We start from the raw sequence: 72,089 nt of genomic DNA on the forward strand, positions 1-72,089 counted from the left end.
AGAGAATTCATCAAGTTTAATAAGCACAAACACTGTATAAGTCGAATTTCAGCATTTTTGTGTGACCAGGAAAACCACAGTCACAAGCCGAGCTGCAGTTCCATAGAAATTTCAGTTTTACCGCTGAACTAGAAATGGGTAGAAAGTACTTTTTCTCCCTTCCTGTTAATGCCACAGACTTCCCCTTTACAGTGCACACTTTGTCTAATCCTCCCCGCTTCAGCCCAGAAATATTGAGCTTCAGATGTGTTGTTAACGTTGAGTAAAAAAGTTGCTCGCAGCTGTTCTAGGAACACATTCTGAAATCGCGTATATCTTTGCTTCTACACATAGCAATGTATTGTGCTTTGCTTTACACACTATTCTACCGTCAAGAGGTGAAAATTCATCAAGTTTAATAAGCACAAACACTGTATAAGTCGAATTTCAGCATTTTTGTGTGACCGGGAAAACCAGGGTCACAAGCCGAGCTGCAGTTCCATAGAAACTTCAGTTTTACCGCTGAACCTAAAAATGGGTAGAAAGTACTTTTTCTCCCTTCCTGTTAATGCCACAGACTTCCCCTTTACAGTGCACACTTTGTCTAATCCTCCCCGCTTCAGCCCAGAAATATTGAGCTTCAGATGTGTTGTTAACGTTGAGTAAAAAAGTTGCTCGCAGCTGTTCTAGGAACACATTATGAAATCGCGTATATCTTTGCTTCTACACATAGCAATGTATTGTGCTTTGCTTTACACACTATTCTACCGTCAAGAGGAGAGAATTCATCAAGTTTAATAAGCACAAACACTGTATAAGTCGAATTTCAGCATTTTTTTGTGACCGGGAAAACCACAGTCACAAGCCAAACTGCAGTTCCATAGAAATTTCAGTTTTACCGCTGAACTAAAAATGGGTAGAAAGTACTTTTTCTCCCTTCCTGTTAATGCCACAGACTTCCCCTTTACAGTGCACACTTTGTCTAATCCTCCCCGCTTCAGCCCAGAAATATTGAGCTTCAGATGTGTTGTTAACGTTGAGTAAAAAAGTTGCTCGCAGCTGTTCTAGGAACACATTATAAAATCACGTATATCTTTGCTTCTACTCATAGCAATGTATTGTGCTTTGCTTTACACACTATTCTACCGTCAAGAGGAGAGAATTCATCAAGTTTAATAAGCACAAACACTGTATAAGTCGAATTTCAGCATTTTTGTGTGACCAGGAAAACCACAGTCACAAGCCGAGCTGCAGTTCCATAGAAATTTCAGTTTTACCGCTGAACTAGAAATGGGTAGAAAGTACTTTTTCTCCCTTCCTGTTAATGCCACAGACTTCCCCTTTACAGTGCACACTTTGTCTAATCCTCCCCGCTTCAGCCCAGAAATATTGAGCTTCAGATGTGTTGTTAACGTTGAGTAAAAAAGTTGCTCGCAGCTGTTCTAGGAACACATTCTGAAATCGCGTATATCTTTGCTTCTACACATAGCAATGTATTGTGCTTTGCTTTACACACTATTCTACCGTCAAGAGGTGAAAATTCATCAAGTTTAATAAGCACAAACACTGTATAAGTCGAATTTCAGCATTTTTGTGTGACCGGGAAAACCAGGGTCACAAGCCGAGCTGCAGTTCCATAGAAACTTCAGTTTTACCGCTGAACCTAAAAATGGGTAGAAAGTACTTTTTCTCCCTTCCTGTTAATGCCACAGACTTCCCCTTTACAGTGCACACTTTGTCTAATCCTCCCCGCTTCAGCCCAGAAATATTGAGCTTCAGATGTGTTGTTAACGTTGAGTAAAAAAGTTGCTCGCAGCTGTTCTAGGAACACATTATGAAATCGCGTATATCTTTGCTTCTACACATAGCAATGTATTGTGCTTTGCTTTACACACTATTCTACCGTCAAGAGGAGAGAATTCATCAAGTTTAATAAGCACAAACACTGTATAAGTCGAATTTCAGCATTTTTTTGTGACCGGGAAAACCACAGTCACAAGCCGAGCTGCAGTTCCATAGAAATTTCAGTTTTACCGCTGAACTAAAAATGGGTAGAAAGTACTTTTTCTCCCTTCCTGTTAATGCCACAGACTTCCCCTTTACAGTGCACACTTTGTCTAATCCTCCCCGCTTCAGCCCAGAAATATTAAGCTTCAGATGTGTTGTTAACGTTGAGTAAAAAAGTTGCTCGCAGCTGTTCTAGGAACACATTCTGAAATCGCGTATATCTTTGCTTCTACTCATAGCAATGTATTGTGCTTTGCTTTACACACTATTCTACCGTCAAGAGGAGAGAATTCATCAAGTTTAATAAGCACATACACTGTATAAGTCGAATTTCAGCATTTTTGTGAGACTGGGAAAACCACAGTCACAAGCCGAGCTGCAGTTCCATAGAAATTTCAGTTTTACCGCTGAACTAAAAATGGGTAGAAAGTACTTTTTCTCCGTTCCTGTTAATGCCACAGACTTCCCCTTTACAGTGCACACTTTGTCTAATCCTCCCCGCTTCAGCCCAGAAATATTGAGCTTCAGATGTGTTGTTAACGTTGAGTAAAAAAGTTGCTCGCAGCTGTTCTAGGAACACATTATGAAATCGCGTATATCTTTGCTTCTACACATAGCAATGTATTGTGCTTTGCTTTACACACTATTCTACCGTCAAGAGGAGAGAATTCATCAAGTTTAATAAGCACAAACACTGTATAAGTCGAATTTCAGCATTTTTTTGTGACCGGGAAAACCACAGTCACAAGCCGAGCTGCAGTTCCATAGAAATTTCAGTTTTACCGCTGAACTAAAAATGGGTAGAAAGTACTTTTTCTCCCTTCCTGTTAATGCCACAGACTTCCCCTTTACAGTGCACACTTTGTCTAATCCTCCCCGCTTCAGCCCAGAAATATTGAGCTTCAGATGTGTTGTTAACGTTGAGTAAAAAAGTTGCTCGCAGCTGTTCTAGGAACACATTATGAAATCACGTATATCTTTGCTTCTACTCATAGCAATGTATTGTGCTTTGCTTTACACACTATTCTACCGTCAAGAGGAGAGAATTCATCAAGTTTAATAAGCACAAACACTGTATAAGTCGAATTTCAGCATTTTTGTGTGACCAGGAAAACCACAGTCACAAGCCGAGCTGCAGTTCCATAGAAATTTCAGTTTTACCGCTGAACTAGAAATGGGTAGAAAGTACTTTTTCTCCCTTCCTGTTAATGCCACAGACTTCCCCTTTACAGTGCACACTTTGTCTAATCCTCCCCGCTTCAGCCCAGAAATATTGAGCTTCAGATGTGTTGTTAACGTTGAGTAAAAAAGTTGCTCGCAGCTGTTCTAGGAACACATTCTGAAATCGCGTATATCTTTGCTTCTACACATAGCAATGTATTGTGCTTTGCTTTACACACTATTCTACCGTCAAGAGGTGAAAATTCATCAAGTTTAATAAGCACAAACACTGTATAAGTCGAATTTCAGCATTTTTGTGTGACCGGGAAAACCAGGGTCACAAGCCGAGCTGCAGTTCCATAGAAACTTCAGTTTTACCGCTGAACCTAAAAATGGGTAGAAAGTACTTTTTCTCCCTTCCTGTTAATGCCACAGACTTCCCCTTTACAGTGCACACTTTGTCTAATCCTCCCCGCTTCAGCCCAGAAATATTGAGCTTCAGATGTGTTGTTAACGTTGAGTAAAAAAGTTGCTCGCAGCTGTTCTAGGAACACATTATGAAATCGCGTATATCTTTGCTTCTACACATAGCAATGTATTGTGCTTTGCTTTACACACTATTCTACCGTCAAGAGGAGAGAATTCATCAAGTTTAATAAGCACAAACACTGTATAAGTCGAATTTCAGCATTTTTTTGTGACCGGGAAAACCACAGTCACAAGCCGAGCTGCAGTTCCATAGAAATTTCAGTTTTACCGCTGAACTAAAAATGGGTAGAAAGTACTTTTTCTCCCTTCCTGTTAATGCCACAGACTTCCCCTTTACAGTGCACACTTTGTCTAATCCTCCCCGCTTCAGCCCAGAAATATTGAGCTTCAGATGTGTTGTTAACGTTGAGTAAAAAAGTTGCTCGCAGCTGTTCTAGGAACACATTCTGAAATCGCGTATATCTTTGCTTCTACACATAGCAATGTATTGTGCTTTGCTTTACACACTATTCTACCGTCAAGAGGAGAGAATTCATCAAGTTTAATAAGCACAAACACTGTATAAGTCGAATTTCAGCATTTTTTTGTGACCGGGAAAACCACAGTCACAAGCCAAACTGCAGTTCCATAGAAATTTCAGTTTTACCGCTGAACTAAAAATGGGTAGAAAGTACTTTTTCTCCCTTCCTGTTAATGCCACAGACTTCCCCTTTACAGTGCACACTTTGTCTAATCCTCCCCGCTTCAGCCCAGAAATATTGAGCTTCAGATGTGTTGTTAACGTTGAGTAAAAAAGTTGCTCGCAGCTGTTCTAGGAACACATTATGAAATCACGTATATCTTTGCTTCTACTCATAGCAATGTATTGTGCTTTGCTTTACACACTATTCTACCGTCAAGAGGAGAGAATTCATCAAGTTTAATAAGCACAAACACTGTATAAGTCGAATTTCAGCATTTTTGTGTGACCAGGAAAACCACAGTCACAAGCCGAGCTGCAGTTCCATAGAAATTTCAGTTTTACCGCTGAACTAGAAATGGGTAGAAAGTACTTTTTCTCCCTTCCTGTTAATGCCACAGACTTCCCCTTTACAGTGCACACTTTGTCTAATCCTCCCCGCTTCAGCCCAGAAATATTGAGCTTCAGATGTGTTGTTAACGTTGAGTAAAAAAGTTGCTCGCAGCTGTTCTAGGAACACATTCTGAAATCGCGTATATCTTTGCTTCTACACATAGCAATGTATTGTGCTTTGCTTTACACACTATTCTACCGTCAAGAGGTGAAAATTCATCAAGTTTAATAAGCACAAACACTGTATAAGTCGAATTTCAGCATTTTTGTGTGACCGGGAAAACCAGGGTCACAAGCCGAGCTGCAGTTCCATAGAAACTTCAGTTTTACCGCTGAACCTAAAAATGGGTAGAAAGTACTTTTTCTCCCTTCCTGTTAATGCCACAGACTTCCCCTTTACAGTGCACACTTTGTCTAATCCTCCCCGCTTCAGCCCAGAAATATTGAGCTTCAGATGTGTTGTTAACGTTGAGTAAAAAAGTTGCTCGCAGCTGTTCTAGGAACACATTATGAAATCGCGTATATCTTTGCTTCTACACATAGCAATGTATTGTGCTTTGCTTTACACACTATTCTACCGTCAAGAGGAGAGAATTCATCAAGTTTAATAAGCACAAACACTGTATAAGTCGAATTTCAGCATTTTTTTGTGACCGGGAAAACCACAGTCACAAGCCGAGCTGCAGTTCCATAGAAATTTCAGTTTTACCGCTGAACTAAAAATGGGTAGAAAGTACTTTTTCTCCCTTCCTGTTAATGCCACAGACTTCCCCTTTACAGTGCACACTTTGTCTAATCCTCCCCGCTTCAGCCCAGAAATATTGAGCTTCAGATGTGTTGTTAACGTTGAGTAAAAAAGTTGCTCGCAGCTGTTCTAGGAACACATTATGAAACCACGTATATCTTTGCTTCTACTCATAGCAATGTATTGTGCTTTGCTTTACACACTATTCTACCGTCAAGAGGAGAGAATTCATCAAGTTTAATAAGCACAAACACTGTATAAGTCGAATTTCAGCATTTTTGTGTGACCAGGAAAACCACAGTCACAAGCCGAGCTGCAGTTCCATAGAAATTTCAGTTTTACCGCTGAACTAGAAATGGGTAGAAAGTACTTTTTCTCCCTTCCTGTTAATGCCACAGACTTCCCCTTTACAGTGCACACTTTGTCTAATCCTCCCCGCTTCAGCCCAGAAATATTAAGCTTCAGATGTGTTGTTAACGTTGAGTAAAAAAGTTGCTCGCAGCTGTTCTAGGAACACATTCTGAAATCGCGTATATCTTTGCTTCTACACATAGCAATGTATTGTGCTTTGCTTTACACACTATTCTACCGTCAAGAGGTGAAAATTCATCAAGTTTAATAAGCACAAACACTGTATAAGTCGAATTTCAGCATTTTTGTGTGACCGGGAAAACCAGGGTCACAAGCCGAGCTGCAGTTCCATAGAAACTTCAGTTTTACCGCTGAACCTAAAAATGGGTAGAAAGTACTTTTTCTCCCTTCCTGTTAATGCCACAGACTTCCCCTTTACAGTGCACACTTTGTCTAATCCTCCCCGCTTCAGCCCAGAAATATTGAGCTTCAGATGTGTTGTTAACGTTGAGTAAAAAAGTTGCTCGCAGCTGTTCTAGGAACACATTATGAAATCGCGTATATCTTTGCTTCTACACATAGCAATGTATTGTGCTTTGCTTTACACACTATTCTACCGTCAAGAGGAGAGAATTCATCAAGTTTAATAAGCACAAACACTGTATAAGTCGAATTTCAGCATTTTTTTGTGACCGGGAAAACCACAGTCACAAGCCGAGCTGCAGTTCCATAGAAATTTCAGTTTTACCGCTGAACTAAAAATGGGTAGAAAGTACTTTTTCTCCCTTCCTGTTAATGCCACAGACTTCCCCTTTACAGTGCACACTTTGTCTAATCCTCCCCGCTTCAGCCCAGAAATATTGAGCTTCAGATGTGTTGTTAACGTTGAGTAAAAAAGTTGCTCGCAGCTGTTCTAGGAACACATTATGAAACCACGTATATCTTTGCTTCTACTCATAGCAATGTATTGTGCTTTGCTTTACACACTATTCTACCGTCAAGAGGAGAGAATTCATCAAGTTTAATAAGCACAAACACTGTATAAGTCGAATTTCAGCATTTTTGTGTGACCAGGAAAACCACAGTCACAAGCCGAGCTGCAGTTCCATAGAAATTTCAGTTTTACCGCTGAACTAGAAATGGGTAGAAAGTACTTTTTCTCCCTTCCTGTTAATGCCACAGACTTCCCCTTTACAGTGCACACTTTGTCTAATCCTCCCCGCTTCAGCCCAGAAATATTAAGCTTCAGATGTGTTGTTAACGTTGAGTAAAAAAGTTGCTCGCAGCTGTTCTAGGAACACATTCTGAAATCGCGTATATCTTTGCTTCTACTCATAGCAATGTATTGTGCTTTGCTTTACACACTATTCTACCGTCAAGAGGAGAGAATTCATCAAGTTTAATAAGCACATACACTGTATAAGTCGAATTTCAGCATTTTTGTGAGACTGGGAAAACCACAGTCACAAGCCGAGCTGCAGTTCCATAGAAATTTCAGTTTTACCGCTGAACTAGAAATGGGTAGAAAGTACTTTTTCTCCGTTCCTGTTAATGCCACAGACTTCCCCTTTACAGTGCACACTTTGTCTAATCCTCCCCGCTTCAGCCCAGAAATATTAAGCTTCAGATGTGTTGTTAACGTTGAGTAAAAAAGTTGCTCGCAGCTTTTTTCGAGGAACACATTCTGAAATCGCGTATATCTTTGCTTCTACACATAGCAATGTATTGTGCTTTGCTTTACACACTATTCTACCGTCAAGAGGAGAGAATTCATCAAGTTTAATAAGCACAAACACTGTATAAGTCGAATTTCAGCATTTTTGTTTGACCGGGAAAACCACAGTCACAAGCCGAGCTGCAGTTCCATAGAAATTTCAGTTTTACCGCTGAACTAGAAATGGGTAGAAAGTACTTTTTCTCCCTTCCTGTTAATGCCACAGACTTCCCCTTTACAGTGCACACTTTGTCTAATCCTCCCCGCTTCAGCCCAGAAATATTAAGCTTCAGATGTGTTGTTAACGTTGAGTAAAAAAGTTGCTCGCAGCTGTTCTAGGAACACATTCTGAAATCGCGTATATCTTTGCTTCTACACATAGCAATGTATTGTGCTTTGCTTTACACACTATTCTACCGTCAAGAGGAGAGAATTCATCAAGTTTAATAAGCACAAACACTGTATAAGTCGAATTTCAGCATTTTTGTGTGACCGGGAAAACCAGAGTCACAAGCCGAGCTGCAGTTCCATAGAAACTTCAGTTTTACCGCTGAACCTAAAAATGGGTAGAAAGTACTTTTTCTCCCTTCCTGTTAATGCCACAGACTTCCCCTTTACAGTGCACACTTTGTCTAATCCTCCCCGCTTCAGCCCAGAAATATTGAGCTTCAGATGTGTTGTTAACGTTGAGTAAAAAAGTTGCTCGCAGCTGTTCTAGGAACACATTATGAAATCACGTATATCTTTGCTTCTACTCATAGCAATGTATTGTGCTTTGCTTTACACACTATTCTCCCGTCAAGAGGAGAGAATTCATCAAGTTTAATAAGCACAAACACTGTATAAGTCGAATTTCAGCATTTTTGTGTGACCGGGAAAACCACAGTCACAAGCCGAGCTTCAGTTCCATAGAAATTTCAGTTTTACCGCTGAACTAGAAATGGGTAGAAAGTACTTTTTCTCCCTTCCTGTTAATGCCACAGACTTCCCTTTTACAGTGCACACTTTGTCTAATCCTTCCCGCTTCAGCCCAGAAATATTAAGCTTCAGATGTGTTGTTAACGTTGAGTAAAAAAGTTGCTCGCAGCTGTTCTAGGAACACATTCTGAAATCGCGTATATCTTTGCTTCTACACATAGCAATGTATTGTGCTTTGCTTTACACACTATTCTACCGTCAAGAGGAGAGAATTCATCAAGTTTAATAAGCACAAACACTGTATAAGTCGAATTTCAGCATTTTTGTGTGACCGGGAAAACCACAGTCACAAGCCGAGCTGCAGTTCCATAGAAATTTCAGTTTTACCGCTGAACTAAAAATGGGTAGAAAGTACTTTTTCTCCCTTCCTGTTAATGCCACAGACTTCCCCTTTACAGTGCACACTTTGTCTAATCCTCCCCGCTTCAGCCCAGAAATATTGAGCTTCAGATGTGTTGTTAACGTCGAGTAAAAAAGTTGCTCGCAGCTGTTCTAGGAACACATTCTGAAATCGCGTATATCTTTGCTTCTACACATAGCAATGTATTGTGCTTTGCTTTACACACTATTCTACCGTCAAGAGGAGAGAATTCATCAAGTTTAATAAGCACAAACACTGTATAAGTCGAATTTCAGCATTTTTGTTTGACCGGGAAAACCACAGTCACAAGCCGAGCTGCAGTTCCATAGAAATTTCAGTTTTACCGCTGAACTAAAAATGGGTAGAAAGTACTTTTTCTCCCTTCCTGTTAATGCCACAGACTTCGCCTTTACAGTGCACACTTTGTCTAATCTTCCCCGCTTCAGCCCAGAAATATTGAGCTTCAGATGTGTTGTTAACGTTGAGTAAAAAAGTTGCTCGCAGCTGTTCTAGAAACACATTCTGAAATCGTCGCGTATATCTTTGCTTCTACACATAGCAATGTATTGTGCTTTGCTTTACACACTATTCTACCGTCAAGAGGAGAGAATTCATCAAGTTTAATAAGCACAAACACTGTATAACTCGAATTTCAGCATTTTTGTGTGACCGGGAAAACCACAGTCACAAGCCGAGCTGCAGTTCCATAGAAATTTCAGTTTTACCGCTGAACTAGAAATGGGTAGAAAGTACTTTTTCTCCCTTCCTGTTAATGCCACAGACTTCCCTTTTACAGTGCACACTTTGTCTAATCCTCCCCGCTTCAGCCCAGAAATATTGAGCTTCAGATGTGTTGTTAACGTTGAGTAAAAAAGTTGCTCGCAGCTGTTCTAGGAACACATTCTGAAATCGCGTATATCTTGCTTCTACACATAGCAATGTATTGTGCTTTGCTTTACACACTATTCTACCGTCAAGAGGAGAGAATTCATCAAGTTTAATAAGCACAAACACTGTATAAGTCGAATTTCAGCATTTTTGTGTGACCGGGAAAACCACAGTCACAAGCCGAGCTGCAGTTCCATAGAAACTTCAGTTTTACCGCTGAACTAAAAATGGGTAGAAAGTACTTTTTCTCCCTTCCTGTTAATGCCACAGACTTCCCCTTTACAGTGCACACTTTGTCTAATCCTCCCCGCTTCAGCCCAGAAATATTAAGCTTCAGATGTGTTGTTAACGTTGAGTAAAAAAGTTGCTCGCAGCTGTTCTAGGAACACATTCTGAAATCGCGTATATCTTTGCTTCTACACATAGCAATGTATTGTGCTTTGCTTTACACACTATTCTACCGTCAAGAGGAGAGAATTCATCAAGTTTAATAAGCACAAACACTGTATAAGTCGAATTTCAGCATTTTTGTGTGTCCGGGAAAACCACAGTCACAAGCCGAGCTGCAGTTCCATAGAAATTTCAGTTTTACCGCTGAACTAGAAATGGGTAGAAAGTACTTTTTCTCCGTTCCTGTTAATGCCACAGACTTCCCCTTTACAGTGCACACTTTGTCTAATCCTCCCCGCTTCAGCCCAGAAATATTGAGCTTCAGATGTGTTGTTAACGTTGAGTAAAAAAGTTGCTCGCAGCTGTTCTAGGAACACATTCTGAAATCGCGTATATCTTTGCTTCTACACATAGCAATGTATTGTGCTTTGCTTTACACACTATTCTACCGTCAAGAGGAGAGAATTCATCAAGTTTAATAAGCACAAACACTGTATAAGTCGAATTTCAGCATTTTTGTGTGACCGGGAAAACCACAGTCACAAGCCGAGCTGCAGTTCCATAGAAATTTCAGTTTTACCGCTGAACTAGAAATGGGTAGAAAGTACTTTTTCTCCCTTCCTGTTAATGCCACAGACTTCCCCTTTACAGTACACACTTTGTCTAATCCTCCCCGCTTCAGCCCAGAAATATTAAGCTTCAGATGTGTTGTTAACGTTGAGTAAAAAAGTTGCTCGCAGCTGTTCTAGGAACACATTCTGAAATCGCGTATATCTTTGCTTCTACACATAGCAATGTATTGTGCTTTGCTTTACACACTATTCTACCGTCAAGAGGAGAGAATTCATCAAGTTTAATAAGCACAAACACTGTATAAGTCGAATTTCAGCATTTTTGTGAGACTGGGAAAACCACAGTCACAAGCCGAGCTGCAGTTCCATAGAAATTTCAGTTTTACCGCTGAACTAGAAATGGGTAGAAAGTACTTTTTCTCCGTTCCTGTTAATGCCACAGACTTCCCCTTTACAGTGCACACTTTGTCTAATCCTCCCCGCTTCAGCCCAGAAATATTAAGCTTCAGATGTGTTGTTAACGTTGAGTAAAAAAGTTGCTCGCAGCTGTTCTAGGAACACTTTCTGAAATCGCGTATATCTTTGCTTCTACACATAGCAATGTATTGTGCTTTGCTTTACACACTATTCTACCGTCAAGAGGAGAGAATTCATCAAGTTTAATAAGCACAAACACTGTATAAGTCGAATTTCAGCATTTTTGTGTGACCGGGAAAACCACAGTCACAAGCCGAGCTGCAGTTCCATAGAAATTTCAGTTTTACCGCTGAACTAAAAATGGGTAGAAAGTACTATTTCTCCCTTCCTGTTAATGCCACAGACATCCCCTTTACAGTGCACACTTTGTCTAATCCTCCCCGCTTCAGCCCAGAAATATTGAGCTTCAGATGTGTTGTTAATGTTGAGTAAAAAAGTTGCTCGCAGCTGTTCTAGGAACACATTCTGAAATCGCGTATATCTTTGCTTCTACACATAGCAATGTATTGTGCTTTGCTTTACACACTATTCTACCGTCAAGAGGAGAGAATTCATCAAGTTTAATAAGCACAAACACTGTATAACTCGAATTTCAGCATTTTTGTGTGACCGGGAAAACCACAGTCACAAGACGAGCTGCAGTTCCATAGAAATTTCAGTTTTACCGCTGAACTAGAAATGGGTAGAAAGTACTTTTTCTCCCTTCCTGTTAATGCCACAGACTTCGCCTTTACAGTGCACACTTTGTCTAATCCTCCCCGCTTCAGCCCAGAAATATTGAGCTTCAGATGTGTTGTTAACGTTGAGTAAAAAAGTTGCTCGCAGCTGTTCTAGGAACACATTCTGAAATCGCGTATATCTTTGCTTCTACTCATAGCAATGTATTGTGCTTTGCTTTACACACTATTCTACCGTCAAGAGGAGAGAATTCATCAAGTTTAATAAGCACATACACTGTATAAGTCGAATTTCAGCATTTTTGTGAGACTGGGAAAACCACAGTCACAAGCCGAGCTGCAGTTCCATAGAAATTTCAGTTTTACCGCTGAACTAGAAATGGGTAGAAAGTACTTTTTCTCCGTTCCTGTTAATGCCACAGACTTCCCCTTTACAGTGCACACTTTGTCTAATCCTCCCCGCTTCAGCCCAGAAATATTAAGCTTCAGATGTGTTGTTAACGTTGAGTAAAAAAGTTGCTCGCAGCTGTTCTAGGAACACATTCTGAAATCGCGTATATCTTTGCTTCTACACATAGCAATGTATTGTGCTTTGCTTTACACACTATTCTACCGTCAAGAGGAGAGAATTCATCAAGTTTAATAAGCACAAACACTGTATAACTCGAATTTCAGCATTTTTGTGTGACCGGGAAAACCACAGTCACAAGCCGAGCTGCAGTTCCATAGATATTTCAGTTTTACCGCTGAACTAGAAATGGGTAGAAAGTACTTTTTCTCCCTTCCTGTTAATGCCACAGAATTCGCCTTTACAGTGCACACTTTGTCTAATCCTCCCCGCTTCAGCCCAGAAATATTGAGCTTCAGATGTGTTGTTAACGTTGAGTAAAAAAGTTGCTCGCAGCTGTTCTAGGAACACATTCTGAAATCGCGTATATCTTTGCTTCTACACATAGCAATGTATTGTGCTTTGCTTTACACACTATTCTAACGTCAAGAGGAGAGAATTCATCAAGTTTAATAAGCACAAACACTGTATAAGTCGAATTTCAGCATTTTTGTGTGACCGGGAAAACCACAGTCACAAGCCGAGCTGCAGTTCCATAGAAATTTCAGTTTTACCGCTGAACTAAAAATGGGTAGAAAGTACTTTTTCTCCCTTCCTGTTAATGCCACAGACTTCCCCTTTACAGTACACACTTTGTCTAATCCTCCCCGCTTCAGCCCAGAAATATTAAGCTTCAGATGTGTTGTTAACGTTGAGTAAAAAAGTTGCTCGCAGCTGTTCTAGGAACACATTCTGAAATCGCGTATAGCTTTGCTTCTACACATAGCAATGTATTGTGCTTTGCTTTACACACTATTCTACCGTCAAGAGGAGAGAATTCATCAAGTTTAATAAGCACAAACACTGTATAAGTCGAATTTCAGCATTTTTGTGAGACTGGGAAAACCACAGTCACAAGCCGAGCTGCAGTTCCATAGAAATTTCAGTTTTACCGCTGAACTAGAAATGGGTAGAAAGTACTTTTTCTCCGTTCCTGTTAATGCCACAGACTTCCCCTTTACAGTGCACACTTTGTCTAATCCTCCCCGCTTCAGCCCAGAAATATTAAGCTTCAGATGTGTTGTTAACGTTGAGTAAAAAAGTTGCTCGCAGCTGTTCTAGGAACACATTCTGAAATCGCGTATATCTTTGCTTCTACACATAGCAATGTATTGTGCTTTGCTTTACACACTATTCTACCGTCAAGAGGAGAGAATTCATCAAGTTTAATAAGCACAAACACTGTATAAGTCGAATTTCAGCATTTTTGTTTGACCGGGAAAACCACAGTCACAAGCCGAGCTGCAGTTCCATAGAAATTTCAGTTTTACCGCTGAACTAAAAATGGGTAGAAAGTACTTTTTCTCCCTTCCTGTTAATGCCACAGACTTCGCCTTTACAGTGCACACTTTGTCTAATCCTCCCCGCTTCAGCCCAGAAATATTGAGCTTCAGATGTGTTGTTAACGTTGAGTAAAAAAGTTGCTCGCAGCTGTTCTAGGAACACATTCTGAAATCGCGTATATCTTTGCTTCTACACATAGCAATGTATTGTGCTTTGCTTTACACACTATTCTACCGTCAAGAGGAGAGAATTCATCAAGTTTAATAAGCACAAACACTGTATAAGTCGAATTTCAGCATTTTTGTGTGACCGGGAAAACCACAGTCACAAGCCGAGCTGCAGTTCCATAGAAATTTCAGTTTTACCGCTGAACTAAAAATGGGTAGAAAGTACTTTTTCTCCCTTCCTGTTAATGCCACAGACTTCCCCTTTACAGTGCACACTTTGTCTAATCCTCCACGCTTCAGCCCAGAAATATTAAGCTTCAGATGTGTTGTTAACGTTGAGTAAAAAAGTTGCTCGCAGCTGTTCTAGGAACACATTCTGAAATCGCGTATATCTTTGCTTCTACACATAGCAATGTATTGTGCTTTGCTTTACACACTATTCTCCCGTCAAGAGGAGAGAATTCATCAAGTTTAATAAGCACAAACACTGTATAAGTCGAATTTCAGCATTTTTGTGTGACCGGGAAAACCACAGTCACAAGACGAGCTGCAGTTCCATAGAAATTTCAGTTTTACCGCTGAACTAGAAATGGGTAGAAAGTACTTTTTCTCCCTTCCTGTTAATGCCACAGACTTCCCTTTTACAGTGCACACTTTGTCTTATCCTCCCCGCTTCAGCCCAGAAATATTAAGCTTCAGATGTGTTGTTAACGTTGAGTAAAAAAGTTGCTCGCAGCTGTTCTAGAAACACATTCTGAAATCGCGTATATCTTTGCTTCTACACATAGCAATGTATTGTGCTTTGCTTTACACACTATTCTACCGTCAAGAGGAGAGAATTCATCAAGTTTAATAAGCACAAACACTGTATAAGTCGAATTTCAGCATTTTTGTGTGACCGGGAAAACCACAGTCACAAGCCGAGCTGCAGTTCCATTGAAATTTCAGTTTTACCGCTGAACTAGAAATGGGTAGAAAGTACTTTTTCTCCCTTCCTGTTAATGCCACAGACTTCCCCTTTACAGTGCACACTTTGTCTAATCCTCCCCGCTTCAGCCCAGAAATATTAAGCTTCAGATGTGTTGTTTACGTTGAGTAAAAAAGTTGCTCGCAGCTGTTCTAGGAACACATTCTGAAATCGCGTATATCTTTGCTTCTACACATAGCAATGTATTGTGCTTTGCTTTACACACTATTCTACCGTCAAGAGGAGAGAATTCATCAAGTTTAATAAGCACAAACACTGTATAAGTCGAATTTCAGCATTTTTGTGTGACCGGGAAAACCACAGTCACAAGCCGAGCTGCAGTTCCATAGAAATTTCAGTTTTACCGCTGAACTAAAAATGGGTAGAAAGTACTTTTTCTCCCTTCCTGTTAATGCCACAGACATCCCCTTTACAGTGCACACTTTGTCTAATCTTCCCCGCTTCAGCCCAGAAATATTGAGCTTCAGATGTGTTGTTAACGTTGAGTAAAAAAGTTGCTCGCAGCTGTTCTAGGAACACATTCTGAAATCGCGTATATCTTTGCTTCTACACATAGCAATGTATTGTGCTTTGCTTTACACACTATTCTACCGTCAAGAGGAGAGAATTCATCAAGTTTAATAAGCACAAACACTGTATAAGTCGAATTTCAGCATTTTTGTGTGACCGGGAAAACCACAGTCACAAGCCGAGCTGCAGTTCCATAGAAACTTCAGTTTTACCGCTGAACCTAAAAATGGGTAGAAAGTACTTTTTCTCCCTTCCTGTTAATGCCACAGACTTCCCCTTTACAGTGCACACTTTGTCTAATCCTCCCCGCTTCAGCCCAGAAATATTGAGCTTCAGATGTGTTGTTAACGTTGAGTAAAAAAGTTGCTCGCAGCTGTTCTAGGAACACATTCTGAAATCGCGTATATCTTTGCTTCTACACATAGCAATGTATTGTGCTTTGCTTTACACACTATTCTACCGTCAAGAGGAGAGAATTCATCAAGTTTAATTAGCACAAACACTGTATAAGTCGAATTTCAGCATTTTTGTGTGACCGGGAAAAACAAAGTCACAAAACGAGCTGCAGTTCCATAGAAACTTCAGTTTTACCGCTGAACCTAAAAATGGGTAGAAAGTACTTTTTCTCCCTTCCTGTTAATGCCACAGACTTCCCCTTTACAGTGCACACTTTGTCTAATCCTCCCCGCTTCAGCCCAGAAATATTGAGCTTCAGATGTGTTGTTAACGTTGAGTAAAAAAGTTGCTCGCAGCTGTTCTAGGAACACATTATGAAATCGCGTATATCTTTGCTTCTACACATAGCAATGTATTGTGCTTTGCTTTACACACTATTCTACCGTCAAGAGGAGAGAATTCATCAAGTTTAATAAGCACAAACACTGTATAAGTCGAATTTCAGCATTTTTGTGTGACCGGGAAAACCACAGTCACAAGCCGAGCTGCAGTTCCATAGAAATTTCAGTTTTACCGCTGAAATAAAAATGGGTAGAAAGTACTATTTCTCCCTTCCTGTTAATGCCACAGACTTCCCCTTTACAGTGCACACTTTGTCTAATCCTCCCCGCTTCAGCCCAGAAATATTGAGCTTCAGATGTGTTGTTAACGTTGAGTAAAAAAGTTGCTCGCAGCTGTTCTAGGAACACATTATGAAATCGCGTATATCTTTGCTTCTACACATAGCAATGTATTGTGCTTTGCTTTACACACTATTCTACCGTCAAGAGGAGAGAATTCATCAAGTTTAATAAGCACAAACACTGTATAAGTCGAATTTCAGCATTTTTGTGTGACCGGGAAAACCACAGTCACAAGCCGAGCTGCAGTTCCATAGAAATTTCAGTTTTACCGCTGAACTAAAAATGGGTAGAAAGTACTTTTTCTCCCTTCCTGTTAATGCCACAGACTTCCCCTGTACAGTGCACACTTTGTCTAATCCTCCCCGCTTCAGCCCAGAAATATTGAGCTTCAGATGTGTTGTTAACGTTGAGTAAAAAAGTTGCTCGCAGCTGTTCTAGGAACACATTCTGAAATCGCGTATATCTTTGCTTCTACACATAGCAATGTATTGTGCTTTGCTTTACACACTATTCTCCCGTCAAGAGGAGAGAATTCATCAAGTTTAATAAGCACAAACACTGTATAAGTCGAATTTCAGCATTTTTGTGTGACCGGGAAAACCACATTCACAAGACGAGCTGCAGTTCCATAGAAATTTCAGTTTTACCGCTGAACTAAAAATGGGTAGAAAGTACTTTTTCTCCCTTCCTGTTAATGCCACAGACATCCCCTTTACAGTGCACACTTTGTCTAATCTTCCCCGCTTCAGCCCAGAAATATTGAGCTTCAGATGTGTTGTTAACGTTGAGTAAAAAAGTTGCTCGCAGCTGTTCTAGGAACACATTATGAAATCGCGTATATCTTTGCTTCTACACATAGCAATGTATTGTGCTTTGCTTTACACACTATTCTACCGTCAAGAGGAGAGAATTCATCAAGTTTAATAAGCACAAACACTGTATAAGTCGAATTTCAGCATTTTTGTGTGACCGGGAAAACCACAGTCACAAGCCGAGCTGCAGTTCCATAGAAATTTCAGTTTTACCGCTGAACTAAAAATGGGTAGAAAGTACTTTTTCTCCCTTCCTGTTAATGCCACAGACATCCCCTTTACAGTGCACACTTTGTCTAATCTTCCCCGCTTCAGCCCAGAAATATTGAGCTTCAGATGTGTTGTTAACGTTGAGTAAAAAAGTTGCTCGCAGCTGTTCTAGGAACACATTCTGAAATCGCGTATATCTTTGCTTCTACACATAGCAATGTATTGTGCTTTGCTTTACACACTATTCTACCGTCAAGAGGAGAGAATTCATCAAGTTTAATAAGCACAAACACTGTATAAGTCGAATTTCAGCATTTTTGTGTGACCGGGAAAACCACAGTCACAAGCCGAGCTGCAGTTCCATAGAAACTTCAGTTTTACCGCTGAACCTAAAAATGGGTAGAAAGTACTTTTTCTCCCTTCCTGTTAATGCCACAGACTTCCCCTTTACAGTGCACACTTTGTCTAATCCTCCCCGCTTCAGCCCAGAAATATTGAGCTTCAGATGTGTTGTTAACGTTGAGTAAAAAAGTTGCTCGCAGCTGTTCTAGGAACACATTCTGAAATCGCGTATATCTTTGCTTCTACACATAGCAATGTATTGTGCTTTGCTTTACACACTATTCTACCGTCAAGAGGAGAGAATTCATCAAGTTTAATTAGCACAAACACTGTATAAGTCGAATTTCAGCATTTTTGTGTGACCGGGAAAAACAAAGTCACAAAACGAGCTGCAGTTCCATAGAAACTTCAGTTTTACCGCTGAACCTAAAAATGGGTAGAAAGTACTTTTTCTCCCTTCCTGTTAATGCCACAGACTTCCCCTTTACAGTGCACACTTTGTCTAATCCTCCCCGCTTCAGCCCAGAAATATTGAGCTTCAGATGTGTTGTTAACGTTGAGTAAAAAAGTTGCTCGCAGCTGTTCTAGGAACACATTATGAAATCGCGTATATCTTTGCTTCTACACATAGCAATGTATTGTGCTTTGCTTTACACACTATTCTACCGTCAAGAGGAGAGAATTCATCAAGTTTAATAAGCACAAACACTGTATAAGTCGAATTTCAGCATTTTTGTGTGACCGGGAAAACCACAGTCACAAGCCGAGCTGCAGTTCCATAGAAATTTCAGTTTAACCGCTGAACTAAAAATGGGTAGAAAGTACTATTTCTCCCTTCCTGTTAATGCCACAGACTTCCCCTTTACAGTGCACACTTTGTCTAATCCTCCCCGCTTCAGCCCAGAAATATTGAGCTTCAGATGTGTTGTTAACGTTGAGTAAAAAAGTTGCTCGCAGCTGTTCTAGGAACACATTATGAAATCGCGTATATCTTTGCTTCTACACATAGCAATGTATTGTGCTTTGCTTTACACACTATTCTACCGTCAAGAGGAGAGAATTCATCAAGTTTAATAAGCACAAACACTGTATAAGTCGAATTTCAGCATTTTTGTGTGACCGGGAAAACCACAGTCACAAGCCGAGCTGCAGTTCCATAGAAATTTCAGTTTTACCGCTGAACTAAAAATGGGTAGAAAGTACTATTTCTCCCTTCCTGTTAATGCCACAGACTTCCCCTTTACAGTGCACACTTTGTCTAATCCTCCCCGCTTCAGCCCAGAAATATTGAGCTTCAGATGTGTTGTTAACGTTGAGTAAAAAAGTTGCTCGCAGCTGTTCTAGGAACACATTCTGAAATCGCGTATATCTTTGCTTCTACACATAGCAATGTATTGTGCTTTGCTTTACACACTATTCTCCCGTCAAGAGGAGAGAATTCATCAAGTTTAATAAGCACAAACACTGTATAAGTCGAATTTCAGCATTTTTGTGTGACCGGGAAAACCACAGTCACAAGCCGAGCTGCAGTTCCATAGAAATTTCAGTTTTACCGCTGAACTAAAAATGGGTAGAAAGTACTTTTTCTCCCTTCCTGTTAATGCCACAGACATCCCCTTTACAGTGCACACTTTGTCTAATCTTCCCCGCTTCAGCCCAGAAATATTGAGCTTCAGATGTGTTGTTAACGTTGAGTAAAAAAGTTGCTCGCAGCTGTTCTAGGAACACATTATGAAATCGCGTATATCTTTGCTTCTACACATAGCAATGTATTGTGCTTTGCTTTACACACTATTCTACCGTCAAGAGGAGAGAATTCATCAAGTTTAATAAGCACAAACACTGTATAAGTCGAATTTCAGCATTTTTGTGTGACCGGGAAAACCACAGTCACAAGCCGAGCTGCAGTTCCATAGAAACTTCAGTTTTACCGCTGAACCTAAAAATGGGTAGAAAGTACTTTTTCTCCCTTCCTGTTAATGCCACAGACTTCCCCTTTACAGTGCACACTTTGTCTAATCCTCCCCGCTTCAGCCCAGAAATATTGAGCTTCAGATGTGTTGTTAACGTTGAGTAAAAAAGTTGCTCGCAGCTGTTCTAGGAACACATTCTGAAATCGCGTATATCTTTGCTTCTACACATAGCAATGTATTGTGCTTTGCTTTACACACTATTCTACCGTCAAGAGGAGAGAATTCATCAAGTTTAATTTGCACAAACACTGTATAAGTCGAATTTCAGCATTTTTGTGTGACCGGGAAAACCACAGTCACAAGACGAGCTGCAGTTCCATAGAAATTTCAGTTTTACCGCTGAACTAAAAATGGGTAGAAAGTACTATTTCTCCCTTCCTGTTAATGCCACAGACTTCCCCTTTACAGTGCACACTTTGTCTAATCCTCCCCGCTTCAGCCCAGAAATATTGAGCTTCAGATGTGTTGTTAACGTTGAGTAAAAAAGTTGCTCGCAGCTGTTCTAGGAACACATTATGAAATCGCGTATATCTTTGCTTCTACACATAGCAATGTATTGTGCTTTGCTTTACACACTATTCTACCGTCAAGAGGAGAGAATTCATCAAGTTTAATAAGCACAAACACTGTATAAGTCGAATTTCAGCATTTTTGTGTGACCGGGAAAACCACAGTCACAAGCCGAGCTGCAGTTCCATAGAAATTTCAGTTTTACCGCTGAACTAAAAATGGGTAGAAAGTACTATTTCTCCCTTCCTGTTAATGCCACAGACTTCCCCTTTACAGTGCACACTTTGTCTAATCCTCCCCGCTTCAGCCCAGAAATATTGAGCTTCAGATGTGTTGTTAACGTTGAGTAAAAAAGTTGCTCGCAGCTGTTCTAGGAACACATTCTGAAATCGCGTATATCTTTGCTTCTACACATAGCAATGTATTGTGCTTTGCTTTACACACTATTCTACCGTCAAGAGGAGAGAATTCATCAAGTTTAATAAGCACAAACACTGTATAAGTCGAATTTCAGCATTTTTGTGTGACCGGGAAAACCACAGTCACAAGCCGAGCTGCAGTTCCATAGAAATTTCAGTTTTACCGCTGAACTAAAAATGGGTAGAAAGTACTTTTTCTCCCTTCCTGTTAATGCCACAGACTTCCCCTGTACAGTGCACACTTTGTCTAATCCTCCCCGCTTCAGCCCAGAAATATTGAGCTTCAGATGTGTTGTTAACGTTGAGTAAAAAAGTTGCTCGCAGCTGTTCTAGGAACACATTATGAAATCGCGTATATCTTTGCTTCTACACATAGCAATGTATTGTGCTTTGCTTTACACACTATTCTACCGTCAAGAGGTGAAAATTCATCAAGTTTAATAAGCACAAACACTGTATAAGTCGAATTTCAGCATTTTTGTGTGACCGGGAAAACCACAGTCACAAGCCGAGCTGCAGTTCCATAGAAATTTCAGTTTTACCGCTGAACTAAAAATGGGTAGAAAGTACTTTTTCTCCCTTCCTGTTAATGCCACAGACATCCCCTTTACAGTGCACACTTTGTCTAATCTTCCCCGCTTCAGCCCAGAAATATTGAGCTTCAGATGTGTTGTTAACGTTGAGTAAAAAAGTTGCTCGCAGCTGTTCTAGGAACACATTATGAAATCGCGTATATCTTTGCTTCTACACATAGCAATGTATTGTGCTTTGCTTTACACACTATTCTACCGTCAAGAGGAGAGAATTCATCAAGTTTAATAAGCACAAACACTGTATAAGTCGAATTTCAGCATTTTTGTGTGACCGGGAAAACCACAGTCACAAGCCGAGCTGCAGTTCCATAGAAACTTCAGTTTTACCGCTGAACCTAAAAATGGGTAGAAAGTACTTTTTCTCCCTTCCTGTTAATGCCACAGACTTCCCCTTTACAGTGCACACTTTGTCTAATCCTCCCCGCTTCAGCCCAGAAATATTGAGCTTCAGATGTGTTGTTAACGTTGAGTAAAAAAGTTGCTCGCAGCTGTTCTAGGAACACATTCTGAAATCGCGTATATCTTTGCTTCTACACATAGCAATGTATTGTGCTTTGCTTTACACACTATTCTACCGTCAAGAGGAGAGAATTCATCAAGTTTAATTTGCACAAACACTGTATAAGTCGAATTTCAGCATTTTTGTGTGACCGGGAAAACCACAGTCACAAGACGAGCTGCAGTTCCATAGAAATTTCAGTTTTACCGCTGAACTAAAAATGGGTAGAAAGTACTATTTCTCCCTTCCTGTTAATGCCACAGACTTCCCCTTTACAGTGCACACTTTGTCTAATCCTCCCCGCTTCAGCCCAGAAATATTGAGCTTCAGATGTGTTGTTAACGTTGAGTAAAAAAGTTGCTCGCAGCTGTTCTAGGAACACATTATGAAATCGCGTATATCTTTGCTTCTACACATAGCAATGTATTGTGCTTTGCTTTACACACTATTCTACCGTCAAGAGGAGAGAATTCATCAAGTTTAATAAGCACAAACACTGTATAAGTCGAATTTCAGCATTTTTGTGTGACCGGGAAAACCACAGTCACAAGCCGAGCTGCAGTTCCATAGAAATTTCAGTTTTACCGCTGAACTAAAAATGGGTAGAAAGTACTATTTCTCCCTTCCTGTTAATGCCACAGACTTCCCCTTTACAGTGCACACTTTGTCTAATCCTCCCCGCTTCAGCCCAGAAATATTGAGCTTCAGATGTGTTGTTAACGTTGAGTAAAAAAGTTGCTCGCAGCTGTTCTAGGAACACATTCTGAAATCGCGTATATCTTTGCTTCTACACATAGCAATGTATTGTGCTTTGCTTTACACACTATTCTACCGTCAAGAGGAGAGAATTCATCAAGTTTAATAAGCACAAACACTGTATAAGTCGAATTTCAGCATTTTTGTGTGACCGGGAAAACCACAGTCACAAGCCGAGCTGCAGTTCCATAGAAATTTCAGTTTTACCGCTGAACTAAAAATGGGTAGAAAGTACTTTTTCTCCCTTCCTGTTAATGCCACAGACTTCCCCTGTACAGTGCACACTTTGTCTAATCCTCCCCGCTTCAGCCCAGAAATATTGAGCTTCAGATGTGTTGTTAACGTTGAGTAAAAAAGTTGCTCGCAGCTGTTCTAGGAACACATTATGAAATCGCGTATATCTTTGCTTCTACACATAGCAATGTATTGTGCTTTGCTTTACACACTATTCTACCGTCAAGAGGTGAAAATTCATCAAGTTTAATAAGCACAAACACTGTATAAGTCGAATTTCAGCATTTTTGTGTGACCGGGAAAACCACAGTCACAAGCCGAGCTGCAGTTCCATAGAAATTTCAGTTTTACCGCTGAACTAAAAATGGGTAGAAAGTACTTTTTCTCCCTTCCTGTTAATGCCACAGACTTCCCCTTTACAGTGCACACTTTGTCTAATCCTCCCCGCTTCAGCCCAGAAATATTGAGCTTCAGATGTGTTGTTAACGTTGAGTAAAAAAGTTGCTCGCAGCTGTTCTAGGAACACATTATGAAATCGCGTATATCTTTGCTTCTACTCATAGCAATGTATTGTGCTTTGCTTTACACACTATTCTACCGTCAAGAGGAGAGAATTCATCAAGTTTAATAAGCACAAACACTGTATAAGTCGAATTTCAGCATTTTTGTGTGACCGGGAAAACCACAGTCACAAGCCGAGCTGCAGTTCCATAGAAATTTCAGTTTTACCGCTGAACTAGAAATGGGTAGAAAGTACTTTTTCTCCCTTCCTGTTAATTCCACAGACTTCCCCTTTACAGTGCACACTTTGTCTAATCCTCCCCGCTTCAGCCCAGAAATATTAAGCTTCAGATGTGTTGTTAACGTTGAGTAAAAAAGTTGCTCGCAGCTGTTCTAGGAACACATTCTGAAATCGCGTATATCTTTGCTTCTACACATAGCAATGTATTGTGCTTTGCTTTACACACTATTCTACCGTCAAGAGGAGAGAATTCATCAAGTTTAATAAGCACAAACACTGTATAAGTCGAATTTCAGCATTTTTGTGTGACCGGGAAAACCACAGTCACAAGCCGAGCTGCAGTTCCATAGAAATTTCAGTTTTACCGCTGAACTAAAAATGGGTAGAAAGTACTTTTTCTCCCTTCCTGTTAATGCCACAGACTTCCCCTTTACAGTGCACACTTTGTCTAATCTTCCCCGCTTCAGCCCAGAAATATTGAGCTTCAGATGTGTTGTTAACGTTGAGTAAAAAAGTTGCTCGCAGCTGTTCTAGGAACACATTATGAAATCGCGTATATCTTTGCTTCTACACATAGCAATGTATTGTGCTTTGCTTTACACACTATTCTATCGTCAAGAGGAGAGAATTCATCAAGTTTAATAAGCACAAACACTGTATAACTCGAATTTCAGCATTTTTGTGTGACCGGGAAAACCACAGTCACAAGCCGAGCTGCAGTTCCATAGAAATTTCAGTTTTACCGCTGAACTAGAAATGGGTAGAAAGTACTTTTTCTCCCTTCCTGTTAATGCCACAGACTTCGCCTTTACAGTGCACACTTTGTCTAATCCTCCCCGCTTCAGCCCAGAAATATTGAGCTTCAGATGTGTTGTTAACGTTGAGTAAAAATGTTGCTCGCAGCTGTTCTAGGAACACATTATGAAATCGCGTATATCTTTGCTTCTACACATAGCAATGTATTGTGCTTTGCTTTACACACTATTCTACCGTCAAGAGGAGAGAATTCATCAAGTTTAATAAGCACAAACACTGTATAAGTCGAATTTCAGCATTTTTGTGTGACCGGGAAAACCAGAGTCACAAGCCGAGCTGCAGTTCCATAGAAATTTCAGTTTTACCGCTGAACTAGAAATGGGTAGAAAGTACTTTTTCTCCCTTCCTGTTAATGCCACAGACTTCCCCTTTACAGTGCACACTTTGTCTAATCCTCCCCGCTTCAGCCCAGAAATATTAAGCTTCAGATGTGTTGTTAACGTTGAGTAAAAAAGTTGCTCGCAGCTGTTCTAGGAACATATTCTGAAATCGCGTATATCTTTGCTTCTACACATAGCAATGTATTGTGCTTTGCTTTACACACTATTCTACCGTCAAGAGGAGAGAATTCATCAAGTTTAATAAGCACAAACACTGTATAAGTCGAATTTCAGCATTTTTGTGTGACCGGGAAAACCACAGTCACAAGCCGAGCTGCAGTTCCATAGAAACTTCCGTTTTACCGCTGAACCTAAAAATGGGTAGAAAGTACTTTTTCTCCCTTCCTGTTAATGCCACAGACTTCCCCTTTACAGTGCACACTTTGTCTAATCCTCCCCGCTTCAGCCCAGAAATATTGAGCTTCAGATGTGTTGTTAACGTTGAGTAAAAAAGTTGCTCGCAGCTGTTCTAGGAACACATTATGAAATCGCGTATATCTTTGCTTCTACACATAGCAATGTATTGTGCTTTGCTTTACACACTATTCTCCCGTCAAGAGGAGAGAATTCATCAAGTTTAATAAGCACAAACACTGTATAAGTCGAATTTCAGCATTTTTGTGTAACCGGGAAAACCACAGTCACAAGACAAGCTGCAGTTCCATAGAAATTTCAGTTTTACCGCTGAAATAAAAATGGGTAGAAAGTACTTTTTCTCCCTTCCTTTTAATGCTACAGACTTCCCCTTTACAGTGCATACTTTGTCTAATCCTCCCCGCTTCAGCCCAGAAATATTGAGCTTCAGATGTGTTGTTAACGTTGAGTAAAAAAGTTGCTCGCAGCTGTTCTAGGAACACATTATGAAATCGCGTATATCTTTGCTTCTACACATAGCAATGTATTGTGCTTTGCTTTACACACTATTCTACCGTCAAGAGGAGAGAATTCATCAAGTTTAATAAGCACAAACACTGTATAAGTCGAATTTCAGCATTTTTGTGTGACCGGGAAAACCACAGTCACAAGCCGAGCTGCAGTTCCATAGAAATTTCAGTTTTACCGCTGAACTAAAAATGGGTAGAAAGTACTTTTTCTCCCTTCCTGTTAATGCCACAGACTTCCCCTTTACAGTGGGGGACTTTACGAGGGACTTAGAAGAATTTTGTGATATTTTTTATTAAAATGGTGTATAAGGGTATATATATAAATATATTTTATGCACTGTATATGAGCTGGCGATTTCTAAGTCTGTGGTTCCGAGAGGGGGTAACCAGGCTCACTAATAAAGGTCAAGCCACTTGGCTGCCAGAATGCCCTGCTTCAGCACAGACCAGAAAGGCATTGTGATAAGCGTATCCCCGGTATAGTCAGGGGTTAATGGGAGTCGTCCCCGTCTCCCCAGTATACGGCCAGAACCATGGACCCGGTACTTGTGGTTCGGACTGTCTCCAACCAGCCATAATGTTGTGAGAGTGAAATTATGTCTAAGTCCAGCTTTGGTACATTAGAAGCAACTCTGAAACTTAACCTAAGCGTTTTTCGAAGCTACTTTTTGGCTAACTTCTTTTAGGAAGGTCTAGGAGCTCTGAAAATGAACGTGCGCGTCTTTCACTCTTCCCGAGAGACTTAGAAGAATGTTGTGATATTTTTTTATTAAAATGGTGTATAAGGGTATATATATAAATATATTTTATGCACTGTATATGAGCTGGCGATTTCTAAGTCTGTGGTTCCGAGAGGGGGTAACCAGGCTCACTAATAAAGGTCAAGCCACTTGGCTGCCAGAATGCCCTGCTTCAGCACAGACCAGAAAGGCATTGTGATAAGCGTATCCCCGGTATAGTCAGGGGTTAATGGGAGTCGTCCCCGTCTCCCCAGTATACGGCCAGAACCATGGACCCGGTACTTGTGGTTCGGACTGTCTCCAACCAGCCATAATGTTGTGAGAGTGAAATTATGTCTAAGTCCAGCTTTGGTACATTAGAAGCAACTCTGAAACTTAACCTAAGCGTTTTTCGAAGCTACTTTTTGGCTAACTTCTTTTAGGAAGGTCTAGGAGCTCTGAAAATGAACGTGCGCGTCTTTTACTCTTCCCGAGAGACTTAGAAGAATGTTGTGATATTTTTTTATTAAAATGGTGTATAAGGGTATATATATAAATATATTTTATGCACTGTATATGAGCTGGCGATTTCTAAGTCTGTGGTTCCGAGAGGGGGTAACCAGGCTCACTAATAAAGGTCAAGCCACTTGGCTGCCAGAATGCCCTGCTTCAGCACAGACCAGAAAGGCATTGTGATAAGCGTATCCCCGGTATAGTCAGGGGTTAATGGGAGTCGTCCCCGTCCCCCCAGTATACGGCCAAAACCATGGACCCGGTACTTGTGGTTCGGACTGTCTCCAACCAGCCATAATGTTGTGAGAGTGACATTATGTCTAAGTCCAGCTTTGGTACATTAGAAGCAACTCTGAAACTTAACCTAAGCGTTTTTCGAAGCTACTTTTTGGCTAACTTCTTATAGGAAGGTCTAGGAGCTCTGAAAATGAACGTGCGCGTCTTTCACTCTTTCCGAGGGACTTAGAAGAATTTTGTGATATTTTTTATTAAAATGGTGTATAAGGGTATATATATAAATATATTTTATGCACTGTATATGAGCTGGCGATTTCTAAGTCTGTGGTTCCGAGAGGGGGTAACCAGGCTCACTAATAAAGGTCAAGCCACTTGGCTGCCAGAATGCCCTGCTTCAGCACAGACCAGAAAGGCATTGTGATAAGCGTATCCCCGGTATAGTCAGGGGTTAATGGGAGTCGTCCCCGTCTCCCCAGTATACGGCCAGAACCATGGACCCGGTACTTGTGGTTCGGACTGTCTCCAACCAGCCATAATGTTGTGAGAGTGAAATTATGTCTAAGTCCAGCTTTGGTACATTAGAAGCAACTCTGAAACTTAACCTAAGCGTTTTTCGAAGCTACTTTTTGGCTAACTTCTTTTAGGAAGGTCTAGGAGCTCTGAAAATGAACGTGCGCGTCTTTCACTCTTCCCGAGAGACTTAGAAGAATTTTGTGATATTTTTTTATTAAAATGGTGTATAAGGGTATATATATAAATATATTTTATGCACTGTATATGAGCTGGCGATTTCTAAGTCTGTGGTTCCGAGAGGGGGTAACCAGGCTCACTAATAAAGGTCAAGCCACTTGGCTGCCAGAATGCCCTGCTTCAGCACAGACCAGAAAGGCATTGTGATAAGCGTATCCCCGGTATAGTCAGGGGTTAATGGGAGTCGTCCCCGTCTCCCCAGTATACGGCCAGAACCATGGACCCGGTACTTGTGGTTCGGACTGTCTCCAACCAGCCATAATGTTGTGAGAGTGAAATTATGTCTAAGTCCAGCTTTGGTACATTAGAAGCAACTCTGAAACTTAACCTAAGCGTTTTTCGAAGCTACTTTTTGGCTAACTTCTTTTAGGAAGGTCTAGGAGCTCTGAAAATGAACGTGCGCGTCTTTCACTCTTCCCGAGAGACTTAGAAGAATTTTGTGATATTTTTTTATTAAAATGGTGTATAAGGGTATATATATAAATATATTTTATGCACTGTATATGAGCTGGCGATTTCTAAGTCTGTGGTTCCGAGAGGGGGTAACCAGGCTCACTAATAAAGGTCAAGCCACTTGGCTGCCAGAATGCCCTGCTTCAGCACAGACCAGAAAGGCATTGTGATAAGCGTATCCCCGGTATAGTCAGGGGTTAATGGGAGTCGTCCCCGTCTCCCCAGTATACGGCCAGAACCATGGACCCGGTACTTGTGGTTCGGACTGTCTCCAACCAGCCATAATGTTGTGAGAGTGAAATTATGTCTAAGTCCAGCTTTGGTACATTAGAAGCAACTCTGAAACTTAACCTAAGCGTTTTTCGAAGCTACTTTTTAGCTAACTTCTTATAGGAAGGTCTAGGAGCTCTGAAAATGAACGTGCGCGTCTTTCACTCTTCCCGAGAGACTTAGAAGAATTTTGTGATATTTTTTATTAAAATGGTGTATAAGGGTATATATATAAATATATTTTATGCACTGTATATGAGCTGGCGATTTCTAAGTCTGTGGTTCCGAGAGGGGGTAACCAGGCTCACTAATAAAGGTCAAGCCACTTGGCTGCCAGAATGCCCTGCTTCAGCACAGACCAGAAAGGCATTGTGATAAGCGTATCCCCGGTATAGTCAGGGGTTAATGGGAGTCGTCCCCGTCCCCCCAGTATACGGCCAAAACCATGGACCCGGTACTTGTGGTTCGGACTGTCTCCAACCAGCCATAATGTTGTGAGAGTGAAATTATGTCTAAGTCCAGCTTTGGTACATTAGAAGCAACTCTGAAACTTAACCTAAGCGTTTTTCGAAGCTACTTTTTAGCTAACTTCTTATAGGAAGGTCTAGGAGCTCTGAAAATGAACGTGCGCGTCTTTCACTCTTCCCGAGAGACTTAGAAGAATTTTGTGATATTTTTTATTAAAATGGTGTATAAGGGTATATATATAAATATATTTTATGCACTGTATATGAGCTGGCGATTTCTAAGTCTGTGGTTCCGAGAGGGGGTAACCAGGCTCACTAATAAAGGTCAAGCCACTTGGCTGCCAGAATGCCCTGCTTCAGCACAGACCAGAAAGGCATTGTGATAAGCGTATCCCCGGTATAGTCAGGGGTTAATGGGAGTCGTCCCCGTCCCCCCAGTATACGGCCAAAACCATGGACCCGGTACTTGTGGTTCGGACTGTCTCCAACCAGCCATAATGTTGTGAGAGTGACATTATGTCTAAGTCCAGCTTTGGTACATTAGAAGCAACTCTGAAACTTAACCTAAGCGTTTTTCGAAGCTACTTTTTGGCTAATTTCTTATAGGAAGGTCTAGGAGCTCTGAAAATGAACGTGCTCGTCTTTCACTCTTCCCGAGAGACTTAGAAGAATTTTGTGATATTTTTTTATTAAAATGGTGTATAAGGGTATATATATAAATATATTTTATGCACTGTATATGAGCTGGCGATTTCTAAGTCTGTGGTTCCGAGAGGGGGTAACCAGGCTCACTAATAAAGGTCAAGCCACTTGGCTGCCAGAATGCCCTGCTTCAGCACAGACCAGAAAGGCATTGTGATAAGCGTATCCCCGGTATAGTCAGGGGTTAATGGGAGTCGTCCCCGTCCCCCCAGTATAAGGCCAGAACCATGGACCCGGTACTTGTGGTTCGGACTGTCTCCAACCAGCCATAATGTTGTGAGAGTGAAATTATATCTAAGTCCAGCTTTGGTACATTAGAAGCAACTCTGAAACTTAACCTAAGCGTTTTTCGAAGATACTTTTTGGCTAACTTCTAATAGGAAGGTCTAGGAGCTCTGAAAATGAACGTGCGCGTCTTTCACTCTTTCCGAGGGACTTAGAAGAATTTTGTGATATTTTTTATTAAAATGGTGTATAAGGGTATATATATAAATATATTTTATGCACTGTATATGAGCTGGCGATTTCTAAGTCTGTGGTTCCGAGAGGGGGTAACCAGGCTCACTAATAAAGGTCAAGCCACTTGGCTGCCAGAATGCCCTGCTTCAGCACAGACCAGAAAGGCATTGTGATAAGCGTATCCCCGGTATAGTCAGGGGTTAATTGGAGTCGTCCCCGTCCCCCCAGTATACGGCCAGAACCATGGACCCGGTACTTGTGGTTCGGACCCTCTCCAACCAGCCATAATGTTGTGAGAGTGAAATTATGTCTAAGTCCAGCTTTGGTACATTAGAAGCAACTCTGAAACTTAACCTAAGCGTTTTTCGAAGCTACTTTTTGGCTAACTTCTTTTAGGAAGGTCTAGGAGCTCTGAAAATGAACGTGCGCGTCTTTCACTCTTCCCGAGAGACTTAGAAGAATGTTGTGATATTTTTTTATTAAAATGGTGTATAAGGGTATATATATAAATATATTTTATGCACTGTATATGAGCTGGCGATTTCTAAGTCTGTGGTTCCGAGAGGGGGTAACCAGGCTCACTAATAAAGGTCAAGCCACTTGGCTGCCAGAATGCCCTGCTTCAGCACAGACCAGAAAGGCATTGTGATAAGCGTATCCCCGGTATAGTCAGGGGTTAATGGGAGTCGTCCCCGTCTCCCCAGTATACGGCCAGAACCATGGACCCGGTACTTGTGGTTCGGACTGTCTCCAACCAGCCATAATGTTGTGAGAGTGAAATTATGTCTAAGTCCAGCTTTGGTACATTAGAAGCAACTCTGAAACTTAACCTAAGCGTTTTTCGAAGCTACTTTTTAGCTAACTTCTTATAGGAAGGTCTAGGAGCTCTGAAAATGAACGTGCGCGTCTTTCACTCTTCCCGAGAGACTTAGAAGAATTTTGTGATATTTTTTATTAAAATGGTGTATAAGGGTATATATATAAATATATTTTATGCACTGTATATGAGCTGGCGATTTCTAAGTCTGTGGTTCCGAGAGGGGGTAACCAGGCTCACTAATAAAGGTCAAGCCACTTGGCTGCCAGAATGCCCTGCTTCAGCACAGACCAGAAAGGCATTGTGATAAGCGTATCCCCGGTATAGTCAGGGGTTAATGGGAGTCGTCCCCGTCCCCCCAGTATACGGCCAAAACCATGGACCCGGTACTTGTGGTTCGGACTGTCTCCAACCAGCCATAATGTTGTGAGAGTGACATTATGTCTAAGTCCAGCTTTGGTACATTAGAAGCAACTCTGAAACTTAACCTAAGCGTTTTTCGAAGCTACTTTTTGGCTAACTTCTTATAGGAAGGTCTAGGAGCTCTGAAAATGAACGTGCGCGTCTTTCACTCTTCCCGAGAGACTTAGAAGAATTTTGTGATATTTTTTTATTAAAATGGTGTATAAGGGTATATATATAAATATATTTTATGCACTGTATATGAGCTGGCGATTTCTAAGTCTGTGGTTCCGAGAGGGGGTAACCAGGCTCACTAATAAAGGTCAAGCCACTTGGCTGCCAGAATGCCCTGCTTCAGCACAGACCAGAAAGGCATTGTGATAAGCGTATCCCCGGTATAGTCAGGGGTTAATGGGAGTCGTCCCCGTCCCCCCAGTATACGGCCAGAACCATGGACCCGGTACTTGTGGTTCGGACTGTCTCCAACCAGCCATAATATTGTGAGAGTGAAATTATATCTAAGTCCAGCTTTGGTACATTAGAAGCAACTCTGAAACTTAACCTAAGCGTTTTTCGAAGATACTTTTTGGCTAACTTCTAATAGGAAGGTCTAGGAGCTCTGAAAATGAACGTGCGCGTCTTTCACTCTTTCCGAGGGACTTAGAAGAATTTTGTGATATTTTTTATTAAAATGGTGTATAAGGGTATATATATAAATATATTTTATGCACTGTATATGAGCTGGCGATTTCTAAGTCTGTGGTTCCGAGAGGGGGTAACCAGGCTCACTAATAAAGGTCAAGCCACTTGGCTGCCAGAATGCCCTGCTTCAGCACAGACCAGAAAGGCATTGTGATAAGCGTATCCCCGGTATAGTCAGGGGTTAATGGGAGTCGTCCCCGTCCCCCCAGTATACGGCCAGAACCATGGACCCGGTACTTGTGGTTCGGACTGTCTCCAACCAGCCATAATGTTGTGAGAGTGAAATTATGTCTAAGTCCAGCTTTGGTACATTAGAAGCAACTCTGAAACTTAACCTAAGCGTTTTTCGAAGCTACTTTTTGGCTAACTTCTTTTAGGAAGGTCTAGGAGCTCTGAAAATGAACGTGCGCGTCTTTCACTCTTCCCGAGAGACTTAGAAGAATTTTGTGATATTTTTTTATTAAAATGGTGTATAAGGGTATATATATAAATATATTTTATGCACTGTATATGAGCTGGCGATTTCTAAGTCTGTGGTTCCGAGAGGGGGTAACCAGGCTCACTAATAAAGGTCAAGCCACTTGGCTGCCAGAATGCCCTGCTTCAGCACAGACCAGAAAGTCATTGTGATAAGCGTATCCCCGGTATAGTCAGGGGTTAATGGGAGTCGTCCCCGTCCCCCCAGTATACGGCCAAAACCATGGACCCGGTACTTGTGGTTCGGACTGACTCCAACCAGCCATAATGTTGTGAGAGTGACATTATGTCTAAGTCCAGCTTTGGTACATTAGAAGCAACTCTGAAACTTAACCTAAGCGTTTTTCGAAGCTACTTTTTGGCTAACTTCTTATAGGAAGGTCTAGGAGCTCTGAAAATGAACGTGCGCGTCTTTCACTCTTCCCGAGAGACTTAGAAGAATGTTGTGATATTTTTTTATTAAAATGGTGTATAAGGGTATATATATAAATATATTTTATGCACTGTATATGAGCTGGCGATTTCTAAGTCTGTGGTTCCGAGAGGGGGTAACCAGGCTCACTAATAAAGGTCAAGCCACTTGGCTGCCAGAATGCCCTGCTTCAGCACAGACCAGAAAGGCATTGTGATAAGCGTATCCCCGGTATAGTCAGGGGTTAATGGGAGTCGTCCCCGTCTCCCCAGTATACGGCCAGAACCATGGACCCGGTACTTGTGGTTCGGACTGTCTCCAACCAGCCATAATGTTGTGAGAGTGAAATTATGTCTAAGTCCAGCTTTGGTACATTAGAAGCAACTCTGAAACTTAACCTAAGCGTTTTTCGAAGCTACTTTTTAGCTAACTTCTTATAGGAAGGTCTAGGAGCTCTGAAAATGAACGTGCGCGTCTTTCACTCTTCCCGAGAGACTTAGAAGAATTTTGTGATATTTTTTATTAAAATGGTGTATAAGGGTATATATATAAATATATTTTATGCACTGTATATGAGCTGGCGATTTCTAAGTCTGTGGTTCCGAGAGGGGGTAACCAGGCTCACTAATAAAGGTCAAGCCACTTGGCTGCCAGAATGCCCTGCTTCAGCACAGACCAGAAAGGCATTGTGATAAGCGTATCCCCGGTATAGTCAGGGGTTAATGGGAGTCGTCCCCGTCCCCCCAGTATACGGCCAAAACCATGGACCCGGTACTTGTGGTTCGGACTGTCTCCAACCAGCCATAATGTTGTGAGAGTGACATTATGTCTAAGTCCAGCTTTGGTACATTAGAAGCAACTCTGAAACTTAACCTAAGCGTTTTTCGAAGCTACTTTTTGGCTAACTTCTTATAGGAAGGTCTAGGAGCTCTGAAAATGAACGTGCGCGTCTTTCACTCTTCCCGAGAGACTTAGAAGAATTTTGTGATATTTTTTTATTAAAATGGTGTATAAGGGTATATATATAAATATATTTTATGCACTGTATATGAGCTGGCGATTTCTAAGTCTGTGGTTCCGAGAGGGGGTAACCAGGCTCACTAATAAAGGTCAAGCCACTTGGCTGCCAGAATGCCCTGCTTCAGCACAGACCAGAAAGGCATTGTGATAAGCGTATCCCCGGTATAGTCAGGGGTTAATGGGAGTCGTCCCCGTCCCCCCAGTATACGGCCAGAACCATGGACCCGGTACTTGTGGTTCGGACTGTCTCCAACCAGCCATAATATTGTGAGAGTGAAATTATATCTAAGTCCAGCTTTGGTACATTAGAAGCAACTCTGAAACTTAACCTAAGCGTTTTTCGAAGATACTTTTTGGCTAACTTCTAATAGGAAGGTCTAGGAGCTCTGAAAATGAACGTGCGCGTCTTTCACTCTTTCCGAGGGACTTAGAAGAATTTTGTGATATTTTTTATTAAAATGGTGTATAAGGGTATATATATAAATATATTTTATGCACTGTATATGAGCTGGCGATTTCTAAGTCTGTGGTTCCGAGAGGGGGTAACCAGGCTCACTAATAAAGGTCAAGCCACTTGGCTGCCAGAATGCCCTGCTTCAGCACAGACCAGAAAGGCATTGTGATAAGCGTATCCCCGGTATAGTCAGGGGTTAATGGGAGTCGTCCCCGTCCCCCCAGTATACGGCCAGAACCATGGACCCGGTACTTGTGGTTCGGACTGTCTCCAACCAGCCATAATGTTGTGAGAGTGAAATTATGTCTAAGTCCAGCTTTGGTACATTAGAAGCAACTCTGAAACTTAACCTAAGCGTTTTTCGAAGCTACTTTTTGGCTAACTTCTTTTAGGAAGGTCTAGGAGCTCTGAAAATGAACGTGCGCGTCTTTCACTCTTCCCGAGAGACTTAGAAGAATTTTGTGATATTTTTTTATTAAAATGGTGTATAAGGGTATATATATAAATATATTTTATGCACTGTATATGAGCTGGCGATTTCTAAGTCTGTGGTTCCGAGAGGGGGTAACCAGGCTCACTAATAAAGGTCAAGCCACTTGGCTGCCAGAATGCCCTGCTTCAGCACAGACCAGAAAGTCATTGTGATAAGCGTATCCCCGGTATAGTCAGGGGTTAATGGGAGTCGTCCCCGTCCCCCCAGTATACGGCCAAAACCATGGACCCGGTACTTGTGGTTCGGACTGACTCCAACCAGCCATAATGTTGTGAGAGTGACATTATGTCTAAGTCCAGCTTTGGTACATTAGAAGCAACTCTGAAACTTAACCTAAGCGTTTTTCGAAGCTACTTTTTGGCTAACTTCTTATAGGAAGGTCTAGGAGCTCTGAAAATGAACGTGCGCGTCTTTCACTCTTCCCGAGAGACTTAGAAGAATTTTGTGATATTTTTTTATTAAAATGGTGTATAAGGGTATATATATAAATATATTTTATGCACTGTATATGAGCTGGCGATTTCTAAGTCTGTGGTTCCGAGAGGGGGTAACCAGGCTCACTAATAAAGGTCAAGCCACTTGGCTGCCAGAATGCCCTGCTTCAGCACAGACCAGAAAGGCATTGTGATAAGCGTATCCCCGGTATAGTCAGGGGTTAATGGGAGTCGTCCCCGTCCCCCCAGTATACGGCCAGAACCATGGACCCGGTACTTGTGGTTCGGACCCTCTCCAACCAGCCATAATGTTGTGAGAGTGAAATTATGTCTAAGTCCAGCTTTGGTACATTAGAAGCAACTCTGAAACTTAACCTAAGCGTTTTTCGAAGCTACTTTTTGGCTAACTTCTTATAGGAAGGTCTAGGAGCTCTGAAAATGAACGTGCGCGTCTTTCACTCTTCCCGAGAGACTTAGAAGAATTTTGTGATATTTTTTATTAAAATGGTGTATAAGGGTATATATATAAATATATTTTATGCACTGTATATGAGCTGGCGATTTCTAAGTCTGTGGTTCCGAGAGGGGGTTACCAGGCTCACTAATAAAGGTCAAGCCACTTGGCTGCCAGAATGCCCTGCTTCAGCACAGACCAGAAAGGCATTGTGATAAGCGTATCCCCGGTATAGTCAGGGGTTAATGGGAGTCGTCCCCGTCCCCCCAGTATACGGCCAAAACCATGGACCCGGTACTTGTGGTTCGGACTGTCTCCAACCAGCCATAATGTTGTGAGAGTGACATTATGTCTAAGTCCAGCTTTGGTACATTAGAAGCAACTCTGAAACTTAACCTAAGCGTTTTTCGAAGCTACTTTTTGGCTAACTTCTTATAGGAAGGTCTAGGAGCTCTGAAAATGAACGTGCGCGTCTTTCACTCTTTCCGAGGGACTTAGAAGAATTTTGTGATATTTTTTATTAAAATGGTGTATAAGGGTATATATATAAATATATTTTATGCACTGTATATGAGCTGGCGATTTCTAAGTCTGTGGTTCCGAGAGGGGGTAACCAGGCTCACTAATAAAGGTCAAGCCACTTGGCTGCCAGAATGCCCTGCTTCAGCACAGACCAGAAAGGCATTGTGATAAGCGTATCCCCGGTATAGTCAGGGGTTAATTGGAGTCGTCCCCGTCCCCCCAGTATACGGCCAGAACCATGGACCCGGTACTTGTGGTTCGGACCCTCTCCAACCAGCCATAATGTTGTGAGAGTGAAATTATGTCTAAGTCCAGCTTTGGTACATTAGAAGCAACTCTGAAACTTAACCTAAGCGTTTTTCGAATCTACTTTTTAGCTAACTTCTTATAGGAAGGTCTAGGAGCTCTGAAAATGAACGTGCGCGTCTTTCACTCTTCCCGAGAGACTTAGAAGAATTTTGTGATATTTTTTATTAAAATGGTGTATAAGGGTATATATATAAATATATTTTATGCACTGTATATGAGCTGGCGATTTCTAAGTCTGTGGTTCCGAGAGGGGGTAACCAGGCTCACTAATAAAGGTCAAGCCACTTGCCTGCCAGAATGCCCTGCTTCAGCACAGACCAGAAAGGCATTGTGATAAGCGTATCCCCGGTATAGTCAGGGGTTAATGGGAGTCGTCCCCGTCCCCCCAGTATACGGCCAAAACCATGGACCCGGTACTTGTGGTTCGGACTGTCTCCAACCAGCCATAATGTTGTGAGAGTGACATTATGTCTAAGTCCAGCTTTGGTACATTAGAAGCAACTCTGAAACTTAACCTAAGCGTTTTTCGAAGCTACTTTTTGGCTAACTTCTTATAGGAAGGTCTAGGAGCTCTGAAAATGAACGTGCGCGTCTTTCAATCTTCCCGAGAGACTTAGAAGAATTTTGTGATATTTTTTTATTAAAATGGTGTATAAGGGTATATATATAAATATATTTTATGCACTGTATATGAGCTGGCGATTTCTAAGTCTGTGGTTCCGAGAGGGGGTAACCAGGCTCACTAATAAAGGTCAAGCCACTTGGCTGCCAGAATGCCCTGCTTCAGCACAGACCAGAAAGGCATTGTGATAAGCGTATCCCCGGTATAGTCAGGGGTTAATGGGAGTCGTCCCCGTCCCCCCAGTATACGGCCAGAACCATGGACCCGGTACTTGTGGTTCGGACTGTCTCCAACCAGCCATAATGTTGTGAGAGTGAAATTATATCTAAGTCCAGCTTTGGTACATTAGAAGCAACTCTGAAACTTAACCTAAGCGTTTTTCGAAGATACTTTTTGGCTAACTTCTAATAGGAAGGTCTAGGAGCTCTGAAAATGAACGTGCGCGTCTTTCACTCTTTCCGAGGGACTTAGAAGAATTTTGTGATATTTTTTATTAAAATGGTGTATAAGGGTATATATATAAATATATTTTATGCACTGTATATGAGCTGGCGATTTCTAAGTCTGTGGTTCCGAGAGGGGGTAACCAGGCTCACTAATAAAGGTCAAGCCACTTGGCTGCCAGAATGCCCTGCTTCAGCACAGACCAGAAAGGCATTGTGATAAGCGTATCCCCGGTATAGTCAGGGGTTAATTGGAGTCGTCCCCGTCCCCCCAGTATACGGCCAGAACCATGGACCCGGTACTTGTGGTTCGGACCCTCTCCAACCAGCCATAATGTTGTGAGAGTGAAATTATGTCTAAGTCCAGCTTTGGTACATTAGAAGCAACTCTGAAACTTAACCTAAGCGTTTTTCGAAGCTACTTTTTAGCTAACTTCTTATAGGAAGGTCTAGGAGCTCTGAAAATGAACGTGCGCGTCTTTCACTCTTCCCGAGAGACTTAGAAGAATTTTGTGATTTTTTTTATTAAAATGGTGTATAAGGGTATATATATAAATATATTTTATGCACTGTATATGAGCTGGCGATTTCTAAGTCTGTGGTTCCGAGAGGGGGTAACCAGGCTCACTAATAAAGGTCAAGCCACTTGGCTGCCAGAATGCCCTGCTTCAGCACAGACCAGAAAGGCATTGTGATAAGCGTATCCCCGGTATAGTCAGGGGTTAATGAGAGTCGTCCCCATCCCCCCAGTATACGGCCAAAACCATGGACCCGGTACTTGTGGTTCGGACTGTCTCCAACCAGCCATAATGTTGTGAGAGTGACATTATGTCTAAGTCCAGCTTTGGTACATTAGAAGCAACTCTGAAACTTAACCTAAGCGTTTTTCGAAGCTACTTTTTGGCTAACTTCTTATAGGAAGGTCTAGGAGCTCTGAAAATGAACGTGCGCGTCTTTCACTCTTCCCGAGAGACTTAGAAGAATTTTGTGATATTTTTTATTAAAATGGTGTATAAGGGTATATATATAAATATATTTTATGCACTGTATATGAGCTGGCGATTTCTAAGTCTGTGGTTCCAGAGGGGGTAACCAGGCTCACTAATAAAGGTCAAGCCACTTGCCTGCCAGAATGCCCTGCTTCAGCACAGACCAGAAAGGCATTGTGATAAGCGTATCCCCGGTATAGTCAGGGGTTAATGGGAGTCGTCCCCGTCCCCCCAGTATACGGCCAGAACCATGGACCCGGTACTTGTGGTTCGGACTGTCTCCAACCAGCCATAATGTTGTGAGAGTGAAATTATGTCTAAGTCCAGCTTTGGTACATTAGAAGCAACTCTGAAACTTAACCTAAGCGTTTTTCGAAGCTACTTTTTAGCTAACTTCTTATAGGAAGGTCTAGGAGCTCTGAAAATGAACGTGCGCGTCTTTCACTCTTCCCGAGAGACTTAGAAGAATTTTGTGATATTTTTTTATTAAAATGGTGTATAAGGGTATATATATAAATATATTTTATGCACTGTATATGAGCTGGCGATTTCTAAGTCTGTGGTTCCGAGAGGGGGTAACCAGGCTCACTAATAAAGGTCAAGCCATTTGGCTGCCAGAATGCCCTGCTTCAGCACAGACCAGAAAGGCATTGTGATAATCGTATCCCCGGTATAGTCAGGGGTTAATGGGAGTCGTCCCCGTCCCCCCAGTATACGGCCAGAACCATGGACCCGGTACTTGTGGTTCGGACTGTCTCCAACCAGCCATAATGTTGTGAGAGTGAAATTATGTCTAAGTCCAGCTTTGGTACATTAGAAGCAACTCTGAAACTTAACCTAAGCGTTTTTCGAAGCTACTTTTTAGCTAACTTCTTATAGGAAGGTCTAGGAGCTCTGAAAATGAACGTACGCGTCTTTCTCTCTTCCCGAGGGACTTAGAAGAATTTTGTGATATTTTTTATTAAAATGGTGTATAAGGGTATATATATAAATATATTTTATGCACTGTATATGAGCTGGCGATTTCTAAGTCTGTGGTTCCGAGAGGGGGTAACCAGGCTCACTAATAAAGGTCAAGCCACTTGGCTGCCAGAATGCCCTGCTTCAGCACAGACCAGAAAGGCATTGTGATAAGCGTATCCCCGGTATAGTCAGGGGTTAATGGGAGTCGTCCCCGTCCCCCCAGTATACGGCCAGAACCATGGACCCGGTACTTGTGGTTCGGACTGTCTCCAACCAGCCATAATGTTGTGAGAGTGAAATTATGTCTAAGTCCAGCTTTGGTACATTAGAAGCAACTCTGAAACTTAACCTAAGCGTTTTTCGAAGCTACTTTTTAGCTAACTTCTTATAGGAAGGTCTAGGAGCTCTGAAAATGAACGTGCGCGTCTTTCACTCTTCCCGAGAGACTTAGAAGAATTTTGTGATATTTTTTTATTAAAATGGTGTATAAGGGTATATATATAAATATATTTTATGCACTGTATATGAGCTGGCGATTTCTAAGTCTGTGGTTCCGAGAGGGGGTAACCAGGCTCACTAATAAAGGTCAAGCCACTTGGCTGCCAGAATGCCCTGCTTCAGCACAGACCAGAAAGGCATTGTGATAAGCGTATCCCCGGTATAGTCAGGGGTTAATGGGAGTCGTCCCCGTCCCCCCAGTATACGGCCAGAACCATGGACCCGGTACTTGTGGTTCGGACCCTCTCCAACCAGCCATAATGTTGTGAGAGTGAAATTATGTCTAAGTCCAGCTTTGGTACATTAGAAGCAACTCTGAAACTTAACCTAAGCGTTTTTCGAAGCTACTTTTTGGCTAACTTCTTATAGGAAGGTCTAGGAGCTCTGAAAATGAACGTGCGCGTCTTTCACTCTTCCCGAGAGACTTAGAAGAATTTTGTGATATTTTTTATTAAAATGGTGTATAAGGGTATATATATAAATATATTTTATGCACTGTATATGAGCTGGCGATTTCTAAGTCTGTGGTTCCGAGAGGGGGTTACCAGGCTCACTAATAAAGGTCAAGCCACTTGGCTGCCAGAATGCCCTGCTTCAGCACAGACCAGAAAGGCATTGTGATAAGCGTATCCCCGGTATAGTCAGGGGTTAATGGGAGTCGTCCCCGTCCCCCCAGTATACGGCCAAAACCATGGACCCGGTACTTGTGGTTCGGACTGTCTCCAACCAGCCATAATGTTGTGAGAGTGACATTATGTCTAAGTCCAGCTTTGGTACATTAGAAGCAACTCTGAAACTTAACCTAAGCGTTTTTCGAAGCTACTTTTTGGCTAACTTCTTATAGGAAGGTCTAGGAGCTCTGAAAATGAACGTGCGCGTCTTTCCCTCTTCCCGAGGGACTTAGAAGAATTTTGTGATATTTTTTATTAAAATGGTGTATAAGGGTATATATATAAATATATTTTATGCACTGTATATGAGCTGGCGATTTCTAAGTCTGTGGTTCCGAGAGGGGGTAACCAGGCTCACTAATAAAGGTCAAGCCACTTGGCTGCCAGAATGCCCTGCTTCAGCACAGACCAGAAAGGCATTGTGATAAGCGTATCCCCGGTATAGTCAGGGGTTAATGGGAGTCGTCCCCGTCCCCCCAGTATACGGCCAGAACCATGGACCCGGTACTTGTGGTTCGGACTGTCTCCAACCAGCCATAATGTTGTGAGAGTGAAATTATGTCTAAGTCCAGCTTTGGTACATTAGAAGCAACTCTGAAACTTAACCTAAGCGTTTTTCGAAGCTACTTTTTAGCTAACTTCTTATAGGAAGGTCTAGGAGCTCTGAAAATGAACGTGCGCGTCTTTCACTCTTCCCGAGAGACTTAGAAGAATTTTGTGATATTTTTTATTAAAATGGTGTATAAGGGTATATATATAAATATATTTTATGCACTGTATATGAGCTGGCGATTTCTAAGTCTGTGGTTCCGAGAGGGGGTAACCAGGCTCACTAATAAAGGTCAAGCCACTTGGCTGCCAGAATGCCCTGCTTCAGCACAGACCAGAAAGGCATTGTGATAAGCGTATCCCCGGTATAGTCAGGGGTTAATGGGAGTCGTCCCCGTCCCCCCAGTATACGGCCAAAACCATGGACCCGGTACTTGTGGTTCGGACTGTCTCCAACCAGCCATAATGTTGTGAGAGTGACATTATGTCTAAGTCCAGCTTTGGTACATTAGAAGCAACTCTGAAACTTAACCTAAGCGTTTTTCGAAGCTACTTTTTGGCTAACTTCTTATAGGAAGGTCTAGGAGCTCTGAAAATGAACGTGCGCGTCTTTCACTCTTCCCGAGAGACTTAGAAGAATTTTGTGATATTTTTTTATTAAAATGGTGTATAAGGGTATATATATAAATATATTTTATGCACTGTATATGAGCTGGCGATTTCTAAGTCTGTGGTTCCGAGAGGGGGTAACCAGGCTCACTAATAAAGGTCAAGCCACTTGGCTGCCAGAATGCCCTGCTTCAGCACAGACCAGAAAGGCATTGTGATAAGCGTATCCCCGGTATAGTCAGGGGTTAATGGGAGTCGTCCCCGTCCCCCCAGTATACGGCCAGAACCATGGACCCGGTACTTGTGGTTCGGACTGTCTCCAACCAGCCATAATGTTGTGAGAGTGAAATTATATCTAAGTCCAGCTTTGGTACATTAGAAGCAACTCTGAAACTTAACCTAAGCGTTTTTCGAAGATACTTTTTGGCTAACTTCTAATAGGAAGGTCTAGGAGCTCTGAAAATGAACGTGCGCGTCTTTCACTCTTTCCGAGGGACTTAGAAGAATTTTGTGATATTTTTTATTAAAATGGTGTATAAGGGTATATATAAATATATTTTATGCACTGTATATGAGCTGGCGATTTCTAAGTCTGTGGTTCCGAGAGGGGGTAACCAGGCTCACTAATAAAGGTCAAGCCACTTGGCTGCCAGAATGCCCTGCTTCAGCACAGACCAGAAAGGCATTGTGATAAGCGTATCCCCGGTATAGTCAGGGGTTAATGGGAGTCGTCCCCGTCCCCCCAGTATACGGCCAGAACCATGGACCCGGTACTTGTGGTTCGGACTGTCTCCAACCAGCCATAATGTTGTGAGAGTGAAATTATATCTAAGTCCAGCTTTGGTACATTAGAAGCAACTCTGAAACTTAACCTAAGCGTTTTTCGAAGATACTTTTTGGCTAACTTCTAATAGGAAGGTCTAGGAGCTCTGAAAATGAACGTGCGCGTCTTTCACTCTTTCCGAGGGACTTAGAAGAATTTTGTGATATTTTTTATTAAAATGGTGTATAAGGGTATATATATAAATATATTTTATGCACTGTATATGAGCTGGCGATTTCTAAGTCTGTGGTTCCGAGAGGGGGTAACCAGGCTCACTAATAAAGGTCAAGCCACTTGGCTGCCAGAATGCCCTGCTTCAGCACAGACCAGAAAGGCATTGTGATAAGCGTATCCCCGGTATAGTCAGGGGTTAATGGGAGTCGTCCCCGTCCCCCCAGTATACGGCCAGAACCATGGACCCGGTACTTGTGGTTCGGACCCTCTCCAACCAGCCATAATGTTGTGAGAGTGAAATTATGTCTAAGTCCAGCTTTGGTACATTAGAAGCAACTCTGAAACTTAACCTAAGCGTTTTTCGAAGCTACTTTTTGGCTAACTTCTTATAGGAAGGTCTAGGAGCTCTGAAAATGAACGTGCGCGTCTTTCACTCTTCCCGAGAGACTTAGAAGAATTTTGTGATATTTTTTATTAAAATGGTGTATAAGGGTATATATATAAATATATTTTATGCACTGTATATGAGCTGGCGATTTCTAAGTCTGTGGTTCCGAGAGGGGGTTACCAGGCTCACTAATAAAGGTCAAGCCACTTGGCTGCCAGAATGCCCTGCTTCAGCACAGACCAGAAAGGCATTGTGATAAGCGTATCCCCGGTATAGTCAGGGGTTAATGGGAGTCGTCCCCGTCCCCCCAGTATACGGCCAAAACCATGGACCCGGTACTTGTGGTTCGGACTGTCTCCAACCAGCCATAATGTTGTGAGAGTGACATTATGTCTAAGTCCAGCTTTGGTACATTAGAAGCAACTCTGAAACTTAACCTAAGCGTTTTTCGAAGCTACTTTTTGGCTAACTTCTTATAGGAAGGTCTAGGAGCTCTGAAAATGAACGTGCGCGTCTTTCCCTCTTCCCGAGGGACTTAGAAGAATTTTGTGATATTTTTTATTAAAATGGTGTATAAGGGTATATATATAAATATATTTTATGCACTGTATATGAGCTGGCGATTTCTAAGTCTGTGGTTCCGAGAGGGGGTAACCAGGCTCACTAATAAAGGTCAAGCCACTTGGCTGCCAGAATGCCCTGCTTCAGCACAGACCAGAAAGGCATTGTGATAAGCGTATCCCCGGTATAGTCAGGGGTTAATGGGAGTCGTCCCCGTCCCCCCAGTATACGGCCAGAACCATGGACCCGGTACTTGTGGTTCGGACTGTCTCCAACCAGCCATAATGTTGTGAGAGTGAAATTATGTCTAAGTCCAGCTTTGGTACATTAGAAGCAACTCTGAAACTTAACCTAAGCGTTTTTCGAAGCTACTTTTTAGCTAACTTCTTATAGGAAGGTCTAGGAGCTCTGAAAATGAACGTGCGCGTCTTTCACTCTTCCCGAGAGACTTAGAAGAATTTTGTGATATTTTTTATTAAAATGGTGTATAAGGGTATATATATAAATATATTTTATGCACTGTATATGAGCTGGCGATTTCTAAGTCTGTGGTTCCGAGAGGGGGTAACCAGGCTCACTAATAAAGGTCAAGCCACTTGGCTGCCAGAATGCCCTGCTTCAGCACAGACCAGAAAGGCATTGTGATAAGCGTATCCCCGGTATAGTCAGGGGTTAATGGGAGTCGTCCCCGTCCCCCCAGTATACGGCCAAAACCATGGACCCGGTACTTGTGGTTCGGACTGTCTCCAACCAGCCATAATGTTGTGAGAGTGACATTATGTCTAAGTCCAGCTTTGGTACATTAGAAGCAACTCTGAAACTTAACCTAAGCGTTTTTCGAAGCTACTTTTTGGCTAACTTCTTATAGGAAGGTCTAGGAGCTCTGAAAATGAACGTGCGCGTCTTTCACTCTTCCCGAGAGACTTAGAAGAATTTTGTGATATTTTTTTATTAAAATGGTGTATAAGGGTATATATATAAATATATTTTATGCACTGTATATGAGCTGGCGATTTCTAAGTCTGTGGTTCCGAGAGGGGGTAACCAGGCTCACTAATAAAGGTCAAGCCACTTGGCTGCCAGAATGCCCTGCTTCAGCACAGACCAGAAAGGCATTGTGATAAGCGTATCCCCGGTATAGTCAGGGGTTAATGGGAGTCGTCCCCGTCCCCCCAGTATACGGCCAGAACCATGGACCCGGTACTTGTGGTTCGGACTGTCTCCAACCAGCCATAATGTTGTGAGAGTGAAATTATATCTAAGTCCAGCTTTGGTACATTAGAAGCAACTCTGAAACTTAACCTAAGCGTTTTTCGAAGATACTTTTTGGCTAACTTCTAATAGGAAGGTCTAGGAGCTCTGAAAATGAACGTGCGCGTCTTTCACTCTTTCCGAGGGACTTAGAAGAATTTTGTGATATTTTTTATTAAAATGGTGTATAAGGGTATATATAAATATATTTTATGCACTGTATATGAGCTGGCGATTTCTAAGTCTGTGGTTCCGAGAGGGGGTAACCAGGCTCACTAATAAAGGTCAAGCCACTTGGCTGCCAGAATGCCCTGCTTCAGCACAGACCAGAAAGGCATTGTGATAAGCGTATCCCCGGTATAGTCAGGGGTTAATGGGAGTCGTCCCCGTCCCCCCAGTATACGGCCAGAACCATGGACCCGGTACTTGTGGTTCGGACTGTCTCCAACCAGCCATAATGTTGTGAGAGTGAAATTATATCTAAGTCCAGCTTTGGTACATTAGAAGCAACTCTGAAACTTAACCTAAGCGTTTTTCGAAGATACTTTTTGGCTAACTTCTAATAGGAAGGTCTAGGAGCTCTGAAAATGAACGTGCGCGTCTTTCACTCTTTCCGAGGGACTTAGAAGAATTTTGTGATATTTTTTATTAAAATGGTGTATAAGGGTATATATATAAATATATTTTATGCACTGTATATGAGCTGGCGATTTCTAAGTCTGTGGTTCCGAGAGGGGGTAACCAGGCTCACTAATAAAGGTCAAGCCACTTGGCTGCCAGAATGCCCTGCTTCAGCACAGACCAGAAAGGCATTGTGATAAGCGTATCCCCGGTATAGTCAGGGGTTAATTGGAGTCGTCCCCGTCCCCCCAGTATACGGCCAGAACCATGGACCCGGTACTTGTGGTTCGGACCCTCTCCAACCAGCCATAATGTTGTGAGAGTGAAATTATGTCTAAGTCCAGCTTTGGTACATTAGAAGCAACTCTGAAACTTAACCTAAGCGTTTTTCGAAGCTACTTTTTAGCTAACTTCTTATAGGAAGGTCTAGGAGCTCTGAAAATGAACGTGCGCGTCTTTCACTCTTCCCGAGAGACTTAGAAGAATTTTGTGATTTTTTTTATTAAAATGGTGTATAAGGGTATATATATAAATATATTTTATGCACTGTATATGAGCTGGCGATTTCTAAGTCTGTGGTTCCGAGAGGGGGTAACCAGGCTCACTAATAAAGGTCAAGCCACTTGGCTGCCAGAATGCCCTGCTTCAGCACAGACCAGAAAGGCATTGTGATAAGCGTATCCCCGGTATAGTCAGGGGTTAATGAGAGTCGTCCCCATCCCCCCAGTATACGGCCAAAACCATGGACCCGGTACTTGTGGTTCGGACTGTCTCCAACCAGCCATAATGTTGTGAGAGTGACATTATGTCTAAGTCCAGCTTTGGTACATTAGAAGCAACTCTGAAACTTAACCTAAGCGTTTTTCGAAGCTACTTTTTGGCTAACTTCTTATAGGAAGGTCTAGGAGCTCTGAAAATGAACGTGCGCGTCTTTCACTCTTCCCGAGAGACTTAGAAGAATTTTGTGATATTTTTTATTAAAATGGTGTATAAGGGTATATATATAAATATATTTTATGCACTGTATATGAGCTGGCGATTTCTAAGTCTGTGGTTCCAGAGGGGGTAACCAGGCTCACTAATAAAGGTCAAGCCACTTGCCTGCCAGAATGCCCTGCTTCAGCACAGACCAGAAAGGCATTGTGATAAGCGTATCCCCGGTATAGTCAGGGGTTAATGGGAGTCGTCCCCGTCCCCCCAGTATACGGCCAGAACCATGGACCCGGTACTTGTGGTTCGGACTGTCTCCAACCAGCCATAATGTTGTGAGAGTGAAATTATGTCTAAGTCCAGCTTTGGTACATTAGAAGCAACTCTGAAACTTAACCTAAGCGTTTTTCGAAGCTACTTTTTGGCTAACTTCTTATAGGAAGGTCTAGGAGCTCTGAAAATGAACGTGCGCGTCTTTCACTCTTCCCGAGAGACTTAGAAGAATTTTGTGATATTTTTTATTAAAATGGTGTATAAGGGTATATATATAAATATATTTTATGCACTGTATATGAGCTGGCGATTTCTAAGTCTGTGGTTCCGAGAGGGGGTAACCAGGCTCACTAATAAAGGTCAAGCCACTTGGCTGCCAGAATGCCCTGCTTCAGCACAGACCAGAAAGGCATTGTGATAAGCGTATCCCCGGTATAGTCAGGGGTTAATTGGAGTCGTCCCCGTCCCCCCAGTATACGGCCAGAACCATGGACCCGGTACTTGTGGTTCGGACCCTCTCCAACCAGCCATAATGTTGTGAGAGTGAAATTATGTCTAAGTCCAGCTTTGGTACATTAGAAGCAACTCTGAAACTTAACCTAAGCGTTTTTCGAAGCTACTTTTTAGCTAACTTCTTATAGGAAGGTCTAGGAGCTCTGAAAATGAACGTGCGCGTCTTTCACTCTTCCCGAGAGACTTAGAAGAATTTTGTGATTTTTTTTATTAAAATGGTGTATAAGGGTATATATATAAATATATTTTATGCACTGTATATGAGCTGGCGATTTCTAAGTCTGTGGTTCCGAGAGGGGGTAACCAGGCTCACTAATAAAGGTCAAGCCACTTGGCTGCCAGAATGCCCTGCTTCAGCACAGACCAGAAAGGCATTGTGATAAGCGTATCCCCGGTATAGTCAGGGGTTAATGAGAATCGTCCCCATCCCCCCAGTATACGGCCAAAACCATGGACCCGGTACTTGTGGTTCGGACTGTCTCCAACCAGCCATAATGTTGTGAGAGTGACATTATGTCTAAGTCCAGCTTTGGTACATTAGAAGCAACTCTGAAACTTAACCTAAGCGTTTTTCGAAGCTACTTTTTGGCTAACTTCTTATAGGAAGGTCTAGGAGCTCTGAAAATGAACGTGCGCGTCTTTCACTCTTCCCGAGAGACTTAGAAGAATTTTGTGATATTTTTTATTAAAATGGTGTATAAGGGTATATATATAAATATATTTTATGCACTGTATATGAGCTGGCGATTTCTAAGTCTGTGGTTCCAGAGGGGGTAACCAGGCTCACTAATAAAGGTCAAGCCACTTGCCTGCCAGAATGCCCTGCTTCAGCACAGACCAGAAAGGCATTGTGATAAGCGTATCCCCGGTATAGTCAGGGGTTAATGGGAGTCGTCCCCGTCCCCCCAGTATACGGCCAGAACCATGGACCCGGTACTTGTGGTTCGGACTGTCTCCAACCAGCCATAATGTTGTGAGAGTGAAATTATGTCTAAGTCCAGCTTTGGTACATTAGAAGCAACTCTGAAACTTAACCTAAGCGTTTTTCGAAGCTACTTTTTGGCTAACTTCTTATAGGAAGGTCTAGGAGCTCTGAAAATGAACGTGCGCGTCTTTCACTCTTCCCGAGAGACTTAGAAGAATTTTGTGATATTTTTTTATTAAAATGGTGTATAAGGGTATATATATAAATATATTTTATGCACTGTATATGAGCTGGCGATTTCTAAGTCTGTGGTTCCGAGAGGGGGTAACCAGGCTCACTAATAAAGGTCAAGCCATTTGGCTGCCAGAATGCCCTGCTTCAGCACAGACCAGAAAGGCATTGTGATAAGCGTATCCCCGGTATAGTCAGGGGTTAATGGGAGTCGTCCCCGTCCCCCCAGTATACGGCCAGAACCATGGACCCGGTACTTGTGGTTCGGACTGTCTCCAACCAGCCATAATGTTGTGAGAGTGAAATTATGTCTAAGTCCAGCTTTGGTACATTAGAAGCAACTCTGAAACTTAACCTAAGCGTTTTTCGAAGCTACTTTTTAGCTAACTTCTTATAGGAAGGTCTAGGAGCTCTGAAAATGAACGTACGCGTCTTTCTCTCTTCCCGAGGGACTTAGAAGAATTTTGTGATATTTTTTATTAAAATGGTGTATAAGGGTATATATATAAATATATTTTATGCACTGTATATGAGCTGGCGATTTCTAAGTCTGTGGTTCCGAGAGGGGGTAACCAGGCTCACTAATAAAGGTCAAGCCACTTGGCTGCCAGAATGCCCTGCTTCAGCACAGACCAGAAAGGCATTGTGATAAGCGTATCCCCGGTATAGTCAGGGGTTAATGGGAGTCGTCCCCGTCCCCCCAGTATACGGCCAGAACCATGGACCCGGTACTTGTGGTTCGGACTGTCTCCAACCAGCCATAATGTTGTGAGAGTGAAATTATGTCTAAGTCCAGCTTTGGTACATTAGAAGCAACTCTGAAACTTAACCTAAGCGTTTTTCGAAGCTACTTTTTAGCTAACTTCTTATAGGAAGGTCTAGGAGCTCTGAAAATGAACGTGCGCGTCTTTCACTCTTCCCGAGAGACTTAGAAGAATTTTGAGATATTTTTTATTAAAATGGTGTATAAGGGTATATATATAAATATATTTTATGCACTGTATATGAGCTGGCGATTTCTAAGTCTGTGGTTCCGAGAGGGGGTAACCAGGCTCACTAATAAAGGTCAAGCCATTTGGCTGCCAGAAAGCCCTGCTTCAGCACAGACCAGAAAGGCATTGTGATAAGCGTATCCCCGGTATAGTCAGGGGTTAATGGGAGTCGTCCCCGTCCCCCCAGTATACGGCCAGAACCATGGACCCGGTACTTGTGGTTCGGACTGTCTCCAACCAGCCATAATGTTGTGAGAGTGAAATTATGTCTAAGTCCAGCTTTGGTACATTAGAAGCAACTCTGAAACTTAACCTAAGCGTTTTTCGAAGCTACTTTGTAGCTAACTTCTTATAGGAAGGTCAAGGAGCTCTGAAAATGAACGTACGCGTCTTTCTCTCTTCCCGAGGGACTTAGAAGAATTTTGTGATATTTTTTATTAAAATGGTGTATAAGGGTATATATATAAATATATTTTATGCACTGTATATGAGCTGGCGATTTCTAAGTCTGTGGTTCCGAGAGGGGGTAACCAGTCTCACTAATAAAGGTCAAGCCACTTGCCTGCCAGAATGCCCTGCTTCAGCACAGACCAGAAAGGCATTGTGATAAGCGTATCCCCGGTATAGTCAGGGGTTAATGGGAGTCGTCCCCGTCCCCCCAGTATACGGCCAGAACCATGGACCCGGTACTTGTGGTTCGGACCCTCTCCAACCAGCCATAATGTTGTGAGAGTGAAATTATGTCTAAGTCCAGCTTTGGTACATTAGAAGCAACTCTGAAACTTAACCTAAGCGTTTTTCGAAGCTACTTTTTGGCTAACTTCTTATAGGAAGGTCTAGGAGCTCTGAAAATGAACGTGCGCGTCTTTCACTCTTCCCGAGAGACTTAGAAGAATTTTGTGATATTTTTTTATTAAAATGGTGTATAAGGGTATATATATAAATATATTTTATGCACTGTATATGAGCTGGCGATTTCTAAGTCTGTGGTTCCGAGAGGGGGTAACCAGGCTCACTAATAAAGGTCAAGCCATTTGGCTGCCAGAATGCCCTGCTTCAGCACAGACCAGAAAGGCATTGTGATAAGCGTATCCCCGGTATAGTCAGGGGTTAATGGGAGTCGTCCCCGTCCCCCCAGTATACGGCCAGAACCATGGACCCGGTACTTGTGGTTCGGACTGTCTCCAACCAGCCATAATGTTGTGAGAGTGAAATTATGTCTAAGTCCAGCTTTGGTACATTAGAAGCAACTCTGAAACTTAACCTAAGCGTTTTTCGAAGCTACTTTTTAGCTAACTTCTTATAGGAAGGTCTAGGAGCTCTGAAAATGAACGTACGCGTCTTTCTCTCTTCCCGAGGGACTTAGAAGAATTTTGTGATATTTTTTATTAAAATGGTGTATAAGGGTATATATATAAATATATTTTATGCACTGTATATGAGCTGGCGATTTCTAAGTCTGTGGTTCCGAGAGGGGGTAACCAGGCTCACTAATAAAGGTCAAGCCACTTGGCTGCCAGAATGCCCTGCTTCAGCACAGACCAGAAAGGCATTGTGATAAGCGTATCCCCGGTATAGTCAGGGGTTAATGGGAGTCGTCCCCGTCCCCCCAGTATACGGCCAGAACCATGGACCCGGTACTTGTGGTTCGGACTGTCTCCAACCAGCCATAATGTTGTGAGAGTGAAATTATGTCTAAGTCCAGCTTTGGTACATTAGAAGCAACTCTGAAACTTAACCTAAGCGTTTTTCGAAGCTACTTTTTAGCTAACTTCTTATAGGAAGGTCTAGGAGCTCTGAAAATGAACGTGCGCGTCTTTCACTCTTCCCGAGAGACTTAGAAGAATTTTGAGATATTTTTTATTAAAATGGTGTATAAGGGTATATATATAAATATATTTTATGCACTGTATATGAGCTGGCGATTTCTAAGTCTGTGGTTCCGAGAGGGGGTAACCAGGCTCACTAATAAAGGTCAAGCCATTTGGCTGCCAGAAAGCCCTGCTTCAGCACAGACCAGAAAGGCATTGTGATAAGCGTATCCCCGGTATAGTCAGGGGTTAATGGGAGTCGTCCCCGTCCCCCCAGTATACGGCCAGAACCATGGACCCGGTACTTGTGGTTCGGACTGTCTCCAACCAGCCATAATGTTGTGAGAGTGAAATTATGTCTAAGTCCAGCTTTGGTACATTAGAAGCAACTCTGAAACTTAACCTAAGCGTTTTTCGAAGCTACTTTGTAGCTAACTTCTTATAGGAAGGTCAAGGAGCTCTGAAAATGAACGTACGCGTCTTTCTCTCTTCCCGAGGGACTTAGAAGAATTTTGTGATATTTTTTATTAAAATGGTGTATAAGGGTATATATATAAATATATTTTATGCACTGTATATGAGCTGGCGATTTCTAAGTCTGTGGTTCCGAGAGGGGGTAACCAGTCTCACTAATAAAGGTCAAGCCACTTGCCTGCCAGAATGCCCTGCTTCAGCACAGACCAGAAAGGCATTGTGATAAGCGTATCCCCGGTATAGTCAGGGGTTAATGGGAGTCGTCCCCGTCCCCCCAGTATACGGCCAGAACCATGGACCCGGTACTTGTGGTTCGGACCCTCTCCAACCAGCCATAATGTTGTGAGAGTGAAATTATGTCTAAGTCCAGCTTTGGTACATTAGAAGCAACTCTGAAACTTAACCTAAGCGTTTTTCGAAGCTACTTTTTGGCTAACTTCTTATAGGAAGGTCTAGGAGCTCTGAAAATGAACGTGCGCGTCTTTCCCTCTTCCCGAGGGACTTAGAAGAATTTTGTGATATTTTTTATTAAAATGGTGTATAAGGGTATATATATAAATATATTTTATGCACTGTATATGAGCTGGCGATTTCTAAGTCTGTGGTTCCGAGAGGGGGTAACCAGGCTCACTAATAAAGGTCAAGCCACTTGGCTGCCAGAATGCCCTGCTTCAGCACAGACCAGAAAGGCATTGTGATAAGCGTATCCCCGGTATAGTCAGGGGTTAATGGGAGTCGTCCCCGTCCCCCCAGTATACGGCCAGAACCATGGACCCGGTACTTGTGGTTCGGAATGTCTCCAACCAGCCATAATGTTGTGAGAGTGAAATTATGTCTAAGTCCAGCTTTGGTACATTAGAAGCAACTCTGAAACTTAACCTAAGCGTTTTTCGAAGCTACTTTTTAGCTAACTTCTTATAGGAAGGTCTAGGAGCTCTGAAAATGAACGTGCACGTCTTTCACTCTTCCCGAGAGACTTAGAAGAATTTTGTGATATTTTTTATTAAAATGGTGTATAAGGGTATATATATAAATATATTTTATGCACTGTATATGAGCTGGCGATTTCTAAGTCTGTGGTTCCGAGAGGGGGTAACCAGGCTCACTAATAAAGGTCAAGCCACTTGGCTGCCAGAATGCCCTGCTTCAGCACAGACCAGAAAGGCATTGTGATAAGCGTATCCCCGGTATAGTCAGGGGTTAATGGGAGTCGTCCCCATCCCCCCAGTATACGGCCAAAACCATGGACCCGGTACTTGTGGTTCGGACTGTCTCCAACCAGCCATAATGTTGTGAGAGTGACATTATGTCTAAGTCCAGCTTTGGTACATTAGAAGCAACTCTGAAACTTAACCTAAGCGTTTTTCGAAGCTACTTTTTGGCTAACTTCTTATAGGAAGGTCTAGGAGCTCTGAAAATGAACGTGCGCGTCTTTCACTCTTCCCGAGAGACTTAGAAGAATTTTGTGATATTTTTTATTAAAATGGTGTATAAGGGTATATATAAATATATTTTATGCACTGTATATGAGCTGGCGATTTCTAAGTCTGTGGTTCCAGAGGGGGTAACCAGGCTCACTAATAAAGGTCAAGCCACTTGCCTGCCAGAATGCCCTGCTTCAGCACAGACCAGAAAGGCATTGTGATAAGCGTATCCCCGGTATAGTCAGGGGTTAATGGGAGTCGTCCCCGTCCCCCCAGTATACGGCCAGAACCATGGACCTAGTACTTGTGGTTCGGACTGTCTCCAACCAGCCATAATGTTGTGAGAGTGAAATTATGTCTAAGTCCAGCTTTGGTACATTAGAAGCAACTCTGAAACTTAACCTAAGCGTTTTTCGAAGCTACTTTTTGGCTAACTTCTTATAGGAAGGTCTAGGAGCTCTGAAAATGAACGTGCGCGTCTTTCACTCTTCCCGAGAGACTTAGAAGAATTTTGTGATATTTTTTTATTAAAATGGTGTATAAGGGTATATATATAAATATATTTTATGCACTGTATATGAGCTGGCGATTTCTAAGTCTGTGGTTCCGAGAGGGGGTAACCAGGCTCACTAATAAAGGTCAAGCCATTTGGCTGCCAGAATGCCCTGCTTCAGCACAGACCAGAAAGGCATTGTGATAAGCGTATCCCCGGTATAGTCAGGGGTTAATGGGAGTCGTCCCCGTCCCCCCAGTATACGGCCAGAACCATGGACCCGGTACTTGTGGTTCGGACTGTCTCCAACCAGCCATAATGTTGTGAGAGTGAAATTATGTCTAAGTCCAGCTTTGGTACATTAGAAGCAACTCTGAAACTTAACCTAAGCGTTTTTCGAAGCTACTTTTTAGCTAACTTCTTATAGGAAGGTCTAGGAGCTCTGAAAATGAACGTACGCGTCTTTCTCTCTTCCCGAGGGACTTAGAAGAATTTTGTGATATTTTTTATTAAAATGGTGTATAAGGGTATATATATAAATATATTTTATGCACTGTATATGAGCTGGCGATTTCTAAGTCTGTGGTTCCGAGAGGGGGTAACCAGGCTCACTAATAAAGGTCAAGCCACTTGGCTGCCAGAATGCCCTGCTTCAGCACAGACCAGAAAGGCATTGTGATAAGCGTATCCCCGGTATAGTCAGGGGTTAATGGGAGTCGTCCCCGTCCCCCCAGTATACGGCCAGAACCATGGACCCGGTACTTGTGGTTCGGACTGTCTCCAACCAGCCATAATGTTGTGAGAGTGAAATTATGTCTAAGTCCAGCTTTGGTACATTAGAAGCAACTCTGAAACTTAACCTAAGCGTTTTTCGAAGCTACTTTTTAGCTAACTTCTTATAGGAAGGTCTAGGAGCTCTGAAAATGAACGTGCGCGTCTTTCACTCTTCCCGAGAGACTTAGAAGAATTTTGAGATATTTTTTATTAAAATGGTGTATAAGGGTATATATATAAATATATTTTATGCACTGTATATGAGCTGGCGATTTCTAAGTCTGTGGTTCCGAGAGGGGGTAACCAGGCTCACTAATAAAGGTCAAGCCATTTGGCTGCCAGAAAGCCCTGCTTCAGCACAGACCAGAAAGGCATTGTGATAAGCGTATCCCCGGTATAGTCAGGGGTTAATGGGAGTCGTCCCCGTCCCCCCAGTATACGGCCAGAACCATGGACCCGGTACTTGTGGTTCGGACCGTCTCCAACCAGCCATAATGTTGTGAGAGTGAAATTATGTCTAAGTCCAGCTTTGGTACATTAGAAGCAACTCTGAAACTTAACCTAAGCGTTTTTCGAAGCTACTTTTTGGCTAACTTCTTATAGGAAGGTCTAGGAGCTCTGAAAATGAACGTGCGCGTCTTTCCCTCTTCCCGAGAGACTTAGAAGAATTTTGTGATATTTTTTTATTAAAATGGTGTATAAGGGTATATATATAAATATATTTTATGCACTGTATATGAGCTGGCGATTTCTAAGTCTGTGGTTCCGAGAGGGGGTAACCAGGCTCACTAATAAAGGTCAAGCCATTTGGCTGCCAGAATGCCCTGCTTCAGCACAGACCAGAAAGGCATTGTGATAAGCGTATCCCCGGTATAGTCAGGGGTTAATGGGAGTCGTCCCCGTCCCCCCAGTATACGGCCAGAACCATGGACCCGGTACTTGTGGTTCGGACTGTCTCCAACCAGCCATAATGTTGTGAGAGTGAAATTATGTCTAAGTCCAGCTTTGGTACATTAGAAGCAACTCTGAAACTTAACCTAAGCGTTTTTCGAAGCTACTTTTTAGCTAACTTCTTATAGGAAGGTCTAGGAGCTCTGAAAATGAACGTACGCGTCTTTCTCTCTTCCCGAGGGACTTAGAAGAATTTTGTGATATTTTTTATTAAAATGGTGTATAAGGGTATATATATAAATATATTTTATGCACTGTATATGAGCTGGCGATTTCTAAGTCTGTGGTTCCGAGAGGGGGTAACCAGGCTCACTAATAAAGGTCAAGCCACTTGGCTTCCAGAATGCCCTGCTTCAGCACAGACCAGAAAGGCATTGTGATAAGCGTATCCCCGGTATAGTCAGGGGTTAATGGGAGTCGTCCCCGCCGCCCCAGTATACGGCCAGAACCATGGACCCGGTACTTGTGGTTCGGACTGTCTCCAACCAGCCATAATGTTGTGAGAGTGAAATTATGTCTAAGTCCAGCTTTGGTACATTAGAAGCAACTCTGAAACTTAACCTAAGCGTTTTTCGAAGCTACTTTTTAGCTAACTTCTTATAGGAAGGTCTAGGAGCTCTGAAAATGAACGTGCGCGTCTTTCACTCTTCCCGAGAGACTTAGAAGAATTTTGAGATATTTTTTATTAAAATGGTGTATAAGGGTATATATATAAATATATTTTATGCACTGTATATGAGCTGGCGATTTCTAAGTCTGTGGTTCCGAGAGGGGGTAACCAGGCTCACTAATAAAGGTCAAGCCATTTGGCTGCCAGAAAGCCCTGCTTCAGCACAGACCAGAAAGGCATTGTGATAAGCGTATCCCCGGTATAGTCAGGGGTTAATGGGAGTCGTCCCCGTCCCCCCAGTATACGGCCAGAACCATGGACCCGGTACTTGTGGTTCGGACTGTCTCCAACCAGCCATAATGTTGTGAGAGTGAAATTATGTCTAAGTCCAGCTTTGGTACATTAGAAGCAACTCTGAAACTTAACCTAAGCGTTTTTCGAAGCTACTTTTTAGCTAACTTCTTATAGGAAGGTCTAGGAGCTCTGAAAATGAACGTACGCGTCTTTCTCTCTTCCCGAGGGACTTAGAAGAATTTTGTGATATTTTTTATTAAAATGGTGTATAAGGGTATATATATAAATATATTTTATGCACTGTATATGAGCTGGCGATTTCTAAGTCTGTGGTTCCGAGAGGGGGTAACCAGTCTCACTAATAAAGGTCAAGCCACTTGCCTGCCAGAATGCCCTGCTTCAGCACAGACCAGAAAGGCATTGTGATAAGCGTATCCCCGGTATAGTCAGGGGTTAATGGGAGTCGTCCCCGTCCCCCCAGTATACGGCCAGAACCATGGACCCGGTACTTGTGGTTCGGACCCTCTCCAACCAGCCATAATGTTGTGAGAGTGAAATTATGTCTAAGTCCAGCTTTGGTACATTAGAAGCAACTCTGAAACTTAACCTAAGCGTTTTTCGAAGCTACTTTTTGGCTAACTTCTTATAGGAAGGTCTAGGAGCTCTGAAAATGAACGTGCGCGTCTTTCCCTCTTCCCGAGGGACTTAGAAGAATTTTGTGATATTTTTTATTAAAATGGTGTATAAGGGTATATATATAAATATATTTTATGCACTGTATATGAGCTGGCGATTTCTAAGTCTGTGGTTCCGAGAGGGGGTAACCAGGCTCACTAATAAAGGTCAAGCCATTTGGCTGCCAGAATGCCCTGCTTCAGCACAGACCAGAAAGGCATTGTGATAAGCGTATCTCCGGTATAGTCAGGGGTTAATGGGAGTCGTCCCCGTCCCCCCAGTATACGGCCAGAACCATGGACCCGGTACTTGTGGTTCGGACTGTCTCCAACCAGCCATAATGTTGTGAGAGTGAAATTATGTCTAAGTCCAGCTTTGGTACATTAGAAGCAACTCTGAAACTTAACCTAAGCGTTTTTCGAAGCTACTTTTTAGCTAACTTCTTATAGGAAGGTCTAGGAGCTCTGAAAATGAACGTACGCGTCTTTCTCTCTTCCCGAGGGACTTAGAAGAATTTTGTGATATTTTTTATTAAAATGGTGTATAAGGGTATATATATAAATATATTTTATGCACTGTATATGAGCTGGCGATTTCTAAGTCTGTGGTTCCGAGAGGGGGTAACCAGGCTCACTAATAAAGGTCAAGCCACTTGGCTGCCAGAATGCCCTGCTTCAGCACAGACCAGAAAGGCATTGTGATAAGCGTATCCCCGGTATAGTCAGGGGTTAATGGGAGTCGTCCCCGTCCCCCCAGTATACGGCCAGAACCATGGACCCGGTACTTGTGGTTCGGACTGTCTCCAACCAGCCATAATGTTGTGAGAGTGAAATTATGTCTAAGTCCAGCTTTGGTACATTAGAAGCAACTCTGAAACTTAACCTAAGCGTTTTTCGAAGCTACTTTTTAGCTAACTTCTTATAGGAAGGTCTAGGAGCTCTGAAAATGAACGTGCGCGTCTTTCACTCTTCCCGAGAGACTTAGAAGAATTTTGAGATATTTTTTATTAAAATGGTGTATAAGGGTATATATATAAATATATTTTATGCACTGTATATGAGCTGGCGATTTCTAAGTCTGTGGTTCCGAGAGGGGGTAACCAGGCTCACTAATAAAGGTCAAGCCATTTGGCTGCCAGAAAGCCCTGCTTCAGCACAGACCAGAAAGGCATTGTGATAAGCGTATCCCCGGTATAGTCAGGGGTTAATGGGAGTCGTCCCCGTCCCCCCAGTATACGGCCAGAACCATGGACCCGGTACTTGTGGTTCGGACTGTCTCCAACCAGCCATAATGTTGTGAGAGTGAAATTATGTCTAAGTCCAGCTTTGGTACATTAGAAGCAACTCTGAAACTTAACCTAAGCGTTTTTCGAAGCTACTTTTTAGCTAACTTCTTATAGGAAGGTCTAGGAGCTCTGAAAATGAACGTACGCGTCTTTCTCTCTTCCCGAGGGACTTAGAAGAATTTTGTGATATTTTTTATTAAAATGGTGTATAAGGGTATATATATAAATATATTTTATGCACTGTATATGAGCTGGCGATTTCTAAGTCTGTGGTTCCGAGAGGGGGTAACCAGTCTCACTAATAAAGGTCAAGCCACTTGCCTGCCAGAATGCCCTGCTTCAGCACAGACCAGAAAGGCATTGTGATAAGCGTATCCCCGGTATAGTCAGGGGTTAATGGGAGTCGTCCCCGTCCCCCCAGTATACGGCCAAAACCATGGACCCGGTACTTGTGGTTCGGACTGTCTCCAACCAGCCATAATTTTGTGAGAGTGACATTATGTCTAAGTCCAGCTTTGGTACATTAGAAGCAACTCTGAAACTTAACCTAAGCGTTTTTCGAAGCTACTTTTTGGCTAACTTCTTATAGGAAGGTCTAGGAGCTCTGAAAATGAACGTGCGCGTCTTTCACTCTTCCCGAGAGACTTAGAAGAATTTTGTGATATTTTTTTATTAAAATGGTGTATAAGGGTATATATATAAATATATTTTATGCACTGTATATGAGCTGGCGATTTCTAAGTCTGTGGTTCCGAGAGGGGGTAACCAGGCTCACTAATAAAGGTCAAGCCACTTGGCTGCCAGAATGCCCTGCTTCAGCACAGACCAGAAAGGCATTGTGATAAGCGTATCCCCGGTATAGTCAGGGGTTAATGGGAGTCGTCCCCGTCCCCCCAGTATACGGCCAGAACCATGGACCCGGTACTTGTGGTTCGGACTGTCTCCAACCAGCCATAATGTTGTGAGAGTGACATTATGTCTAAGTCCAGCTTTGGTACATTAGAAGCAACTCTGAAACTTAACCTAAGCGTTTTTCGAAGCTACTTTTTGGCTAACTTCTTATAGGAAGGTCTAGGAGCTCTGAAAATGAACGTGCGCGTCTTTCACTCTTCCCGAGAGACTTAGAAGAATTTTGTGATATTTTTTTATTAAAATGGTGTATAAGGGTATATATATAAATATATTTTATGCACTGTATATGAGCTGGCGATTTCTAAGTCTGTGGTTCCGAGAGGGGGTAACCAGGCTCACTAATAAAGGTCAAGCCACTTGGCTGCCAGAATGCCCTGCTTCAGCACAGACCAGAAAGGCATTGTGATAAGCGTATCCCCGGTATAGTCAGGGGTTAATGGGAGTCGTCCCCGTCCCCCCAGTATACGGCCAGAACCATGGACCCGGTACTTGTGGTTCGGACTGTCTCCAACCAGCCATAATGTTGTGAGAGTGAAATTATGTCTAAGTCCAGCTTTGGTACATTAGAAGCAACTCTGAAACTTAACCTAAGCGTTTTTCGAAGCTACTTTTTGGCTAACTTCTTATAGGAAGGTCTAGGAGCTCTGAAAATGAACGTGCGCGTCTTTCACTCTTCCCGAGAGACTTAGAAGAATTTTGTGATATTTTTTATTAAAATGGTGTATAAGGGTATATATATAAATATATTTTATGCACTGTATATGAGCTGGCGATTTCTAAGTCTGTGGTTCCAGAGGGGGTAACCAGGCTCACTAATAAAGGTCAAGCCACTTGGCTGCCAGAATGCCCTGCTTCAGCACAGACCAGAAAGGCATTGTGATAAGCGTATCCCCGGTATAGTCAGGGGTTAATGGGAGTCGTCCCCGTCCCCCCAGTATACGGCCAGAACCATGGACCCGGTACTTGTGGTTCGGACTGTCTCCAACCAGCCATAATGTTGTGAGAGTGAAATTATGTCTAAGTCCAGCTTTGGTACATTAGAAGCAACTCTGAAACTTAACCTAAGCGTTTTTCGAAGCTACTTTTTAGCTAACTTCTTATAGGAAGGTCTAGGAGCTCTGAAAATGAACGTGCGCGTCTTTCACTCTTCCCGAGAGACTTAGAAGAATTTTGAGATATTTTTTATTAAAATGGTGTATAAGGGTATATATATAAATATATTTTATGCACTGTATATGAGCTGGCGATTTCTAAGTCTGTGGTTCCGAGAGGGGGTAACCAGGCTCACTAATAAAGGTCAAGCCATTTGGCTGCCAGAAAGCCCTGCTTCAGCACAGACCAGAAAGGCATTGTGATAAGCGTATCCCCGGTATAGTCAGGGGTTAATGGGAGTCGTCCCCGTCCCCCCAGTATACGGCCAGAACCATGGACCCGGTACTTGTGGTTCGGACTGTCTCCAACCAGCCATAATGTTGTGAGAGTGAAATTATGTCTAAGTCCAGCTTTGGTACATTAGAAGCAACTCTGAAACTTAACCTAAGCGTTTTTCGAAGCTACTTTTTAGCTAACTTCTTATAGGAAGGTCTAGGAGCTCTGAAAATGAACGTACGCGTCTTTCTCTCTTCCCGAGGGACTTAGAAGAATTTTGTGATATTTTTTATTAAAATGGTGTATAAGGGTATATATATAAATATATTTTATGCACTGTATATGAGCTGGCGATTTCTAAGTCTGTGGTTCCGAGAGGGGGTAACCAGTCTCACTAATAAAGGTCAAGCCACTTGCCTGCCAGAATGCCCTGCTTCAGCACAGACCAGAAAGGCATTGTGATAAGCGTATCCCCGGTATAGTCAGGGGTTAATGGGAGTCGTCCCCGTCCCCCCAGTATACGGCCAGAACCATGGACCCGGTACTTGTGGTTCGGACTGTCTCCAACCAGCCATAATGTTGTGAGAGTGAAATTATGTCTAAGTCCAGCTTTGGTACATTAGAAGCAACTCTGAAACTTAACCTAAGCGTTTTTCGAAGCTACTTTTTGGCTAACTTCTTATAGGAAGGTCTAGGAGCTCTGAAAATGAACGTGCGCGTCTTTCACTCTTCCCGAGAGACTTAGAAGAATTTTGTGATATTTTTTATTAAAATGGTGTATAAGGGTATATATATAAATATATTTTATGCACTGTATATGAGCTGGCGATTTCTAAGTCTGTGGTTCCAGAGGGGGTAACCAGGCTCACTAATAAAGGTCAAGCCACTTGGCTGCCAGAATGCCCTGCTTCAGCACAGACCAGAAAGGCATTGTGATAAGCGTATCCCCGGTATAGTCAGGGGTTAATGGGAGTCGTCCCCGTCCCCCCAGTATACGGCCAGAACCATGGACCCGGTACTTGTGGTTCGGACTGTCTCCAACCAGCCATAATGTTGTGAGAGTGAAATTATGTCTAAGTCCAGCTTTGGTACATTAGAAGCAACTCTGAAACTTAACCTAAGCGTTTTTCGAAGCTACTTTTTAGCTAACTTCTTATAGGAAGGTCTAGGAGCTCTGAAAATGAACGTGCGCGTCTTTCACTCTTCCCGAGAGACTTAGAAGAATTTTGAGATATTTTTTATTAAAATGGTGTATAAGGGTATATATATAAATATATTTTATGCACTGTATATGAGCTGGCGATTTCTAAGTCTGTGGTTCCGAGAGGGGGTAACCAGGCTCACTAATAAAGGTCAAGCCATTTGGCTGCCAGAAAGCCCTGCTTCAGCACAGACCAGAAAGGCATTGTGATAAGCGTATCCCCGGTATAGTCAGGGGTTAATGGGAGTCGTCCCCGTCCCCCCAGTATACGGCCAGAACCATGGACCCGGTACTTGTGGTTCGGACTGTCTCCAACCAGCCATAATGTTGTGAGAGTGAAATTATGTCTAAGTCCAGCTTTGGTACATTAGAAGCAACTCTGAAACTTAACCTAAGCGTTTTTCGAAGCTACTTTTTAGCTAACTTCTTATAGGAAGGTCTAGGAGCTCTGAAAATGAACGTACGCGTCTTTCTCTCTTCCCGAGGGACTTAGAAGAATTTTGTGATATTTTTTATTAAAATGGTGTATAAGGGTATATATATAAATATATTTTATGCACTGTATATGAGCTGGCGATTTCTAAGTCTGTGGTTCCGAGAGGGGGTAACCAGTCTCACTAATAAAGGTCAAGCCACTTGCCTGCCAGAATGCCCTGCTTCAGCACAGACCAGAAAGGCATTGTGATAAGCGTATCCCCGGTATAGTCAGGGGTTAATGGGAGTCGTCCCCGTCCCCCCAGTATACGGCCAGAACCATGGACCCGGTACTTGTGGTTCGGACTGTCTCCAACCAGCCATAATGTTGTGAGAGTGAAATTATGTCTAAGTCCAGCTTTGGTACATTAGAAGCAACTCTGAAACTTAACCTAAGCGTTTTTCGAAGCTACTTTTTAGCTAACTTCTTATAGGAAGGTCTAGGAGCTCTGAAAATGAACGTGCACGTCTTTCACTCTTCCCGAGAGACTTAGAAGAATTTTGTGATATTTTTTATTAAAATGGTGTATAAGGGTATATATATAAATATATTTTATGCACTGTATATGAGCTGGCGATTTCTAAGTCTGTGGTTCCGAGAGGGGGTAACCAGGCTCACTAATAAAGGTCAAGCCACTTGGCTGCCAGAATGCCCTGCTTCAGCACAGACCAGAAAGGCATTGTGATAAGCGTATCCCCGGTATAGTCAGGGGTTAATGGGAGTCGTCCCCGTCCCCCCAGTATACGGCCAAAACCATGGACCCGGTACTTGTGGTTCGGACTGTCTCCAACCAGCCATAATTTTGTGAGAGTGACATTATGTCTAAGTCCAGCTTTGGTACATTAGAAGCAACTCTGAAACTTAACCTAAGCGTTTTTCGAAGCTACTTTTTGGCTAACTTCTTATAGGAAGGTCTAGGAGCTCTGAAAATGAACGTGCGCGTCTTTCACTCTTCCCGAGAGACTTAGAAGAATTTTGTGATATTTTTTTATTAAAATGTTGTATAAGGGTATATATATAAATATATTTTATGCACTGTATATGAGCTGGCGATTTCTAAGTCTGTGGTTCCGAGAGGGGGTAACCAGGCTCACTAATAAAGGTCAAGCCACTTGGCTGCCAGAATGCCCTGCTTCAGCACAGACCAGAAAGGCATTGTGATAAGCGTATCCCCGGTATAGTCAGGGGTTAATGGGAGTCGTCCCCGTCCCCCCAGTATACGGCCAGAACCATGGACCCGGTACTTGTGGTTCGGACTGTCTCCAACCAGCCATAATGTTGTGAGAGTGACATTATGTCTAAGTCCAGCTTTGGTACATTAGAAGCAACTCTGAAACTTAACCTAAGCGTTTTTCGAAGCTACTTTTTGGCTAACTTCTTATAGGAAGGTCTAGGAGCTCTGAAAATGAACGTGCGCGTCTTTCACTCTTCCCGAGAGACTTAGAAGAATTTTGTGATATTTTTTTATTAAAATGGTGTATAAGGGTATATATATAAATATATTTTATGCACTGTATATGAGCTGGCGATTTCTAAGTCTGTGGTTCCGAGAGGGGGTAACCAGGCTCACTAATAAAGGTCAAGCCACTTGGCTGCCAGAATGCCCTGCTTCAGCACAGACCAGAAAGGCATTGTGATAAGCGTATCCCCGGTATAGTCAGGGGTTAATGGGAGTCGTCCCCGTCCCCCCAGTATACGGCCAGAACCATGGACCCGGTACTTGTGGTTCGGACTGTCTCCAACCAGCCATAATGTTGTGAGAGTGAAATTATGTCTAAGTCCAGCTTTGGTACATTAGAAGCAACTCTGAAACTTAACCTAAGCGTTTTTCGAAGCTACTTTTTGGCTAACTTCTTATAGGAAGGTCTAGGAGCTCTGAAAATGAACGTGCGCGTCTTTCACTCTTCCCGAGAGACTTAGAAGAATTTTGTGATATTTTTTTATTAAAATGGTGTATAAGGGTATATATATAAATATATTTTATGCACTGTATATGAGCTGGCGATTTCTAAGTCTGTGGTTCCGAGAGGGGGTAACCAGGCTCACTAATAAAGGTCAAGCCACTTGGCTGCCAGAATGCCCTGCTTCAGCACAGACCAGAAAGGCATTGTGATAAGCGTATCCCCGGTATAGTCAGGGGTTAATGGGAGTCGTCCCCGTCCCCCCAGTATACGGCCAGAACCATGGACCCGGTACTTGTGGTTCGGACTGTCTCCAACCAGCCATAATTTTGTGAGAGTGACATTATGTCTAAGTCCAGCTTTGGTACATTAGAAGCAACTCTGAAACTTAACCTAAGCGTTTTTCGAAGCTACTTTTTGGCTAACTTCTTATAGGAAGGTCTAGGAGCTCTGAAAATGAACGTGCGCGTCTTTCACTCTTCCCGAGAGACTTAGAAGAATTTTGTGATATTTTTTTATTAAAATGGTGTATAAGGGTATATATATAAATATATTTTATGCACTGTATATGAGCTGGCGATTTCTAAGTCTGTGGTTCCGAGAGGGGGTAACCAGGCTCACTAATAAAGGTCAAGCCACTTGGCTGCCAGAATGCCCTGCTTCAGCACAGACCAGAAAGGCATTGTGATAAGCGTATCCCCGGTATAGTCAGGGGTTAATGGGAGTCGTCCCCGTCCCCCCAGTATACGGCCAGAACCATGGACCCGGTACTTGTGGTTCGGACTGTCTCCAACCAGCCATAATGTTGTGAGAGTGACATTATGTCTAAGTCCAGCTTTGGTACATTAGAAGCAACTCTGAAACTTAACCTAAGCGTTTTTCGAAGCTACTTTTTGGCTAACTTCTTATAGGAAGGTCTAGGAGCTCTGAAAATGAACGTGCGCGTCTTTCACTCTTCCCGAGAGACTTAGAAGAATTTTGTGATATTTTTTTATTAAAATGGTGTATAAGGGTATATATATAAATATATTTTATGCACTGTATATGAGCTGGCGATTTCTAAGTCTGTGGTTCCGAGAGGGGGTAACCAGGCTCACTAATAAAGGTCAAGCCACTTGGCTGCCAGAATGCCCTGCTTCAGCACAGACCAGAAAGGCATTGTGATAAGCGTATCCCCGGTATAGTCAGGGGTTAATGGGAGTCGTCCCCGTCCCCCCAGTATACGGCCAGAACCATGGACCCGGTACTTGTGGTTCGGACTGTCTCCAACCAGCCATAATGTTGTGAGAGTGAAATTATATCTAAGTCCAGCTTTGGTACATTAGAAGCAACTCTGAAACTTAACCTAAGCGTTTTTCGAAGATACTTTTTGGCTAACTTCTAATAGGAAGGTCTAGGAGCTCTGAAAATGAACGTGCGCGCCTTTCACTCTTTCCGAGGGACTTAGAAGAATTTTGTGATATTTTTTATTAAAATGGTGTATAAGGGTATATATATAAATATATTTTATGCACTGTATATGAGCTGGCGATTTCTAAGTCTGTGGTTCCGAGAGGGGGTAACCAGGCTCACTAATAAAGGTCAAGCCACTTGGCTGCCAGAATGTCCTGCTTCAGCACAGACCAGAAAGGCATTGTGATAAGCGTATCCCCGGTATAGTCAGGGGTTAATTGGAGTCGTCCCCGTCCCCCCAGTATACGGCCAGAACCATGGACCCGGTACTTGTGGTTCGGACCCTCTCCAACCAGCCATAATGTTGTGAGAGTGAAATTATGTCTAAGTCCAGCTTTGGTACATTAGAAGCAACTCTGAAACTTAACCTAAGCGTTTTTCGAAGCTACTTTTTAGCTAACTTCTTATAGGAAGGTGTAGGAGCTCTGAAAATGAACGTGCGCGTCTTTCACTCTTCCCGAGAGACTTAGAAGAATTTTGTGATATTTTTTATTAAAATGGTGTATAAGGGTATATATATAAATATATTTTATGCACTGTATATGAGCTGGCGATTTCTAAGTCTGTGGTTCCGAGAGGGGGTAACCAGGCTCACTAATAAAGGTCAAGCCACTTGGCTGCCAGAATGCCCTGCTTCAGCACAGACCAGAAAGGCATTGTGATAAGCGTATCCCCGGTATAGTCAGGGGTTAATGGCAGTCGTCCCCATCCCCCCAGTATACGGCCAAAACCATGGACCCGGTACTTGTGGTTCGGACTGTCTCCAACCAGCCATAATGTTGTGAGAGTGACATTATGTCTAAGTCCAGCTTTGGTACATTAGAAGCAACTCTGAAACTTAACCTAAGCGTTTTTCGAAGCTACTTTTTGGCTAACTTCTTATAGGAAGGTCTAGGAGCTCTGAAAATGAACGTGCGCGTCTTTCACTCTTCCCGAGAGACTTAGAAGAATTTTGTGATATTTTTTATTAAAATGGTGTATAAGGGTATATATATAAATATATTTTATGCACTGTATATGAGCTGGCGATTTCTAAGTCTGTGGTTCCAGAGGGGGTAACCAGGCTCACTAATAAAGGTCAAGCCACTTGCCTGCCAGAATGCCCTGCTTCAGCACAGACCAGAAAGGCATTGTGATAAGCGTATCCCCGGTATAGTCAGGGGTTAATGGGAGTCGTCCCCGTCCCCCCAGTATACGGCCAGAACCATGGACCCGGTACTTGTGGTTCGGACTGTCTCCAACCAGCCATAATGTTGTGAGAGTGAAATTATGTCTAAGTCCAGCTTTGGTACATTAGAAGCAACTCTGAAACTTAACCTAAGCGTTTTTCGAAGCTACTTTTTAGCTAACTTCTTATAGGAAGGTCTAGGAGCTCTGAAAATGAACGTGCGCGTCTTTCACTCTTCCCGAGAGACTTAGAAGAATTTTGAGATATTTTTTATTAAAATGGTGTATAAGGGTATATATATAAATATATTTTATGCACTGTATATGAGCTGGCGATTTCTAAGTCTGTGGTTCCGAGAGGGGGTAACCAGGCTCACTAATAAAGGTCAAGCCACTTGGCTGCCAGAATGCCCTGCTTCAGCACAGACCAGAAAGGCATTGTGATAAGCGTATCCCCGGTATAGTCAGGGGTTAATGGGAGTCGTCCCCGTCCCCCCAGTATACGGCCAGAGCCATGGACCCGGTACTTGTGGTTCGGACTGTCTCCAACCAGCCATAATGTTGTGAGAGTGACATTATGTCTACGTCCAGCTTTGGTACATTAGAAGCAACTCTGAAACTTAACCTAAGCGTTTTTCGAAGCTACTTTTTAGCTAACTTCTTATAGGAAGGTCTAGGAGCTCTGAAAATGAACGTGCGCGTCTTTCACTCTTCCCGAGAGACTTAGAAGAATTTTGAGATATTTTTTATTAAAATGGTGTATAAGGGTATATATATAAATATATTTTATGCACTGTATATGAGCTGGCGATTTCTAAGTCTGTGGTTCCGAGAGGGGGTAACCAGGCTCACTAATAAAGGTCAAGCCACTTGGCTGCCAGAATGCCCTGCTTCAGCACAGACCAGAAAGGCATTGTGATAAGCGTATCCCCGGTATAGTCAGGGGTTAATGGGAGTCGTCCCCGTCCCCCCAGTATACGGCCAGAACCATGGACCCGGTACTTGTGGTTCGGACTGTCTCCAACCAGCCATAATGTTGTGAGAGTGACATTATGTCTACGTCCAGCTTTGGTACATTAGAAGCAACTCTGAAACTTAACCTAAGCGTTTTTCGAAGCTACTTTCTGGCTAACTTCTTATAGGAAGGTCTAGGAGCTCTGAAAATGAACGTGCGCGTCTTTCACTCTTCCCGAGGGACTTAGAAGAATTTTGTGATATTTTTTATTAAAATGGTGTATAAGGGTATATATATAAATATATTTTATGCACTGTATATGAGCTGGCGATTTCTAAGTCTGTGGTTCCAGAGGGGGTAACCAGGCTCACTAATAAAGGTCAAGCCACTTGCCTGCCAGAATGCCCTGCTTCAGCACAGACCAGAAAGGCATTGTGATAAGCGTATCCCTGGTATAGTCAGGGGTTAATGGGAGTCGTCCCCGTCCCCCCAGTATACGGCCAGAACCATGGACCCGGTACTTGTGGTTCGGACTGTCTCCAACCAGCCATAATGTTGTGAGAGTGAAATTATGTCTAAGTCCAGCTTTGGTACATTAGAAGCAACTCTGAAACTTAACCTAAGCGTTTTTCGAAGCTACTTTTTAGCTAACTTCTTATAGGAAGGTCTAGGAGCTCTGAAAATGAACGTACGCGTCTTTCACTCTTCTCGAGGGACTTAGAAGAATTTTGTGATATTTTTTATTAAAATGGTGTATAAGGGTATATATATAAATATATTTTATGCACTGTATATGAGCTGGCGATTTCTAAGTCTGTGGTTCCGAGAGGGGGTAACCAGGCTCACTAATAAAGGTCAAGCCACTTGGCTGCCAGAATGCCCTGCTTCAGCACAGACCAGAAAGGCATTGTGATAAGCGTATCCCCGGTATAGTCAGGGGTTAATGGGAGTCGTCCCCGTCCCCCCAGTATACGGCCAGAACCATGGACCCGGTACTTGTGGTTCGGACTGTCTCCAACCAGCCATAATGTTGTGAGAGTGAAATTATGTCTAAGTCCAGCTTTGGTACATTAGAAGCAACTCTGAAACTTAACCTAAGCGTTTTTCGAAGCTACTTTTTAGCTAACTTCTTATAGGAAGGTCTAGGAGCTCTGAAAATGAACGTACGCGTCTTTCACTCTTCCCGAGGGACTTAGAAGAATTTTGTGATATTTTTTATTAAAATGGTGTATAAGGGTATATATATAAATATATTTTATGCACTGTATATGAGCTGGCGATTTCTAAGTCTGTGGTTCCGAGAGGGGGTAACCAGGCTCACTAATAAAGGTCAAGCCACTTGCCTGCCAGAATGCCCTGCTTCAGCACAGACCAGAAAGGCATTGTGATAAGCGTATCCCCGGTATAGTCAGGGGTTAATGGGAGTCGTCCCCGTCCCCCCAGTATACGGCCAGAACCATGGACCCGGTACTTGTGGTTCGGACTGTCTCCAACCAGCCATAATGTTGTGAGAGTGAAATTATGTCTAAGTCCAGCTTTGGTACATTAGAAGCAACTCTGAAACTTAACCTAAGCGTTTTTCGAAGCTACTTTTTAGCTAACTTCTTATAGGAAGGTCTAGGAGCTCTGAAAATGAACGTGCGCGTCTTTCACTCTTCCCGAGAGACTTAGAAGAATTTTGAGATATTTTTTATTAAAATGGTGTATAAGGGTATATATATAAATATATTTTATGCACTGTATATGAGCTGGCGATTTCTAAGTCTGTGGTTCCGAGAGGGGGTAACCAGGCTCACTAATAAAGGTCAAGCCACTTGGCTGCCAGAATGCCCTGCTTCAGCACAGACCAGAAAGGCATTGTGATAAGCGTATCCCCGGTATAGTCAGGGGTTAATGGGAGTCGTCCCCGTCCCCCCAGTATACGGCCAGAACCATGGACCCGGTACTTGTGGTTCGGACTGTCTCCAACCAGCCATAATGTTGTGAGAGTGACATTATGTCTACGTCCAGCTTTGGTACATTAGAAGCAACTCTGAAACTTAACCTAAGCGTTTTTCGAAGCTACTTTTTGGCTAACTTCTTATAGGAAGGTCTAGGAGCTCTGAAAATGAACGTGCGCGTCTTTCACTCTTCCCGAGGGACTTAGAAGAATTTTGTGATATTTTTTATTAAAATGGTGTATAAGGGTATATATATAAATATATTTTATGCACTGTATATGAGCTGGCGATTTCTAAGTCTGTGGTTCCAGAGGGGGTAACCAGGCTCACTAATAAAGGTCAAGCCACTTGCCTGCCAGAATGCCCTGCTTCAGCACAGACCAGAAAGGCATTGTGATAAGCGTATCCCTGGTATAGTCAGGGGTTAATGGGAGTCGTCCCCGTCCCCCCAGTATACGGCCAGAACCATGGACCCGGTACTTGTGGTTCGGACTGTCTCCAACCAGCCATAATGTTGTGAGAGTGAAATTATGTCTAAGTCCAGCTTTGGTACATTAGAAGCAACTCTGAAACTTAACCTAAGCGTTTTTCGAAGCTACTTTTTAGCTAACTTCTTATAGGAAGGTCTAGGAGCTCTGAAAATGAACGTGCGCGTCTTTCACTCTTCCCGAGAGACTTAGAAGAATTTTGTGATATTTTTTATTAAAATGGTGTATAAGGGTATATATATAAATATATTTTATGCACTGTATATGAGCTGGCGATTTCTAAGTCTGTGGTTCCGAGAGGGGGTAACCAGGCTCACTAATAAAGGTCAAGCCACTTGGCTGCCAGAATGCCCTGCTTCAGCACAGACCAGAAAGGCATTGTGATAAGCGTATCCCCGGTATAATCAGGGGTTAATGGGAGTCGTCCCCGTCCCCCCAGTATACGGCCAGAACCATGGACCCGGTACTTGTGGTTCGGACTGTCTCCAACCAGCCATAATGTTGTGAGAGTGACATTATGTCTACGTCCAGCTTTGGTACATTAGAAGCAACTCTGAAACTTAACCTAAGCGTTTTTCGAAGCTACTTTTTAGCTAACTTCTTATAGGAAGGTCTAGGAGCTCTGAAAATGAACGTGCACGTCTTTCACTCTTCCCGAGAGACTTAGAAGAATTTTGTGATATTTTTTATTAAAATGGTGTATAAGGGTATATATATAAATATATTTTATGCACTGTATATGAGCTGGCGATTTCTAAGTCTGTGGTTCCGAGAGGGGGTAACCAGGCTCACTAATAAAGGTCAAGCCACTTGGCTGCCAGAATGCCCTGCTTCAGCACAGACCAGAAAGGCATTGTGATAAGCGTATCCCCGGTATAGTCAGGGGTTAATGGGAGTCGTCCCCGTCCCCCCAGTATACGGCCAAAACCATGGACCCGGTACTTGTGGTTCGGACTGTCTCCAACCAGCCATAATTTTGTGAGAGTGACATTATGTCTAAGTCCAGCTTTGGTACATTAGAAGCAACTCTGAAACTTAACCTAAGCGTTTTTCGAAGCTACTTTTTGGCTAACTTCTTATAGGAAGGTCTAGGAGCTCTGAAAATGAACGTGCGCGTCTTTCACTCTTCCCGAGAGACTTAGAAGAATTTTGTGATATTTTTTTATTAAAATGGTGTATAAGGGTATATATATAAATATATTTTATGCACTGTATATGAGCTGGCGATTTCTAAGTCTGTGGTTCCGAGAGGGGGTAACCAGGCTCACTAATAAAGGTCAAGCCACTTGGCTGCCAGAATGCCCTGCTTCAGCACAGACCAGAAAGGCATTGTGATAAGCGTATCCCCGGTATAGTCAGGGGTTAATGGGAGTCGTCCCCGTCCCCCCAGTATACGGCCAGAACCATGGACCCGGTACTTGTGGTTCGGACTGTCTCCAACCAGCCATAATGTTGTGAGAGTGACATTATGTCTAAGTCCAGCTTTGGTACATTAGAAGCAACTCTGAAACTTAACCTAAGCGTTTTTCGAAGCTACTTTTTGGCTAACTTCTTATAGGAAGGTCTAGGAGCTCTGAAAATGAACGTGCGCGTCTTTCACTCTTCCCGAGAGACTTAGAAGAATTTTGTGATATTTTTTTATTAAAATGGTGTATAAGGGTATATATATAAATATATTTTA

This window comes from Ascaphus truei, unplaced genomic scaffold, assembly GCF_040206685.1.
Source record: "Ascaphus truei isolate aAscTru1 unplaced genomic scaffold, aAscTru1.hap1 HAP1_SCAFFOLD_83, whole genome shotgun sequence".
Classification (NCBI taxonomy): Eukaryota; Metazoa; Chordata; class Amphibia; order Anura; family Ascaphidae; genus Ascaphus; species Ascaphus truei.